This window comes from Pogoniulus pusillus, chromosome 15 (genome assembly GCF_015220805.1).
Source record: "Pogoniulus pusillus isolate bPogPus1 chromosome 15, bPogPus1.pri, whole genome shotgun sequence".
Lineage (NCBI taxonomy): Eukaryota > Metazoa > Chordata > Aves > Piciformes > Lybiidae > Pogoniulus > Pogoniulus pusillus.
Window position 1 is genome coordinate 26,526,651 of NC_087278.1, and position 72,089 is coordinate 26,598,739.

Consider the following 72,089-nt stretch of genomic DNA (forward strand, 5'->3'; position numbering starts at 1 on the left):
AGTGGCGTGCAGGTGTGCATGGCTGGCTGGAAGCCCATGGGAGACTCTGTCTCCTTAGAGAAAAGTAGATGCACTGTGGGCAGGCAGGCCAGCAGACAAGCAGGCATAAGCAGAGAGCAAGAGCAGGTGAGCCTGAGCATAATAACGAGAGCGAGCAAGCACGTTGTTTACCTGTGTATCTTTATTTATCAAACGTGGGCAGAGATTAATGGCCCCTTGGCCACCAAAATGACCAATTAGCTTTTGGCAGTCAGCCAAACCTTACCATAATAGGGAAAAGCCACAAGCCTGGACCTCCCAGATATGGGAATAGCATGGGCCTGGCACCCGGTGGGCCATAAACTAGGCGCATGGGCTTATACAATCCCTTACACAACCACCTTACACAATCAGGGGTCCTGGGCAGGACAGACTTTATGGCACCAGGTTCCTTCTGCCCCTTTGTCTTCGTTTAATGTGTTTACCTCTGGTGGGGGCAGAAAAACATGGCAAGGCAAGGCAAGGCATATGTAAGCCTATTTCGGGCCAATGGGCTCTCCACCACATCCTGTCACTACAAGCCCTCGTCAAAAGTCTCTTCCAGGCTTTATTGTAAGCCCCCTTCAGATACTGAATCATAGAGTCACAGAATTGTCAGAGCTGGAAGGGACATTAAGGATCATCTAGCTGCAATCCCCCTGCCATGGGGAAGCCCACCTTGCACTGGATCAGATTGCTCAGAGCCCCATCCATCCTGCCCATAAAAACCTCCAAGGATAGGGCTTCTACCACCTCGCTGGGCAACCTGTTCCAGTGTCTACTTGGAAGGCTGCTCTAAGGTCTCCCTAAAGCCTTCTCTTCTCCAGGGTGAACAGCCCCCAAACAGCCCCATTTAAAGTACCATTTTACTTAACTAATTAGCTACTTAATTAAAGGAACAAAAATTCCCTTCCTAATCAGTGGATCATCTGTGTCTTCTTCTGACTCACATTCTGAGTGACAAAAATTTATTGCATTTTCTCTCATTAACACTGCAGAGAAACAGCAGCAATGACTCACCTGGATGTTCTTTTCAGTGAAGAAGAGAACTCAAGGTAGGACTGCACGTGTTCAGAGTGAGTGGAGTGGGTGTTGTGAAGGGGTCTTGTGGGATTAAAGATGAGGCTGAATTTAAAAGGGTTTGAAATAATTTAATATTATATACAAAAGGAATTCCCCCTCCCCCCTAAACTTATATACAGCTAACCTACACAAGTCCTTTGTATGAGGTTGTGAAATTGCTTTACAGAATGTCTATTTGCAGCAGGATTCAGGAATTTGGCAGAGGTTTGGAGAGGGTTTGGATAGAGAGAGTCTTGTGTGGCATGAAAGTGCCACAGGTAAAGTCGCTGAAAGTCTGTGCTGCTTCAATCGAGGTTGCTCAGTTACTCACCGGCTGGAGTCACAGTCTCGGTGATGCTGAATAGGTGTGGCAGAGCCACATTGTTGACCCTGGTGGATGTGAGTTGTTCAGCTCAGGTGTTACTGGGGCGCGCTGCCTGAAGGCTCCACGGGCACGATGGGGCTGGGAGCGAGGGGCTGGAGCAGTGGCTGGCCGGGAGCGCCTGGGCCGGTTTTCCCCAGGGCTGGTGCGAGGTGCCCTGGGTTGGGATCATGCAACCACGATGATGGCCCCAAAGGCAACAAAGCGGCCAGGAGCGGTGGGCGGAGGAGGGTGGCAGGAGCACTGAACTGCCCCCTCCATGAGACATGGGCCCGAGACTGACGGTCCCCTGGCCACAGCACTGTCCAATAGGAGTCTGGCAGCAGGCCAAAACATGCCAAACGAGGCCAAATCCACGGGTCCTGTACCCCCAGACACGGAGAGGGCTCAGGTGGACCCACATCCCAAGCGCATGAGCTTACACGACCTGTCCACCTCCACCTTGCAAGCAGGCAGGCCAGACTCGGAGGCACCAGGCTTATTGTGCTCCCCTGCCCCCCCCAATCTGTTCTCCCCTGGTTTGGGCAGGAAAACACCTTTCAGGGGGACAACATGTCCGGGCAAGAATAGACTTGTAAACACGGCCATTTGGGCCTGTGTGGCCCTCCACCACAGTGGGACAATCAGCTCCCTAGACTTGCTAGCTATGCTGTGCTCAATGTACCATAGGACATGGCTGACCCTTTTGGCTGCCAGGACCCACTGTTGACCCATGTACAACTTGCCATCAACCCAGCCCCCAAGATCTCCTTCTTTGGAGCTGCTTTCCAGCCTCTTGTCCCTGAGGTGGTATCAGATGATTAGTCTCCATAAAATCTTCACAACCTCTCTTTGGGTATCTTTTATCTTGCTGATATATATTTTATATGCTGTCTCCACAGTCTGGAAGCATCTTTCTGGCTTGCACTAAGGGTCAATAAAACTGGCATCAGAGGTTTTCGTTCCTTTGATTAATGAAGTTTTGCACCCAGAATTCTCCAGATCTGGGAGCTGTTTAACAAGTAACTCCCATCTGAAGAGGACACAAATTCTGCATTTCAAACATCTTACAGAAGTAGAAAAAAAAAAAACAGATGCCTCACAGTATTTGCTGCTTAATTTGTGTCCAAATGCCTAACAGAAAAAAACAAAAACAAAACAAACAAACAAAAAAAAAAAAAACAAACCAAGAAACAAAAAAGTATCACAGTATCACAGTATCACAGTATCATTAGGGTTGGAAGAGACCTCACAGATCATCAAGTCCAACCCTTTACCACAGAGCTCAAGGCTAGACCATGGCACCAAGTGCCACGTCCAACCTTGCCTTGAACAGCTCCAGGGACGGTGACTCCACCACCTCCCCGGGCAGCCCATTCCAGTGTCCAATGACTCTCTCAGGGAAGAACTTTCTCCTCACCTCCAGCCTAAGACAAGTGCAGAAGAGAATTTAAACCAAATCCAACCTAAACAAAACAAGCCACTCAGGTGACAATGAATACTAAAGAAATACATCAGAAAAGAAGTGGGACAATAAAGAAACGCATAAGAAAGGAAATGCAAGCAGCAAGGCAACATCACTGTCTGGAAACACTACAGATATGACCCTATGTGCATTACTCAGTTTGTGCTTTATCCTCACTGTAACCTGAGCACTTAGATCATTTTCCTCTTTTTCTCAGGTTAAGCACCTAAAGATTCTGTTCTGTAGCAAGGGCTTCCCAGGTGGCCATAATACCATTCAGTACAGCACTCTATCAGCAAAGACCCAGCAGGCTGCTTGTGGTGACCACTGTTACCTATCAGCTGTGTTTTTAGAATCTGCTGCCTGGTGAGCTTGTCGTAAAAGAGCAAGAGAAGTGTGAAACAGCAATTTAAAATTAATTTTAAACAGAAACTCTGGCAGATGCTCCCTAAGGTCTCTGGGCAGTGCAAGAGCAGAAGCAGGATTTTCAGAAGGACACAGAGGAGTGGAGTCACAAATCAGAGGGCATTTTCAGTTTGATCAACCTGTAATTTTTACTACACCTGGATACAGGATCCTTCAGTTGTGCAACAGAGGCTGCATCAAAAGCAGCATGGCCAGCAGGTAAAGAGAAGTGATTCTGCCACTTTTCTCTGCACCTGGTGTGCTGCATTCATCTCTGGAGCCCTCAGCACAGGAAGGACACAGACTTGATGGAGCAGATCCAGAAGAGGACTATGAAGATGATCAGGGGGCTGAAACACCTCTGTTGTGAGGACAGTCTGAGGGAGCAAGGGTTGTTCAGCCTGGAGAAGCCTCCAGGGAGACTTAGTAGCAGCCTCCCAGTACCTGAAGGGGGCTACAAGAGGGCTGCAGAGGGACTGTTTGCAAAGGTCTGCAGTGACAGGATGAGGGACAATGGTTTGAAGTGAGAGAAGAGCGCTTAAATTCCAGAAGGAAAACGGAGGCAGTGGGCTTCTGAATGGCCTTATGGAGACAATGTGGCAATGAAGGCAAGTACCAAATAGAATCACAGAACTGCTGTGGTTGGAAAAGACCTTTACGATCACTGAGTCCAACCATTATCTCACTTTACCTAGTCTGGTGATAAACCACGTCCCTTAGCACCACATCTACGTGCCTTTAAACGACACATCTCTCTCTCTTTGAACACCGCCAGGCATAGGGATTCAAACACCTCCCTGGGTCTGTTGCAGTGTTTGAGAATCCTTTTAGTGAAGAATTTTCTTCTAATATCAGAGCTAAGTTTCCCCTGGTACAACTTTAAGCAATTTCCTCTCCTCTTATCACCAGGAAGAAAAGACAGACATCCACCTTGCTACAACCTCCTTTCAGGTAGAGCACAATGAAGTGTCCCCTCAGCCTCCCTTTCTCTTGACTAAACAACTCCAGTTCTCTCAGCTGCTCCTCACCAGACCTGTTTTCCAGACCCTTCACCAGCTTTGTTGCCCTTTTCTGGATCTGCTCCAGGACCTCAATGTCTCTCTTGAATACTCCAGTTTGTTTCAGAATGGCACTTTACAGATTAACTTAACACAATGAAATGAGGCAATTGATGTTGCTGTATGTAAGAGGAAAGAGTTGGTATGTGTTTGGTCAGAAGTTACAGCAGGTTGATAATCACTAGGTTGCTAGAGATAAGTTCCAGGGGAGCAGGGCTTGAAAGTATGCACATGAGCAGTAGGGAAAGATGGTATATAACAGATTCCAACGCAAAGGAAGAGCTCCATTCTCCTTTGTTTGGCTTTCTGGGATGTCCCAGCCATACATCACAGAGTTCTGAACCCATATATACCTAGAGCCTGGGTAGCTGGGCTGCAGCAGCACCAGTCTTACCACTGTGGTTCCCGGTGGGGATGCCTATCTTAAGAAGATAAGTGCCTGTCTTCTATGCACCTCAGGAGTTTTGCTGGTCAGCTGGATAGTGTGAGAGTAGCCTGCTCTTTGATCAATAGAGTTACTTGGCATTCCTTGTATCCCTCTCTTTCTATGGTTTTAGTATTTGAGCTGTAAGCATTGCAATTTCCAGTATATCTTCCTCTTTATGTTTTTAGTATTTGAGCTGTAATACAGTGTTGAAACTGTACCCAGAGGGGGTACACATGTGTGAGAGTGTTCTCTGGTCCCCAAAGAACTCACTGGAATACTACAGAATATCAGAACAACTGCACTTTGGTTTTGAAGACATAAAACTACTGGTACGTCTGGATATACTCATTCTGTGTAGCCATCAGCTCTTCTCTGATGCATTTTCTTTGGACTCAGGTCCTAAGAAATGCAATGTGGTTTGATCAGTCTTCCCAATTCCTTTGCTTTGACAGACAAGTTCCTAGTAGCCTTTATTCTTGAGCTCCAAATAACTACATTCCTGGGCTTGATAGACATGATTCTTGCTGTGTTTTCTCTTGTGTTATCTCAGACCACCAGTCAGAGTTTTCAATAGGGATTTTAAACTGTTTTTACAGCAAAGCTCCTCTTTTTCTCACAACTTTCCTCATGAAATATAAAGATTTTTGTGTGGCTGAGATATAAAAGACATAAAGCATGCTCTAAAGAGTAATGGGAAGAGGTATTTCTGGGACTTGCAAATAGAGGATGATGAAGTTTTCCCCACTGGGTCCTGCAGGGTACAGCTACCCATACAGTTGAGTCTTAGGGCAGTCCAGCAAAGGCATCCTGTACAGGGATCCACTGGGAAAGCAGTACAGTGTCAGACCAGATGAAGCTTTCTGCCTCCTGTGTTGCATAGGAAAGAGTCTAATGCGTTGTGAAGCCTTCCCCTCCCCTGTTGCTCAGGGTCTTTCTGAGCTGGAGACTTGTGGCTTTGTGTTCAACAACTCTTGATAGATTATACTCTGTGAATTTGTCAACTAACGTTTTAAACTAATTTATACCTTTGGCTTGCAGAGTTATCTGTACTTGAGCTTAATTATGTGCCACATGGAAAAGTGCTTCCTCCACTCATTCCAGTTCTGTTGCAAGACAATTCATTGCATGACCTTAGGCCTTAGATGCTGAGAAGTGGCCACAAATCTTCCCCTCTTGCCCTTTTCAGCAGACATCAGCACTTTTCTCCAGGCTGCAGCCACTAGCAAGTTCTCTCTTCTCCAGGCTGGACAGCCCCAGAGTACATTTCCATTCCATACACAGATGCTGCTCTCTAACTGTGATTGTGGCTCTTGCCCTGTTGTTTCTAAGTCCTTCCTGTCTTTTTTGAGAGGAACAACAGGGACTCGAAGCAGACACAGGCACAGTGCGCGGTCCTCCTTCCTGCTATGCTCACTCTTCCTTCCCTCACAGTTCCCAGTGTCCTATTTGCCTTTCCAATCACCGTGAAGCACTATCCACAGTCATGCCAAGTTCTTTCCTGAGTGATAATTAGTGACTCCATTCCTGAGTGCAGTACTTTGCTTTTCTTGGTGTTCATGTGCTTTTCCTGGCTACCTTATCACCTATTCACCCAATAACTTTCTTCCACAGATGGACCTTTGGATTTCCACGACACTGCCTGTGCCAAATAGTTGTGATGCTGGCTCGTGTCACAGTCCAAGCGTGGGAGAAGTACTGGAGATGTTTGGGAGTTCAGCTTGGCTACTGCTGCCCTACAAGAAGTTTCCATTCTGTTTTCACTCTGAGTTTTTTAATGGTTCTCAAATGTTTCTTAAAGACCTTTGGTACCAAGTGAGTTGTTGTTGCCTCCCTGCTGCTTATCCACTCCCAGCTCTTCTTCTGCCCCAGTAAGAGACTTTTTCACATACTTCTGGGTTGTCCCCTTTGAAACACTGCAGCTGTTTGTTTCACACTTCCTTAGGCTGGAGCTGTTCCCTTTTCATGGCACAAATCAGCAAATTGACTTAATTTCTTGACTGGCTAGTTCAGATTAGCCAAGAATCAAAACTAAGTCTTGAACAGAAGTGAACTTTGACATTTTCTTTTCTAGCTGCTTCCCTGAGTTCAAAACACCACACTAACATGAAGAAGAGTCCTAAAATAGAGCTGCTTTCTTCTAACCCTCAGCAAGACACTTTACCAATACAGGGGAAAAAACTGTTATTTGTAAAAGTCCTCTTTCCATCCTGCAGCATAAAATGCTCTGCAGACAACTCTGCTACGCTTCCAGACAAACAGCTTGCGCGCCCTGAGGGGAGAGCAAAAGTTGCTATGTCCACATATAGAAGCTTATAGAATCATAGAATTGTCAGGGCTGGAAGGGACCTCAAGGACCATCTACTTCCAATCGGCCTGCCATGGGCAGGGACAGCTCACACTACATCTGGTTGCTCAGAGCCCCGTCCAGCCTGGCCTTAAAAATTTCCAGGGATGGGGCTTCCACCACCTTCCTTGGCAACCTGTTCCAGTGTCTCACCACCCTCATGATGAAGAACCTCTTCCTAACATCCAATCTGAATCTACTCACTTATAGTTTTGTCTGGACTTTCCATATCCATTAGTTTTCCTAAATAAACAGAATCACTTAAAATCACAGAATTGTTTTAGTTGGAAAGCCCTCTAAGATCACTGAGTCCAATGATCAAGCTGATACCACCATGGCCACTAAAACAAGTCCCAAGGTGTCATGTCCAAACATTTCTTTGACACCTCCAGAGATGACGATTCCAACAGCTTCCTGGGCAGCTTGTTCCAAAGATTGACCACTCTTTCAGTAATGAAATTTGTCCTGGAACACAAACCCTATGAAGAGAGGCTAAGGGAGATGGGGTTGTTTATCCTGGAGAAGAGGAGGCTCAAGGGTGACCTCATTGCTGTCCCTTCTACCTGAAGGGAAGTTGTAGCCAGGTGGGGGTTGGGCTCTTCTCCCAGGCAACCAGCAATAGAACAAAGGGACACAGTCTCAAGTTGTGCTGGGGGAGGTATAGGCTGGATGTTAGGAGGAAGTTCTTCACAGAGAGAGTGATTGGCATTGGAATGGGCTGCCCAGGGAGGTGGTGGAGTCACCGTTGCTGGGGGTGTTCAAGAAAAGCCTGGATGAGGCACTCGGTGCCATGGTCTAGTTGACTGGACAGGGCTGGGTGCTAGGTTGGACTGGATGATCTTGGAGGTCTCTTCCAACCTGGTTGATTCTATGATTCTATGTCCCTTCCAGCCCCTGACGTTCTGTGACTCTGTGATACTGAGAGGACTGTGGCCTCACTTCCTTATGGAAAAAAAAAAAAGAAAGAAAAATGCAGTACCTGGAGAGCTGCTCTTTTTGATCAATAAAAATTTGGACTTACTTGTACTTTTGCTGCATGCCTACTACTGAAGTCACAGTGTACAAGTTATTGGAGATCCCTCACTTTTTTAACCCATGTGCAAACTAGACTCCCTGAAAGAACAAAAAAAGTCATCACAATTAATTCACCACAGCTGCTAATGTTAAAAAATCCTACTCTATGCATTAAGCCTTGCTATTGCTCATTTTCCACATTCCAAAAACAATATAGCAGTCTGTCTTCGTGTTAAGCACAGTAACGCTGCAGCGTTACCATGAATAGGACCAATTGTTAAACAGATCTCCTTATTACATATAATTACCTCACTATCTAAGGAAGCAGCCACAGAGAGCAGCTTAATTTTCCTTCAACTTAATTGAAATCTGACAGTGTTGCAAACTCTCAGAACACTGCAACAAAAGGGCTCAGCGTTCATAAAGTAATTTGTTGCTAATTTTGCTCAGTGCATTAAAAGGTTGCTGGATGTAGGAGACCATTAAAGCAAATACACTGCTCTAAGCTGGGATTTTTATCACTTTCTAAATGACACAGTGACTGACAAGGGAAAACTGCAGGATAGTTGACTGAGTGGGTATTGATAGCTGCTGCACTGCTAAAGGGTGCCTTGGCACTGAAACATAGCGAAAGAATAAATCATCAACGACTTTCCCATTTTATTCTTTAAGGGAGAAAATCTCACATCAAGAACTGCAAACCCTGAATTAGATTTGTTTTAAAAAAAGAAAAAAAAATAGCTAAAGAAAACTCACTAGACAAGCCTGCTTGTGTGCCCACGCTCTCTCACCCCTGGCTGCAGCAGCACAATAGATGGGGGCTCTGAAAAGCTCAAAAACAGTTTTGAGGAGATCCAGGTTGTGCTTTTCACAAATCTGACAAGCTCTATAGCATGGCTGAAAAGAAAAGAAAATTGCTAAGAAGCTGGAAGGGAAGAGGATGGTATTGCTTCCATCCACCTTAGGACAGCCAGCTAGTCTTCCTCACCTATGCACTGGGACAAAATCCTCCAGCTGCTTTATGCAGAGCAGGCAGGAAAAATAACTCACTCTGACCTCTGCTGTCCAAACCAGACTAAATGCAATGCATGATGCATAATAATCACAATACTTGCTACTTTGTTCGACAGTAGGGAAATAAACTGGAGACCTCCCAGAACTCTACACAAGTATTTGGCCATTTTACTTTAATACACTTCGGGTCTGAGAAGTGTGACTGATTTATTTGCCCCCTGGTTTAGGCACCCAGAGACGTCTAATACACGCCAATTCTGTGCTACCAGTGCATGTACCCATTCAGGTTCCTGGCCAAGTTCAGTCCCACATTGCATCAACAACACAAAATGTGCAGAGAGTAGCTGGATCTAGATTGCTCTTTAAGCAGATAGGGTCCAGGGACTTATAAACTGTGTCTACTGTGGGGGCAGACTGGACCGATGAGCAGTCTGGAAATTCCTAACACTCTGCACCCCCTGGCTGGCAGATCTGAGCTCAGTTCCTGCTAAAACCACAGTGGTTGTGCTCCAAAAGTATGAAGAGCGTAGGATTAGAAAGGAAATTAACTCACTGATGAGATCTGGACTCCACCCTCTTTCCTCCACAGGGGGGGTGACAGTGAATAATTGCAAGATCCCTGTGTTTCAACATGGTCTGGATGCGATCAGTGACCTCATAAGTTTGTTATTGCTTTTTAGTTCACTTGTGTTTTTCATCTACCCATCCAATATTTAAATTCTCTCAGTATTTCTTAAGCTACCCTTGGGGTCTATTATCAGAAGGGGAAAAAAAAATGAAAAAAAAAAGAAAGAGAACTAAGAATAATTTTGCTTACGCTGCTAGGGTAGAGGTCACTCTTTGGCAGCAAGGTTGTTTGTAGTTCTACTAATGCAAAAGTGTCTTTAAAGAGAAAAAAAAAGCAGTCAATCAGATCTCATGTGTGCCAAACAAAATGAGAGCTCATCTGCACCTCACCCTGACCAAGTAGGTCTGTTTCCTGGCAGACCTTTGAGGGGACATGACACTGCACTGTGAGAATTGTCATAGAACACACATAGAGAAGGCAAAAGCCAAAGAAAAATTCAGCAGTCCCTATATACTAGACTGTTCCTTGGGGCAGCAGCTACAGTGATGTCCCTGAAGCAGGCCAAGGAACGAGACCGATGCAACAGCTGCACTGTCAGAAGCAGCAAGCTGAGAGATGGAAATCAAAGTATTCACTGCAGCACTAGAGATGCTTTGTGGAGTAGGACTGTTTGAACAACCTTGGAGTACACTATACCAACAGGAATACAAAGAAATAACACATGGAGAGAAAGGCAACCACCTCTGTGATGCAGTTGTGACCAGAGAAGGGGATTTTAGAGATGACTTGCTTTTGCAAGCAAGTATATGTACCCTGTCATATTTTGTCTCAGCTACCCAATGTCTTCACAACAGGAGTTAAGGATAGGCGTCGATCAAAGTGACTGAGCACCTTCAACTTGGGTAGGTCAATAAACCTTTCATAAATAAAGCAGCAGAGTTGCCTCAGTAGCACACAGAAGCTCAGAAATGGCATGCTTCACTTTTAACAGCCACACAGTTAAGGGAGCCATTGATAGCCCAAGACAACCAATTGCATTAACAGAGAAATTCCTAGCATGCTTAGTCAAGTCAGCACAGATCAGAGGTCTGTCCTTTCACAGCTTCCCCTTGGCTGGGAGGAAAACAGAGCTCTGCAACAATGCACACTTGCAGCCCAGAAGGCAAATTGCAGCTGGGTCTGCACCAAAGGAGTGGCCAGCAGATCAAGAGATGCGGTTCTGCCACTCTGCTCTGCTCTGTGGAGATCTCACCTGGAGTATTACATCCAGTTCTGGGGCCCCCAACGCAAGAGAGACATGGATCTGTTGGAGATGGTCCAGAGAATGGCCACAAAGATGATCAGAGGGCTGGAGCACCTCTCCTCTGAAGGCAGGTTGAGAAACTTGGGGTTGTTCAGCCTGTAGAAGGCTCCAGGGAGACTTTAGAGCTACATTTCAATATCTGGAGGGCACTTACAAGAAGGCTGGGGAGGGACTGTTTAGAAAGGCTTGGAGGGATAGGACAAGGGACAATGGTTTGAAACAGGAGCAGGGTAGATTTAGGTTGGACATCAGAAGTTCTTTACCATGAGAGTGGTGAAATACTGGAACAGGCTGCCCAGGGAGGTGGTTGAGGCCCTGGAGACATTTGAGATCAGACTGGATATGGCCCTGGGCAGCCTGATCTAGTTGGAGATGTCCCTGCTGAGTGCAGGGGCAATGGTCAAGATGACCTTTGAGGGTCCCCTCCAACCCAACGCAGGCTGTGAGTCCGTGAGACCAGTCTGAGAAACTAGGTGTGCAGTCGTGTAAAAATTTGATGCTTTTACTGGTTTTACATTTTTGAACAAGCTTTTATACTACATCACTTCTTAATCGAGCCCTAAAAGAGAGGTGTGATGGTTTGGGTGTTATCCATCCCCATCTCCCCCCCACTTACAAAAATCACCCAGACCAGATTCAGCGGCTCTGGAGAATTGAATGAAGTTTTATATTTACAGCTTAGCACAATATACAAGCAGATATTTACAATATATACATACAGTTATATACAGAAATATACAAGTTTAAAAGTAATACTGAAACACAGTACCCCTCTCAGAAACCACAGTCCCCAGGAAGGGTTCCCAACCGCCCTTCCACCTTCTCCCACCCCTCTACCTTACCCCAGACTTTGCCTTACATTTAAGGTAGTTTGGAGGGTCAGCCAGGGGGGTTAGGAAACAAACAGATTAGTCAGGCAGCAAGTTAGTGAGAGAGAAGTTCATGCAGCCCCAGAGACAGAGAGAGACTCTGTTATCTGTGTTTATGTTATTGTTCTTATACTTCTCATCAAGCCTATGAGCAAAGTAGACATCACCATTGCTTCCTGTTCACAGCCTATCATCTAATCCTTCTCACCAAAATATCCTAGCTAGCTTCAAACTAGCACAGGAGGGGATCAGATTTATCCCAAAGCTGAGTTTTATGCCCTACAGTTAGTACCATGCTGTTTTAAGGTAGCAAGTGAGTCTGCACATATCTGCAGCACCTTGCCTACAGCCACGAAGGGATGATGCAGGAAGGAGAAGTGGGGTATATGGGAGCAAAAAGTGTGCCTCCTTTTCCTGTTTCCTAGCAAATCCATCATCATGGGAATCTGTAACTAGCAAGCAGAACAAAAACGAGTCAAAGCTGTTGGATGGCAGCATCACCATACTGGCTCCTGCTGAGGAATCCTTGGCTCTATAAAACCCACCTCCCTTGCCAGAAAAAAAGAGGACAAAACAAAGAAGTAACACATCAGTTAGAAGTTAAATGCCCCCACACCACAGATAAACATTTGTGGGGCTCAGAGGCTGACACACAGACTGCAGGGCAGGGGTTGTACTTCTTGAATCACAGAACTAACCAGGTTGGAAAAGACCTCTAAGACCATCGAGTCCAACCTATCACCTAACACCTTCTAATTAACTAAACCATGACACTAAGTGCCTCAGCCAGCTTCCTCTTAAACATCTCCAAGGGTGGTGATGAGGGGAAGGCCCTAAGTCAGGGGTCCTCGAACTTTTTCAACAGGGGGCTGGTTCACTGCCCCTCAGACACTGTCAGGGGCCGGACTATGGTTTGGTTCCAGCCCAGTACTGTCAAGGGCTGGACTACAGCTTGGTTCCAGCCCAGTGCCGGCGGGTGCCTGTGGGCTGCGGAGGCCAGCGAGCAGATGAAGTGGTTCCCCCTCCCCGTAACCCCCAGCGGGGGGGTCAGTAAATACCGGCAGGCCGGAGCGGAGACCCTGGGCAGCTGTATCCAGCCTGCGGGCTGTAGTTTGAGAACCCCTGCTTTAAGCAGCCACACTGGCAGGGGGCTGCAGGAGTGAAGCAAAATAGGTGAGGGCAGTTAGAGGCCACGTCAAGGAATGGTAATGTTTTATGTAGGTTATAGTGTGGTCTGGCAGGCACCACCCTGCAAATCAGCTCTCTCAGGCTTTCCACCTGGAGTTCCTCTCTGGAACACCTGTGTGTGGCTGCTTGGAGTGACCCTTGGCACAGGTGGGCCTGGTCCTTGTTCTGATCTCAGAGCAGGTGAGACTGGCCTAGCCTGGGTGAGGACAGGCAGGTGTGCGCCAGTCAGTGGCTGGTGTTGCAGCATTATGAGAAGAGGAGGTTAAAAATGGGCTTCTGCAATCAATCGAGACAAAATATCCACCAGATGAAGGCAGAGGAAGGTAAGAGATGCTATTCCCACCTCTGAGTTAAAAGTTTTCATTAAATTGTTAGGCACTGGAAAGGTGGAGAGGAGATGGCATCGTGGAGCTTTCTGCAGGGAGCGGAGGGCAGCAAGGTCCATGGGCCTGAGGGCTCTCAGGGGGTCAGTCTCTGGCAGTTACTCCCTCAGACCACACCAGAGGGGACAGTGACCCTGTTAAATATGTGATAGAGTATGAAATGCAGGCAGCAGCTTCTGTGCACTGGGGTATGGTGTTGTGTCTGTCGTGGGTTGTGGCTGAGTGGAGCTGCACTGAGGGAGGCAAATGGTGCCCATGGGTGGCGTGCTCAGGTGTGGCTTTACTCTGAGGCATGTAGTTAGCTTCTTAGCCAAATACTGGCAGGTGTCGCGGACGGGAAAGTTTGTTTGGGGGGGTTGGGGAATGATATGCGAGGCCGATTTTTATGACAGTTTAAATGATTTATTACTGTAAGCACTACAAATCCCCTTCCCAAACTTGTTGGTAATTATCCCACGTAGATTCTTGGTTCGTGGTTGTGATTTAAAATACAGAATGACTAAAATGAAGAGAGTCTATAATTTAAGAGAGTTCAGTGAAGTCTTGAGAGGTTATTCAGTCTCCAAATTAAAGTTTATCAGTTACTCACTGTCCAGATGCAGTTCAGAGAAGTTTCAAAGTATCAGGAATTTTTAGGGTGCGTTGTCCGAGGCTCCGCGGGTCCGGTCGAGCTGAAGGCTGCCTCCCGGGGCTCGTAAGGATCGGGCGCTGCCTGGAACGGTGCCGTCCCGAGCTGGTTGTTGCGATGCGAATGCCGCGTGTGTAATCGGCGATCAGGGTGACGAGCAAGAGAGGTGCAAGTAGAGCAGGGTAGAGAGCGAGGGGCTAGGGCTCAGCCAAGGCAAATGCGGCATTTTGTATAGTGTCTCAGAAGAGATGTGATCAGCCAACTCAGGCAGACTTGCGTTAGCTTTACAGATTGGTACAAACTTATAATCAACTCACACAATTGGACAATGCTAACCAAAAACAACTTATGGGACCACCCAGGGGTCAGCCCCCCAGCAGATATTCATCGGGTATGAGAACCAAGGTCCTTATTTCAAAACATAGCCATGTTTATGTCTTTTACTCCTCCGAGGGAGAGATTCTCCGGGGCTGCACGTCTGCTGGTACAGCAGCTGCATCAGTACAAGCAGAGAGGAATATTGGTTTGACTTTTTCCATAGAAGGTACCCGTGTGAGCCACGAGCCTGTGTACAAATGGGACCTTTGCAAGAGCTCTGCTCCCTTCCATGACAGCAGGTCAGAGCTTGCTCAGGGCATCACCTCTCATGTTGTGTACAGGTGCTCGACAGAGAAAGGCTTGTCTGGGAAGCACCAACTCTGGGTCTCATCCTGTTAGCAAGGTGAGCTTGTGGCCAACCAAACATGCATGAGAGAAAGCTCAAGTCAACAGCAACCCATCCTGTGGCAAAGCACCATTAGCAGTGGTGCTCCTCAGTCATGGCAGTCTCATGAGGATGTCTCCTCTTGCTGTTAGGACTGTTTGCCTGCTCTGTGCCCCAGCTAGGGCAGCCTGCTGCTTTGTACTGGGGCTGGATAGGTGTACAGGGGCCTAACTGCCTGCATGAAATTAGACCTGCACCTGCTGTTATGGAGAGGGACAAGATTTCTGTGCATGCCACTCCTCAGCCCCCACCACTGGCCCTGAGATCTCACTTTCTCAACTCCAGTACATTTTGTTAAGCTGGCAGTGAACAGATCAAAACAAAGTTAATTGTGGAATGCAGGTAATTTTCTTATTGTCTCTAATTTGTGCCTTAAATTAAAAATCTCAGGTGAAAATTTGGAGCTAGCATTGACCAAAAATACATTCTTGGAATAAGGGAGCACTTTATGTCATAGGAAGAAGTGAGACAGGAAATCACCCTATGTTAACTCCGTGTTGTATCTCTACATCATTCAGATGCTGCACTATCACTCCCTTCCCCTCCCCCACACTACAAAATAAGATATGTGATCATGATGTGAACTCTTGAAGTGGTAGGAGATGAGGCTGTTCTGGAACTTGTTAGTTGTGCAAAAGGGGTCACAGAAACAGCACGATAAAGAAGCTTCTATTTCCAACACACTTCCTAGGGCTTTCTTTCTATTAATTGACGGTAGATTCACTCTACACAAGCACAGCTGTACAGCTGGGTGTGAAAAGGTGCTCTGGTGAAATGAGTGTTGGCTAATGGAATTAATACAAAAATATATGCATTTTCCAGCTTCTGTGATGGAAAACTGTGGAAGGAGGAGAGAACCCCTTGCAGATGGGCAAACCCTATGGCTCCCTAAGTTATCCCCCACTTAAAAGCTATCAATTTAGAGCTGTCCTATGTATTGCCCTGTGAATTGAACAAGCCTTTTCAGTCTTTAATTAAGGGTGACAAACTCTTTGAACATCACAGCATTCATCTGTTCATGCGTGGAAAGCCTGGCGTAACAAAAGAATTTAATCAAACTACAAGCCTAATAAAGACTACATTGCCTGAACTAAATGATGTTATTGCTGCTGCAGCTCATAGTTTTACATTTAAAAAAGCGGGTCAGAGTGTTCATTCATCTTGATTAGCAATGCCAACCTAATTACTTCTGGAGGAAACAGTAATTAGCTGGAGTCTCACCTCATTAATCATGACATTCTTCTAGCAGACTATTTTTATCTGATAAATGGCTTGGATTGGAACAAGGTGTATATTTGAATTCTAGTTAATTGTACACAGCTTGCCGCATAACATTTCACATTTTTATCATTTAACTGCTTCTTTCCTGTGAACTTCTCAGCCATTTTTGCAGGCTGTTCATGTTGAATAAAAGGTGAATGGCTCACATAAGAGATGTCAGCTTTAATTAAGGATAGAACTAACTGAAGTTGTGTTTCAGCAGCAGGGATATAGTGGAGTCCCCTGCCTGCATGGGAGACTAAAGGGATCTTTTCTCAGGCAGAAAACAGTGTGCAGCTAATACTGCACAAAGCACGATGCTCTTAACAGAAGCCTGGGCCAATATTTTCAGTGGGAACTAATGATTAAACATTCATGCTCCAGAAGCCAAGTTCTTGAAGGTATCTCTGTCTAGGCATCTTGAAGTTAGTGTACCTAAACTGCCAGCAATTTTTGACAGTGGTGCTGCTACACAATTTCAAAGTGTCTATTTTAAAAATGTGAAATTTTACTCTTGTTATACATTTTTTACCACCAAGATGGAAGCCTATGCTATTGGTTGATTGGGGTTTTTCTGGGGAGGGAGAAGTTGTTTTCTGAAGAGTTTCTATAAGCAACAATCAGAAACGCTTATTAATTTTACAAAGCATGATTGTCTCATTTATCTGACCTGTAAGAACTGGAAAAAAAAAATTTAAAAGCAAGAGCCCAGAATCTGAAACTTCAGATTTGGTTTTCTACTAGAAGTAACAGATTCTAATTTTCTAAGTAGGATGATTATGTGTGTGTCAGTCTGCGAAACATCTGATTTTCAGAGGTAATAAAATAGATGAATCTTTGGGTGTATGCTTCTAAAATCCATGCTCAGTGCAACTCTATTTCTGGTCTACCAAGAAGGAAGTTCTCTTGCATACAGCAGTATTTTTTTCTTATTTTCCTTAACAATGAAAGAAAAGGTTTATGCTTTCTTTACCTGCAATCTGTCCATTCTAACAAGCAACATGTTAACCTGAAATAATGACTAATAGACAAGTGTAGGAAAAATAAAAGTTCCCCTTTCATTTCTATGTAAAAAATATTAAGTTTATACCTGGCATTAGTTGTCTGCAATAATTTACATGGAAGCATGGAAATGTTAACATCAGTTTTTCATTTGCTCTCTATAGGTAGAGAACTTGGCTGTATTTTAGGAATTCATCTGGGCTATGGATCAATAGATATATAGATGCAATAGATATATAGAAATATATATATTTCTCTTCCATAATCAATCTTATTAATAGAAATGGGAACTACTAGATAGTTCCGAGCGATTCTTGCAGGAATCTTTAGCTCTATCTGTCTCACGGAGCTGCAGCCCAACAGACATTAGGGTAGTGGTGGAACTTGCCAAGAAGAGAACAAATATTGCTGAAAGTTTTTGAGAAACCATCAAATTATTTTCATTTATACATACATATATATATATGTGTGTGTGTGTGTGTGTATTTAAAGTACCCTGCACTCTTATGCAAATGTATTTTGACATTTTTCTCTGGGTCCTGATTCCTGTCTTTCAACTACAAAAATAAAAGAGGAGAAAATCCGTTGCTCCCAAAATTAAACAAACACCCTGCTCCAAATCCCTGAATGAGCTATTTGCAAAAACATGTTGATTGCATAATTTTTTTTTTCTTCCCAAAAAAGACATTTATGTAAGACACAATTTTCATTCTAAACAGATGTCAAATTACAATTGGCTTCACACAGTTCTGATGTGGCAAAAGGCTTCTTAACTTCTCTGGTAGAACCCATGGTATAACCCATACAAGTTTGCAGATGACACCAAGCTGGGGCAGATGTGGCTGGGTTGGAGGGCAGAAGGGCTCTGCAGCGGGACCTTGACCGCCTGGACAGATGGGCAGAGTCCAATGGGATGGGGTTCAATAGCTGCAAGTGCAGGGTGCTGCACTTTGGCCACAACAACCCCATGCAGAGATACAGGCTGGGGTCGGAGTGGCTGGAGAGCAGCCAGACAGAGAGGGATCTGGGGGTGCTGATTGCTGGCTCATGTTCAGATGGGTATCAGTGTGGCCAAGAGAGCCAGTGGCATCCTGGTCTGCATCAGGAATGGTGTGGTCAGCAGGAGCAGGGAGGTCATTCTGCCCCTGTACTCTGCACTGGTTAGACCACACCTTGAGTGCTGTGTTCAGTTCTGGACCCCCGGTCTAGCCTTGAGCTCTGTGGTAAAGGGTTGGACTTGATGATCTGTGAGGTCTCTTCCAACCCTGATGATACTGTGATACTGTGACACTGAGATGCTTAAGCATGTCCAGAGAAGGGCAATGAGGCTGGGGAGAGGCCTTGAGCACAGCCCTATGAAGAGAGGCTGAGGGAGCTGGGATTGGTTAGCCTGGAGAAGAGGAGGCTCAGGGCAGACCTTATTGCTGTCTACAACTACCTGAGGGGTGGTTGTGGCCAGGAGGAGGTTGCTCTCTTCTCTCAGGTGGCCAGCACCAGAACAAGAGGACACAGCCTCAGGCTGCGCCAGGGGAGATTTAGGCTGGAGGTGAGGAGAAAGTTCTTCCCTGAGAGAGTCATTGGACACTGGAATGGGCTGCCCGGGGAGGTGGTGGAGTCGCCGTCCCTGGAGCTGTTCAAGGCAGGACTGGACGTGGCACTTGGTGCCATGGTCTGGCCTTGAGCTCTGTGGTAAAGGGTTGGACTTGATGATCTATGAGGTCTCTTCCAACCTTGGTGATACTGGGATACTGTGATGATTTGTTGTTTTTTTGGGGTGTTTTTTGGTGTAGATGTGAAATACCTGCAGAAAAGAGGTATTAGATGCATACATGCACTACATGTAAGTGGCTTTTTGATATTCAAATTATTAATTTCGAGGTCTGTTTCAATAACCAGTATCGTTTCTAAGCATTAACTTTGTCATTAGGATCCAGTATGCTCTAGGCTGCTATCTTTGATCGTAGATCCCGGTTACAGTGGTATGCTTGAGGCAGTACTTGTCAGATGTTAAAAATGTAGGAGTTTTGCTAATGAGTATATACTTACAAATTCATACAACCTTAGTAAGTCTCTAATGAAAATCATAGACTTGTTTGCATGCATGTGACTTGTGTAAGTGTCACTAATGTCTCATAACTTCCATCATAGATAATTTCTAGATGATTCCACGTATAGAGACAAAATTGTTTTCCAGTTTCTAATAGGTTAGAAGGAACTAAAATGACATTTTTAATATATAAGTGGTACTTTTCTTCTGACATCTCAAAGGAATTTACAGACAATTAAGCCACTCTTGCTCATCTTCTGGTATAGGTTGGCATTACTATGTCCAGGTTAGAGGAGGAACTGAAACCTAAGTTGGTTAAGGGCAACTTTCTCAAAAGGAGGTTAATATATGTAGGACCCAGAATAACCAATCTTGTCTGTAGGTGCAGATCAAAACCTCTGCATATCTTAAATCTGAGCTCTGTGACTTAGACATGGAATCAAGTACAGAGCTGAGAACAGAATTCCAGAGTTGTTTTTACTGTCTCTCCCAACCATGAGATACTAACTCAAATTTTCCTCTTGCTATAGCCCTCTCTTCAATTACATTTCTTCTGGAAGTGGATTCTTTAGTCAAAGGGCCAGGCTGATGCAATATCCTAGTATAACACTGGGGTTTCTCTACCCAGAAGTCTGTGACAAAGAGACCTGACCCTCAGTGTTTCATGGATGAGTGCTGTAGAGAAGTGGGGAATGTTGACCAGCTGTTTGGCTTTCCACCCTTGTGACTTGGGTAGGCTGACACATGGAGGTAAAAAAGCTCTTTCGGTAGCCTGTGAGTGTAAAGTCAGCTTCTACATTAGTGCATTAGTAGGGGTTGTGGGGAAGGGACCAAGCAGCCACAGGAAGAGCAGCATGGCACAGCTTGCTGCTCTGGGGACTCTGGCTCACCCTGCTAGCTCCTGCCTGCTGCTGCAGAGCTTAACCCACACATAGGTTGTTTTGGTTCCTTGCAGTATATATCTTGATACTTTTCTGTGAGGCAGGCAGTACAAAGCTCTCAGTGATGTGCTGATCACAGGATAACAGCATTAACTTTTTGGTACGCTACATGAGACATTATAGATTTTGCATCTATCCAGTCCCATTGTTACCTCATTTTAGTGCCTCATTTCAAATGTGTGATCCCAGGCACTGCTTGGTAACTAAAAAGACAAAACCAGTTGCAGAGTTTGTAGACAACAAGAGTCTGGACTTAGAAACAGGGAAAAGTATTTAAAGTGGCATAACTTCTACCACTGTCTGTTTCCTCCACTAGCTCTATGCTTCAGACTAAAACTGACTCCATTGAAGGGTTCCTGTGGTTCTTTACTCTCACCCATTTCCATAGCTGACCAGAAAGCCAACAGAAACTAGAGCAAGCTTTTTTGAACAATGTTATTAGCATTATTATTTTTTAATAACTATTGTTCTTCTGTAGGGTTTTTTGTACCTTTTTTTTTGGTTGTTGGTTGGTTGGGGTTTTTTTGGTGTTTTTTTTTCTGTTTTTGTTTTCTTTTCCTAGCAGCATAAGGTGGACAAAATATGCTACTGTGAGCAACTGTTTTGTGGGACAAATGAAAAAATAAAGTAGAATGGGGAGGCAGAGTGACTGTGCATTAAAAATGTGGATGTCCTCCAGGTATAACCATGTGTTGGCATAATGACAGTCAGACTTTAAGGATAGGACACTATTCTGGCAAAGGCAAGTTGTGTGATACTTCTGCTTGCCAAAGCCTGACTTGTGCTTCCAAATTTTATATTGGTTTGAAGTTATCTAACTCGCATCAGAAAACACACAGAGTAAACCAGATATTTAAAAGTTTCTAACACATTTTAAAACAAAATCTAAAGCACAGTCTCATGATTGAAAAAAGAAATCCTGCCCCAGCCAGTAAAAATAGATTAAAAAAAAATCATGGAACTATTTTAAACACAGTGTTGGCTGTACCAGACAATTTTAGTTAGGTCTGTGTCTCAGTCTTGTCAGAGATTAGTATAGTCCAGAAGGCTGCCATCAGTATGCCAAAAAATCATAACAGCAGGAGCAATTAAAAAAAGAAATATTAAAGAATGAATAGAAAGCCAATGCCTATAAATAAAATGAGACAATAAACTTGTACCTGGAATCCAGAAGTAAGATAAAGATAAACCTTGGAAAGTTGTCACAGACAGAAAATAGAAGAAACTCTTAAGGGCAACATCCAGGCCTGCTGAATGCTGTGGGAATTCTGCCACTTTCATGCTTTTTGGCCAGGATGTTTTGTTGTTTGTTTGTTTTGTTTCTTTTTTTCCTTTCACAGGATACGCCCCCATCTGGCACACGCTGTTTGTAGTTTGTTTTCCCATGGAATTATGACACATTTTTAATGGATTGAGGATTTGAACCTTCTGCAGACCTTTACATCAATCTGATGAAGGTGGAATACTGGAAGTTTTATAAAAGAAATGGTAGTGAGATCCCTGTGTTACTGTAATGGCTTTCACTGGCAACAGGAAAAAATACCAGGCTAGGCTTTGAATCCTCATTGCTCTAATTTCTCCTTTTGTTTTTTTCTGTTTGCTTGCTCTTATGCATGGGATGACAAAAATTAGTTGGTGAAGAATTTGAAGGTAAACTCAGACATCTTGTTAATCACTAATGATATCTAAACTGAACTCATGAACCATTGTAAAATAGCTTCAACTGTGAGTAGAATTGTAGAACTCTTTGGGTTGAAGAGACCACCAAAGGCCATAGATCATATTGCTCAGAGTCTTTTCTAGCCTGAACTTGAAGATCTCCATGAGTGAGGCCTCAGCTAACTCCCTGAACAACCTGTTGCAGGTTGCAGTGCACCCTCATGGTGCAGAACTTGTTTAGACCTAGTCTAAGTCTACTCTTCTCTCATTTCAAACCGTTGTCCCTCATCCTGTCCCTGCAGGCTTTTGTGTACAGTCCCTCCACAGCCTTCTTGTAACCCCCTTCAGGTACTGGCAGGCTACTATTAGGTCTGCCCGAAGCCTTCTCTTCTCCAGGCTGAACAACCCCAACTTCCTCAACCTATTCTCATAGCAGAGGTGTTCCAGGCCCCTGATCATCTTCATGGCCTCCTCTGGACCCGTTTCAGCAGATCCATATCCTTCCTGTAGACTCTCATAGTGTGCACACTTAGGAAGCAAATGTGGTCCCAGTCCCAAAGACTTTAAGTCACAATCCAAGAGACACAGAAATGTCCAAAGAGCTTGCAAGTGTAGAAGAGCCTGGTAGCTGACTTAGATTGACTGTGCTCTCTGCTGAGTAAGAAGCAATTGATTTTTTACATACAGCTGTTTGAAATAAAATATCATTCAAATCAGACTTCTGAAATCCTGAAGAGCTATTTCAGCCGTTTCTGGTGCTGCATCATTGCTCTGGGGACTGATATAACCATGGTTTGCAAAGGGCATTTTTTTTTTTACATCATGCTAGATTTTTAGCTCAAACTGTGCTGGTTTGAGGCTAATTGGAATATTTTACTGAGAGAAATGAAATCCTTAGCTGTGAGAAGAAAGAAAAAACCCCAGTAACCTATATTACCCATTCTTCTGGTGAGAAAATGCAACTAGTCAAAATATAGAGAAGACACTCACTTGTAAGACACATCTCAGCTCTCATTTCTGGCTGTTCCTTCTTTTGGTCCGATCTGTGTGGCTGTCTTTGCCTTAACTCTAATCCGACCTAACCCTTTTTCCTCTAACCTCCTTGTCTTTTGGACATCTCACCTCAGATCTCCAGATATATCATGTGAGATATATGTGGGTTGATCTGATTATTTCTGAAGGGAGGGAAAGAGGGAGGGGGAAGGAAGTTTGGGTCGGAAGCCCTCCTGGGGACTCTGATTTCTGGGAGGAGTATTGTGTTTCTGTATTACTTTTAATTTGTATATAACCGTATATATTTGTGCATATATATGTTTTGTAAATTGTACTAAGCTGTAAATATAGCTCCATTCCTTAACTTCTAGCTGGCCAAATCTAGTCTGGGTGACTTTTCCTAAGTGCTGGGGGGGGGGGGGGGGGGCTGGTAACACCCAAAGGGTCACATCTTATTTTGGCACCCAGTGTGGGGCTAATTCAAGTTGACTGGTTGCTAATTAAGTCTGGAAGTTAAGGTGAAGTTATTCATTCAAGTTATTCTGGAATCACTGGTGGATCTCAAGAGTTAGAACTAAGTTGCAGGCTGAAATAAATTTAACTGGTAAAGAGTGGAAGAAACATACTATTGTAACTGGTCCTGATGTGCCTTGCATTCTGGGAATTGACTTTCTGAGACAAGGTTGTTTCAAAGATCCTAAGGGTCACAAATGGGCTTTTTGGAATAGCAGCTGTAGAAATTGACGATGGTAAATTGAAACAAACACAAACAAATTTGGAACAGAGAAACTTACAAGCAGAAGAATATTGGAGTGTCTGAGTATGGAGGTGAACATTCCAGGGATAGGCCATAAAATGGTAACAATGAATAAGTTAATATAATTTCATTGGAGCATCAAAAGCTTATGTCTGGAAGATCAACTTGTATCTCCCCCTTGCTGCTTCTGCTGTGTCTGCTGCTATCTTCCCCACCGCTGTTCTGGCTTGCTGCTTTGCTGCTTCACTGCTGCTTGGCCTCATCCCCATCTCCGTCTTCTTTAAGGTTATTATATTCTGTAGCAGTTTATTCTCCATATACTGTTATAAAAATACAATTCCCTTTTCTTTTTTGACTTTCTAAAATTCTGAGTTGTAGTGAATTTACTGGGGGAAGGATCCACTCTAACCCATCATACATGCACTACCAGGGCAGTTCGTGGCGACCATTTTTCTTTGTGCTAATATATTTGGGCTCAGATGGTTTAACCTGTGAAGTTATGTACATCTTCAGCTTTTACAGAAGAGATGAAGAGATAAGACTTGTCCTTGATTTGTTTCATATAAAATATGTTTCTATATAAGTTCTCTCCTTCTGACTTAGAAGCACCCCAGGACTACGGCCATATATTTGAATGCTGGCTTGATTTGGTTATTCTATTCATAGATAGTATACTGTAATTATTCTTTGACCCAGGGGTTTGTTTGTACTAAGTCACTGAAGCTGAATAGCCCTTCCTTAAGCATATTTTGTTGGCAGATATCATTTGCTTACCTGATTTATTAGTCTGTTTATGCTACTTAGGTTTGATCTTGATTATAAAAGAAGTACTCACTGTAAAAGAAGTGCTGAGTTGTAGATAATGCCTGGCATCTATTAACCAGTGTAATTTCAAGTGTAATTCTAGATCAAGCTAGTAAATAGGTGGAGGATGTGCTGAAGTCCTCCAAGTGCAAACATTATGCTTGGAACTTATTATGTGGAAGAATATGCACAAGAATCTTGTGACATTTGGTTAGCTACTGCAAGTTGGTTGTTGTTCTTGATCAGATCACAGAATGAATGAAATTGGAAAGGACCTCTGCAGATCATTGAGACCAACCCATTCCCTGCCAGGGCAGAATCACCTTGAGCAGGTTGCACAGGATAGCATCCAGGCAGGCTTTGAATGACTCTAGGGACAAAGAATCCACCACCTCTCTGAGCAGCCTGCTCCAATGCTGCATTGCCCTCAATGTAAAGAAGTTCTTCCTCAGATTTAGAGGAAACTTCTTATATTCAATTTTGTGCCCATTACCTCCTTGTCTTGTCACTGGACACCACTGAAAAAACATTGTCCCCATGCTCCTAACACCCACTCTTGAATGATGTCCATCGAAGGAATGGAATGTATGGGAGATTTAAAGTGAACTGTTCTGTAATCACCACACCAGACAGCTCTACAGGACTTTGCTCTAGTTTAAACCATATTGCAAATAAAGGTCTGAGGTTTCATGTGTATGCTTTGACTGCATTTGCTAGAGCGAGGCTTGCACCTGCAGCTCTGCCTTTCTCCTGCAACTACTCTTAGTGAGCCTGTGGTCCTGCCTGCTCCTCCTTCTGCATGTGGACCTCATGAGAGCTTGCTAGCTTGCTACACTGCAAAAAGCATTTTCTTCTTTACTTTCATCTGAGTTAGTTTTCTCTCAGACTAGTGACATACACTGGCTCTTGGAAGGTGTTCGAGCACCTACAGAAGCAGTGGGAGATGGACAACATCTGGGAGCATAGAAGAAAGGCTAATAACACTTTTAGGTAGGAGCTCATCCTCCCATGTTTGCTGCCTCAAATTCTGGCAGTGTGAAAGGATCCTCAGGGCAAAGAGGATCAGTACAAATCTCAGACTGCTGGAGTCCACCCCTGGGGTCAAATTCACCCCTGAGAGAACCCTACTGAGTTGCAGAAAAAACTTGACCCAGTGAGCCTGATCTTTTTGTGAAGTGATGTGACATTTTTGCAGGTCCAGAGCAGTAGGAAACAGGAGGAACAAAAATGAAGCTGAGGCTCAGCATATATAGATTTGTGTATCTTTGTACACATCTGGTACAAGTAATTTCTTGTGTGCAAGGCACATAGGATTTTGTAGTGTCAAACTGACTTCAGGTAGCATAAAGTGATTAAAAAAAAATCATTTAAACTCTGGCTTAATGAAAATGTACAGAGAGTTCCCACAATGGGTATTGTTTCTAAGCTGTGCATCTTTGTTTCAAATTCCCAGTATAAACAATCATGTAAATAGGTAATTAAAGCCATCTGCTCCTTGGTAGCCCAGTTACCTTTGCAGTATCTTTTACATTTTTCTCCCCTTTAACTCAGAGAACTGCCATAAATTCTCTCTTTAGTCCATGAGGCATTACAAAAAGTGTTTGTCAAGAGGAAAAGACATTTTTCTAATAAATTTCTCTTTCAAATAAACTGTTCTTCATGACCACACAAAACTGTGCCCTCAGATGATGGGCATTCCCATAAACTTTAATGCGACACAAGACACTTAAAACAATGCAGTTACTGCCTGTGATCTTGAATTTTCTCCTTCTCCATGGGGACACAGGTTTTTATCTTGTCATCAAGAGTAAGTACTGATGTCTATGGTGGTAATTTGAGCTGAGGATCTGACCCATTCCACAGAGGAGTAAACAGAAAGTCAACTTTTGTAATCATTGTGGGAACTGGATAAAAAATGTGATTCTTCCTCTTGGTCATCTCTCTTTAAGTGAGAGGAAACAAACCTATTCTGCAACAATCTGACTGATGATGTTATGACTGGGAAGAAAAATTAAGCACTGCAGAAGCCTAGATCATGCTGCCCAGGGGTACTTGCTGAGGCCGTGAAACAGTGTACGAGCTGTGGAGCTGGAAACACACCACGTTCACGTGAGCATGCTAACCTTGATGGTGAGCTAGTTGGCAGGGATTAATGTTGGTATTGCAAAGCACTGAGCTGTGTTTCTACCAAAGCAGTTTTTCATCTCCCTACTTAGACTATGTATGACTTGGGTTGTGTGGCAGGGACTAGTTAATGAGACAAACCTCATATCTTTACTGGATGAATTTGTGATGGGCAGGCTAAAGTAGTTGGAGACAGAAAGAAGGTTTCTTTATTCTTCTTTCCAAAAGTCTTCTTGCTCTGTCTGCTCTACTTCCCATTGATTTTTGGTTGAATAAAGGGAAAGAAGGGACGAGAGCTCTGGTTTCTTATTGCCCAGGAGGTGAGAACTGGGATTGAGGAGAAAGGAAACAAAATTTCCCCGCGCTCCAGATAGAAACATCTGGGGACCAGATACACTTCAGAGAGTGCTGTGGCTTCTCCCTTTCCCTTCTCCCTTTCCCTTCTCCCTTTCCCTTCTCCCTTTCCCTTCTCCCTTTCCCTTCTCCCTTTCCCTTCTCCCTTTCCCTTCTCCCTTTCCCTTCTCCCTTTCCCTTCTCCCTTTCCCTTCTCCCTTTCCCTTCTCCCTTTCCCTTCTCCCTTTCCCTTCTCCCTTTCCCTTCTCCCTTTCCCTTCTCCCTTTCCCTTCTCCCTTTCCCTTCTCCCTTTCCCTTCTCCCTTTCCCTTCTCCCTTTCCCTTCTCCCTTTCCCTTCTCCCTTTCCCTTCTCCCTTTCCCTTCTCCCTTTCCCTTCTCCCTTTCCCTTCTCCCTTTCCCTTCTCCCTTTCCCTTCTCCCTTTCCCTTCTCCCTTTCCCTTCTCCCTTTCCCTTCTCCCTTTCCCTTCTCCCTTTCCCTTCTCCCTTTCCCTTCTCCCTTTCCCTTCTCCCTTTCCCTTCTCCCTTTCCCTTCTCCCTTTCCCTTCTCCCTTTCCCTTCTCCCTTTCCCTTCTCCCTTTCCCTTCTCCCTTTCCCTTCTCCCTTTCCCTTCTCCCTTTCCCTTCTCCCTTTCCCTTCTCCCTTTCCCTTCTCCCTTTCCCTTCTCCCTTTCCCTTCTCCCTTTCCCTTCTCCCTTTCCCTTCTCCCTTTCCCTTCTCCCTTTCATTTTAAATGTTTGAGAATTTCTGGACATTAATTCTGTGAGAAGAGAAACATTTATTTTCTTCCTTCAAAATAATTCACTCCTAATTACTCACTTATAAATTCTGGAGTGACACTGTAAATACTAGGACCAGCATTACCAGATTTCACCTGACTGGTATTTTTAAGGAATTGAGTCTGCTTGAAAAGGCCACTTGTCATCACAACCTGTGCAGAAACTTGGTAATGAACTTTTATTGTCTTGATCACAGAATCACAGAAACATTCCCTTTGGAAAAGACTCTCAGGATCATCAAGGCCAACTGAGAGCCCTGCCTTACAAAATTCACCCTTAAACCACATCCTCAAGCACCATATCCAAATAATTTTTGAACACATCCAGGGTTGGTGACTCAACCACCTCCCTGGAGAGCACAGAATCACAGAACCACAGAATTAACCAGGTTGGAAAAGACCTCTAGGATCATTGAGTCCAATCTATCACTTAATCCTTCTAATTAACTAAACCATGGCACTAAGTGCCTCACCCAGCCTCCTCTTAGACACCTCCAGGGATGGTAACTCCATCACCTCCCGGGCAGCCAGTGCCTGATGGTGCTTCCTGAGGCCAGCCCAACACACTTTTAACCAAAAAAGAAGCTGACATCTTTTGTTTGTTTGTTTTAATTTGGACTCTTCAGTCACTTACTTTCTTTTGGAGAACAAAACCAGCAACATTGTTGCAACATTTGCTATTAAGAGGGTTTGTTCCAACACTTGAACAAAGCAATCAAAACAAAACAAACCCCCAACTCCCCGAAACAACACAGGAAAGCCACAAGGTTCCCTTGAGCTGGTTTTCTTTAAACCTCAAGGTGAAGCTTGGTGGTCAAAGGAGCTGGTTGTACAAGCAGTCACTCAGACTCTGAATAAGCTAACACAGTGCTGCTTTCTATGGCCATGTAAGGATGAATTATGAGGGGATGCAAGAATAGAGTGACACCAATGACTGAAAATTTTTGGCTCGAAGTGATTTGATGATTTTTACCCTTCAAAGCTTGTTCCTTTACTTGCTCACTCTGTTTCTGTAAGTTGGCTATAAGGATGATTCCTGCTTTCACATAGCCCTTTCAGATCTCTGTGTTAAGAAGTGCTCTTTAAACAGCAGGTACTATTAATGACATTTTTCAAAGTTATTTAGAACCCAAAGCATGACATACCCTGCTTTTAATGAAGTTTCTCCTAGTACACTTGAGTTTTTTAACTTTTTGGGGGTTGTTTTCTAACTACTTAAGGCACCTAAATTGTGATAGTGGGTGAGTATTTCCAGGAAAAGAACTTAGTACTGCTAATTATGGTTATTGTCTTAGGATGGTGATGTGACCAGGTAGGCTGGATATTTATAATCTTGCTCCTGAGTTAATAAAACATTCTTTTAAATGGACAAAAAATGGAAAATCAAGGTTAATTATTATTTTTATTGAATTAGGAATCCCATAATCCTAGAACATGTGAGTTTTTGCTTGAACATAAGGAGAAATCTCTTTATTTTGAGGGTGGTGGATCATAGGAATAGCATTTCTGGAGAGGTGGTTGAGTCTACTTCTCTGGACACTTTCAAAACCCACCTGGACATTTTTCTGTGCAACTTGTTCAGGGCACAGGGGTGGACTAGATGATCTCCAGATGTCCCTTTCAATCCCTACATGACTCTGTGAGAACAACTTTTTAATGGGTTTATACAGTTGCATCATTGGGAGCTTTCTAAAGACACATGTAGGCTACTATTTTATGACTGAGCCATTACTTCAGCATTGTACAGCAATACCCTGCATGCTGGAGTGTGCCCAAAGAAGGACCACGAGGATGATCAGCATGATGATTGGCCACAATGATGATGGCTGGAGCACCTCTTCTATGAGGACAGGCTAAAAGAGTTGGGGCTGTTCAGTCTGCAGAAGAGGAGGCTCCCAGGTGACCTTATTATGGCCTTCCAGTATCTGAAAGGGGCCTACAAAAAAGCTGGGGAGGGACTTTTTAGGCTATCAGGTAGTGACAGGACTGGGGTGTTGGGGAAGGGACATTAATTGATACGAGATGATATTTTTTCCAAAATTAACCTTGTTTATGAATTTTGCTGTTCAGAACTGTTGCCACCCTGACCACTCATTTTAATAATATTTTGATTCTTACACGGTCATGGAAACATTCTATGGATAGTATCTAGATCTAGCAATAACCAGCAAAATGTATGAACAATAATTGAACTGGAAGAGAAGATTCCTGCGGTCAAATGCCTCTTGCCCGGTAGATGGGCTCAAGGAGCTCTTTCTGCTCTATGGCAGAAGGCAATGGAGAATTACTAAGAGGCATTTAAGCATTTATTCACAAATTATTATTACCCACTTGAGGGGCTTAGCCACAGTCCAGACAGTGCCCAAATGCTTTCAGGGGACTCTGTCTTGCTGGATATTGAGACTCCAATCTTCCCAGCTTTTGGGGACAGAGACAGATAATCTCTGACCTTGTCTCCTGGCTCCTTCTGGATGCTATGTCCAGGAATTCAAAGCAGGAATTTCAGGTGCAGAAGGCAGGAGGTCGTGCAGCCTCGGCACGACGTCATGCTGACCACACAGGCCAATCGCATACAGACATCCAGAGCCTGCTCCTGGTAACTCGTGGCAATAGACTTTACCAGGCAAATAATAAGGCAGTAGGCAAATAATAAGGCAGTAGGCAATTGCAGCAGCAACAGCAGAGCGTGGCTGAGCACAGCAGAGAGGGCAAGGGAGCAAAGCAGGGAAGCAAAGCACATTGTCTACCTGCGTGTCTCCTTTTATCAATGTGGGCTGAGATTAATTGCCCTTTGGACACAGAATAGCCAATCAGGGTGACAGTTAGCTGAACCACACCATATTAGTCAAAGCCATAGGCTTGCTTTTCCCTAATCTGGGAAAAGCACAGGCCTTGCACTAGGCAGGCACAAGCTCAGTGTGCACCTTGTTTACCACAGGACCCTGGGGAGGACAGACTCAGTAGCTACAGGTTCTTTTGTGTCCTTTTGTCTTCTCTTTCTGTGCTTGCCTCTCTGGTAGAGCAGAAAAACATGCCTAAGCAAAGCAGGGCATGTATGAGCCTATTTTGTGTCTATCAGGCCTACCACAACATAGGGGGAATGGAGCAAATCTGGAGGTGGGGAGATTCATACTGGACATGAGGAGGAAGTTCTTCAGCATGAGAGTGATGAGAACCTGGAATGGGTTGCCCAGGGAGGTGGTTGAGGCCCCATCCCTGGAGGTGTTTAAGACCAGGCTGGATGAAGCTCTGGCCAGCCTGATCTGGGGTAGGGTGTCCCTGCCCATGGCAGGGGAGTTGGAACTAGATGATCTTTGTGGTTCTTTCCAACTCTGACTCATTCTATGATTTGCCTTTTCTGGTTACGACCAGATGGAATTAGAATAGTACTTTGCTTGCTAAGCAGGTAATAAAAAAAAGTAGCTTTTAGATTTGCATTTTAACAGATTGTTCATAAATTTTCAGTCCAGTGTTCCTTCTCTTCCACCTACTGTTTTCTGCAAGAACACAATGTCTTGCAGACACCTGGCATTTTGTTTGAAGAAACCTGATCTTTCTCAGCTCCAGTGGTTATGGTTTAGCTTAGAAGTAAATGGGGAGGGAAAAGCCCACCAAGTTTGAAAAATGAAAATGCTTTTGACATTTAACTGTAACAGGGAGAGTGACTTGTGGAGGGTGGAGTTTTGCCCAGCAGAAGGAATCCATCATCGGCCTTTGCTTCTGTCTCGGTTCTAATTGAAATTTCCCAGAGACTCAGAGTCTAATAGACTCAAATGGAACCAATAACAATTTATAGGATGCCCTTCCCTTTTCCCCCTTCTTTCCCAAAAGAAAAGGACTTAGATGAAGAGAGAGGAAAGGTAAGCACACCCAAGTAAATAATCTCACTGTGATTTGGAAGTTAAAAGAAGAAAAGTTTAAGAATAAATAAAAGGTATATGAGGTAGGGAAGTTACAAAGATATAGTGAAGAGGCAGCAAAATACAGAATATGTAAATATACAACCAGATTTGATGGCAATGGGTTTTGTCTGCCTTGTGGGTTAATGGCCATGTGGTGAGACAAAAGAGAACCAAGAAGAGGATGGTGGTTGCTGTTGAGCAGGGATGCAGGGAAGACAGACAAACAGGCAGTCCCCTTGGTTTTATGGATATTAGATAGGAAAGAGGAGTGGGCTAACCACCATCACCTGGTAGTGTTCAGACTCACCCCTGGGGAGGGGTCAAGACACCTGGGGTCAGATTCAAGACCACTCCCCTAGGAGGGTTAACCCTGTACAGTTTCATGTGCAAGGATGGCACACAAGGCAGGGGAGAGGAGAGCGGGGGTGGAGCAGAGCTGGCTTAGAGGCACCGAGGAGGAGCCTCCTCTGAGAAGGAACACTGCCATGGCCTATTAGCAGTCCTTGAAAGGCAGGCAAAGGGAAGGACCTTCTGAAAATACTTTTCTCTTGCATCTTAAGATCCATATACTTCAAAGCATGATCTACATTAAGAGGCAAGAGCTGTTCTCACTGGCAGTGTGGATAAAGTACTTATAATGGGAGAGTGAAGGGTCCTCTCGCAGTGAGTGCCACCTCTTGTTGGAGAAGATGAGACTCTAGGGGAAAAAATGGCAGTTTTGAGTGGAGGCGAGGTGCTGGAGGTGTGATTTTTAAAAGTCAGGAAGTACTGTTCTTGATTTATAGGGAGGAATTTGTGTGCATATACTCTTGTGAACACATTTTTATTTTTGTCAGGCCTGAGAGCATCTTCCTTTTGTAATCAAAGCTGAGATACCATTGGAAATATAATCACCCCTTTGGTTATCTCATGGGATTTGGGAAAAGTAATTAGTTAATAAAGCTCCAAAGATGAAAGATCCTTTGTAGATCCTTTGTAAATCCTACCTCCATTCTTATCCTCACCAAGAACACTGATGAAATTGCTATTCAGTTTGAGCACCGGATCTTCAACTGCTATTAATTAGCATAGCTACCCAGTGAAGCTACTTGAGACTTGGATTTGAGGAAGATCTGGCTTCCTTAATTCTGTGAAGCTACTGACTTCCTTTGTGTGATTCCTATTTAAAGACTTTTACTCGTGTTTAATAGTAAAGAATTTGTTTTCTTAATGATAAACACAATACATAGGCCAAATTCTGCCTTTATGCTACTCACTGTGAATCACAACCATTGTATTGTGGTCAGTAAATTTTCTCTGCTATCTAACTGTGTATCTGCAGAGAGCTTGGTCTTGTTTGTCTGTGGAGTTTCTGGTGTGGGCTGCTGCAAATACTTTTGCTTTGTAACCAAGTATAGTAATCCTGAGTGCAGTGGAGCTATGCCTGTTTGCACTTATTTGCACCAAATTTACCTAAAGATTCTTGATGTTATTTTATGAGCATAAATGTTCAAGCTTAAGTTTGGTTAGGTTTTATAAGTAGAAATAGGATAAATTAAGATTGTGTAAGTGGGAGCACTGATTTCTCTGACAGAACTGTATGCTTTTGCTCACTGGTATAAACTGTATTGTCCTCTGTATGTAAGAGAAAGAGACACTTTTTCTGACAGTTCATATTCAACATAATTTTCCACTAAGGAGACTGCAGCAGCTTGCCAGAGTTGTCACACGCCTTGATGTCTTTGAACTTCTTCCTTGGAAGCTGCTGAAATCCTTCATGCAACTGCTCCACTTGGGCATAATCCAGGAAGAGCTTTCTCCAGCTGCTTTGGTTTATTATGTATTGGCTCCCAGAATTTGAGATCACAAGTCAAGCAAAAAGGCTAAATGTAGATGCATACAGAACAGCCAGCACTCTTGGAGTCTGTGCGCCAGGAAGCCCCCCTGACCTCCTCTCAGTGCTAATGTTCTTCAAGTTGCTTTCAAGACCTCTGGGATTTTGACTCTTGACGATAACAGGCCAATAAATGTCATGCTGCATTTATAAGACAAAGGAAAAGCACAGTATAAACCCCCTCCTTTCCTTCTGTATTCACTGGATGGGGAGGGGAGCCCATTTCACATACCCTATGTGGTGGCTGTATGTCTTCAGTCCCCTGCTGGCAACACAGCAGGTGTTTCCTGCCGTGCTTACAGTGTCTTCCACTCTCCAGGTATTGGCACTCAGGTCTGCCTCAGCTTAGCCATCCAAGACAGAGGTTAGTTGGTATAGATTTCCGTTCTCTCTTTCTGTCCTTGCCTCCTCTTCTTCACCTTCCTCTTGCTTTATGGTAGTGTATTCTGGGATCAGCTAGATGAAAAGCAAATAGCTGAGAAGGATGGTATTTGTTCTTCTTTGTATCAGAAATCCAAGTCTGAAAGCAGTACAGAGAAATATAACAGAAAGATCAAGGCTGAGATGACTATTCCTAGGCGTGTAGGCTCCAGAAAAGAAACACAGGAAGCATAGGCTCTACAAAAACTTATGTTAGTGGCTTGCACAGTAGCAGCCCACTGAGGCCCCACTGTATCTGCTTGCAGTTTCACAGGACACCTAGCTGGGCAGGAAAAGAACTAAGAATAAATCCCTTTGGTTTGCAGGGAGGGAGGATGGAGACATGGATTGCTCTCTTCTGCAGAAGGATGTAAAACCACAAAGACTGCATGCACATGATTTCCCACCCAAGAAGAAATATGGAGGCATAAGAAAGGCTTTATGGCCCTTGTCATCCTTGACATCATGAGGGATTCTGGACCTAATAGCAGGCACAAACATTGCTGAGCCCAGCAGTTTAATTGACTTTTTAGCACTACCCACGCTCCAGTGTTTCTGAGTGTGAGAGGGTGAAAACTGTTCCATTTCCACTTCAGTTTTGAGAACAAAACAAAATTAAATCATCAAACAAATGCAAAACTAAAATGTCCCTCTCCTATGTTGCTGACACAGTACTGCAGCACTATTTCCTACAAAATGAGAACCATTATGACCAGGGGGCTGGAGCACCTCTGCTATAAGGACAGGCTGATGGAGCTGCAGTTGTTTAACATGGAGAAGAGAAGGATACAAGGAGACCTAGTAGCAGCCTTTCAGTACCTGAAAGTGCCTTCAAGAAGGCTGTAGAGGGACTGTTTGCAAAGGCCTGCAGGGATAGGATGAGGGACAATGGTTTGGAATGAGAGAAGAGCAGATTTAGACTGGATGTTAGGAACGAGTTCTGCACCATGAGGATCCCAGGGAGGTAGTTGAGGCCTCATCCCTGAAGATATTGGAGGTCAGAGTGGGCAAGATTCTGTGCAATATGATCTAGTGGAGGATGACCCTGCTGACTGCAGAGAGGGTTGGACTAGATGGTCTTTGGAGGTCACTTCCAATCCAACCCATTCTGTGATACAAGAGATGTCAGGGTTGCAGAGCTCTAGGGCTAGTCCACCCAAGTGTTTAGGCAGATTTCTCCTTTTCATAAAATTATAGAATTGCTTAATTTGGACCTTTAAGATCAAGTCCAACCATTAACCTATTGCTGCTGAGTCCACCACTACACCATGTCCTCAAGTGCTGCATCTAGACTTTGTATACTTCCAGGGAAGTATATCTATATACTCTCTGCTTCCTTGGACAGCCTGTTCCACTGCTTAACAACCCTTTCAGACTTTTTCCCTAATGTCTAACTGAACCTCCCCTGGAGTAACTTGAGGCCATTTCCTCTTACTTCTTTTTACTTGTCACCCACTTCACTTCAACCTCCTTTCAGGGAGTTGTAGAGAGCAGTAAGCTCTTCCCTGAGCCTCCTTGCTCAGGACTGAACAATCACAGTTCCCTCAGCTGCCCCTTGTGTGACTAGCTTTGTAGACCCTTCACCAGTTTCTTTGGCCATACTTCAGCACCTCAATGCCTTTCTCATAGTGAGGATCCAAAAACTGAATGAAGTATTGGAAGTGTGACCTCACCAGTGCTGAGTACAGGGGATGATCACTGCCCCTGCTCTTGCTGGCCATATAATTTCTGACAGAAGCCTGAATGCTGTTTGCCTTCTTGGCTACCTGGGCACACTTTGAGCTCATATTCAGCCAGATATCAACCAATATCCCCAGGAAGTAAACAATCCAAATTAATTAAGACAATTATTAAAACTCTTTCCTGAAATGTGTCTTGCAGGATCAAATACACTTTCTTCCTGGAGTTCTGATTTCACACAAATAAAATGTATTCTATTCTTTATGATTTAGGAACAATGCTTGTGAAACAGTTGCTGTGAAGACTCAAAGGTCTTCTATAATTCATATGTTCTAAACTCAGCAATCCTAGGATACTTATGTTCTTTTACAAAGCAGGGGGAGGAAAGGACATGCAAAAATCCATAAGATGCTATTTAAAAAAGAGAAGGCTTCAGAGGAAGAGAGAAAGTTTTATGCTTTCATTGATCAGGAAAATAGATGCCAGATTTATGTAGATAGTCAAATGTCTCCTCCACACTCTTCTTTTTTTTTCTAAAGAGCTCAGAATGTGGTTGCCTCTTGCTGTAACAAATAAACCCTTTATAACTTGAGAAGCTATTATCATGGTTTTGTATGCGTGATGGGGATGCTCAGGGAAGCTTAAGAGAGGTAGCCCTAAATAGTGTACCTCCAGTTTAGATGAGATAAGATTATCATTATAATAAAGTTGATAGTTCTTGCTTGTGCTCTTCAGTGAATGGTATTTTAAGTGTAACTGACAGAATGGAGGAGTCATAGAATCATAGAATTGTCATTGTGGTGGAAGGTCCAAATTATGCCTAGAACACATATCCCTCACATGCCCCAAACACCTGCCCAAATACCCATTTTTGCCCCCAGGTGGAAGAAGCAGGAAAGCAGACAAAAGCTTTGGTGCCTGCCAGTCTATCACACCCTCCATATTTGGCCTTGTTTTGCAGCTTGCTTTGCTTTGTGATTAAGCACAGGTCCCGATCCTGTGCATCTTCCTTTTTTGAGAAATAATCCAGGATTGGTTCCAGAGGTGCATTTACCTCTTGCTATTGGTCAAAGATGCTCACCAAAATGCTTCAAACCCTAGCAAACTCGCTTCTTTGCTGCTGCTGCTTTTGTTTTGCTCGCTACCTGTTCGCGTTGCGTGCCTCTGCCTGCCACGACACTTTGCATCGCGCCTAAGCGGGGACTTGCTGCGGCTGGCAGCCTGACCCTGCCCGATCGAGCCCGAGTAGAGGTAACGACCAAGCAATGACCTAGCGATGAGTTTCGACACTGGGACTTGGCGGTCCGCCGCTCCAGCCCGCCGTGCCAGCCCGAGGGCCGACTCCTTGCTATACACAGCGCTCAATCGGACTGCTTCAGCCCGCAAACCTGCGCCCTGCTTTGCCCCGGTGGCTGCTGACCACCCGATGACTCCCTGAGAGCCACGGAAGACCTCTCTCGTGTCCGTGAGCCTTCTCAGACGGCGTGCTCAGTTTGGACAGAACAAGGAGCACAGCCCCACCGCATCATCACCATGTGAAGTCCACCACCTGGCTTTCAGTATATATATTTTCCTGCTTATGCTTTTGGAGCGCAAATATTGAGCCTTTTGACCAGTGAGTACCCGAACTCTGGTTACTCAACTTTGTTAGAGGTCATGCTTAACCTCTCAGCGGCACTTCGTGCTGCAAGGCTCTCCAGTTAGAAATGTTTCTAAAGCCTTTTCCTGAATCATTTAGTTTGACGGTGCAGATACGTTCTGCAAAACAGTTTTACCAACCACGTCATAGAATCTGTCTGTGTTCATTGTAAATAATTTGGGGAAGTTTTCTTTGTATAATTAATAAATGATTTAATAATTTTTTACACCAGCCTCGTTACAATTCACTCCTAAGCCAGATTCAAACTCCTCCTTAACAGGCTGGAAGGGACCTCAGGCATCACCTAGCTGTAACACCCCTGCTATTGGCAGGGACATATTAGGAAGAAGTTCTTCACAGAGAGAGTGATTTGCCATTGGAATGGGCTGCCCAGGGAGGTGGTGGAGGCACCGTCCCTGGGGGTCTTCAAGAAAAGACTGGATGAGGCACTTAGTGCCATGGTCTAGTTGATTGGTTAGGGCTGGGTGCTAGGTTGGACTGGATGATCTTGGAGGTCTCTTCCAACCTGGTTGATTCTATGATTGATATGATTGAACCTCATGCTAGATCAGGTTGCTCAGAGTCCAATCCAGTCTGGCCTTAAAAACTTCCAGGGATGGGACTTCTACCATCTCCCTGGGCAACCTGTTGCACTGTCTCACCCCTGAGAATTCTTGTATAAATCCTATCTTCTTGTTGAGTGAAGCATTGTAATTTTTAGGGTTTTTTTAAAACTTTTTGTATAGTAAGTGAAGCAGTTCTCTTTTTGAGCAAATACCTCCTTTCAGAGTGGTGATGTTTTCTTACTGTTGTCCCGGGTTTGGGCTGATCCCTCCCCCGGGAAGAAAATTCACAACACAAACCCCCCTCCTTTTTTGAAAGTCAGGGAAAGATGAAATTGTATTTTCTTATAGTATAACAATGTAAAGAGAGATAATAACTAGAGAAGGAGGGAAGGGAAAAAAAAACCAATACAATAACCTTAAGGGAGATGGGGGAGGGGTCAAGCGGCGGCGAAGCAGCAGAAGCAGCAGTAGCCAAAACAGCAGCCGGGGAAGATAGGTGAAGCTGCAGCAGCAGAAGCCAGTGGGAGAAGGGGCAGAACAAACTGTGCTTCTAGACATTAAGTTCTTGATGCTCCAATGAAATCATATTAATTTATCTATTGTTGCCATTTATGTGGCCTATCCCTGGAATGTTCATCTCTCCCCTATGTCTGAGCTAGAGGATCAGCTCAAACGGCCACAACTGTACACCCGAGTTTTACAGGGGACTTCTCTCTGCCCTAGTCTGACCTGCAGACTATGGCAGTTCCTCTTCACGGAAAAGCCCACATATAAATTGCATGTCGACCAGAGAATCATAGAATGCTTTTGGTTGGAAGAGAACACCAAAGGTTGTCTAGTCCAAATACCCTCTAGTCAGCAGAGACATCTTTCCCTAGATCAGCCTGCTCACAGCATTGTCCAGCCTCCTGACCTTGAATATCTTCAGGGGCCTCAACTACCTCCCTGACCAACCTGCTGCAGTGTTGGAGCACCCTCGTGGTGCAGACCTTGTTCCCAACATTCAATCTAAATATTTTTTAACAAATCATTTTCAGGTATCTGCAGCCCAGCTCTCAAAAAAATAAGGGACAATGAAGAAAGATATCTTTCTATACATGAATCTGTTTCATCACCTCTGGTATTGATATCTGCATCCTTTTTCTGATGAAAATATTTTGCTGTTGGGTAAACAGTATCTTCCCGAGAACGTACAATTCTCATTCTCAATGTCAACATTGATCCCCCCCCCCCCCCCCTTATTTTCTTTTTTTCTGACTCCAGTTGTTCAGCTCTGTATGTTACAATTATTTTTCTCTGTTTATGGGGTTGAATTCTCATCTTGTAACTAATATCTCTCATGCCCATATGGTAATGTAGATGTGCTAGCTATAGCTTCCCCCACTCCCGCCCCCCCATTTCGCTTGACAAGATAAGGCCACCCCCCTCATCTCTTTGCAAACTCTGCTCAAAGCACGTTCTGTGCTCAAGTGCGATTACTTTTTTTAACACATTTTACATTTATGAGAAACAACACAGTGTAGAGGACAAGCACAGGTTCTGAACATGTGAACAACCACATTTTCCCCACTTTTGTTGCTGAGGGGCTGTTGCATCTTCGAAAGTTTTAGGCTCTCTATCACAATTCCATATTTTGCAGCAAAGTCTTAAGACTTATTAACCACGCAGGGTTCTGTAAACACTGATTTGTATTCATATTTATACAAACCTTTCAATGTGTAGACACAGTGTGCACCAGTCATGGCATTTTACATTCACGGCTGTATATTGTGATGGAACTTCATTGTTAGCATCACAGAATGTTAGGGTTCAGAAGGGACCTCCAAAGATCATCCAGTCCAACCCCGCTGCCAGTGCAGGATCACCTAGAGTAGGTCACATAGAAAAAGGTTAAAACATTTTTCTTCTGCTCTTTTAAGTAATTTAAATCACAGATTATTTGAATTGGAAACATTTTTCAACACTTACTTACATAAGCAGGAACTACAATGCTTTGCTGTATGCTTAAATGCAGTCCATGAGGTGGTTGATATCTCTTTCAATTGTTAGTTTTCTGAATAAGTTTTTGATTTCCTATATTGCTGTATCTTCAGTCTTCAACTAAAGCCATTTTTAAGGTTAGCTGGCTAGTATCTCCCTGGACAGAGCTTCTGGGAGCTAGCAGGTTGAGAGAGGTTCTCTTCACCCTCTACTCTGCCGTGGTGAGGCCATATCTGGGATATTGTGTGCAGCCAGACCCCTCACTTCAGCAAGGACATCAGGAAACTGCTTGAGAGAGTCCAACTCAGAGCCACAAAAATGCTATAGGGAATGGAACATCTCCCTTGTGAGGAAAGGTTGAGAGCTTGGAAAAGAGGACCCTGAGTGGTGACCTCATTCATGTTTATCAAGATGTGAAGGGCAGTGTCAGGAATGCTCAGGGATGGCCAATGATCGGACAAAAGGCAACGGATGCAAGCTGGAGCACAGAAGGTTCCATGGGAACATAAAGAGAAACTTTTTGACTCTGAAGGTGCCAGAGCCCTGGGGCAGGCTGCCCAGAGAGGTTGTGGATTCTCCTCTGGAAACATTCCAAACCTGCCTGGATGTGTTCCTGTGTGACCTGCTCCAGGTGATCCTGCTCTGGCATGGGGATTTGACTGGATGATCTCTGTAGGGGTCTTTCAATTCCTAACATTCTCTGATTTTGATCCTGTTTTTCTGTATTTTCAAGTAACTCGGGATGCATTTCAGAAAAATGTTCTGCCATTTTTGTGCCAGTTCTGTAATGAGGGTTCTAAATTCTGAGAATGCAAAGCTAATTGTGGACATCCCATTTGCTATTCCCTATTTTATTTGCCAAAGTTAATTTCTCTCTTTCACCTTGAACACGGATTTTACTTGTGCTTGTGCAAGCAAACCTTTTCTGCCATGTGGCTGGCAGAATAACTAAAATGTGTAATGGTGCTGTGAATTAAGACAGCTGTTTCCAGGGTTGTTATTGCAGTATTCCTTTGCTATTTTCCTTGCTGATGAGACAGTGTCTGGGACTGGAGGCTCTCCCTGCCCTTGGCATGACTAGCTGCAAAAGAACAAGCCTTACACACTGTGTATAGTTTAACAAGGTTCTTGGTGTGTTATCTATGTCATTGTTCCTGCTGTAACGTATTTATAGCATAAAATTGTATTCAGAAATCAGAAGAGTCCATAAAGATGGCAGAGCTGCTGCCCAGAAGCAATGAGCAAAGCCCTGTGGGTAAGGCTTTGGAAGCCCTGGCTTTGTGCCTTTTCAGCTTGCTTTAGGTGTCAAAAGAGAACAAAGCTTATGCCTTCTTACCATCTGGGAGCCTCGGAAAAAAATCCATTACCAAGAGATAGGACTAGTGTGGACTAAAAAAATTGTTTCAGCTGAAACTAGTTGTAGTCATTTTTCAGCTTTTGTTTCTTGGCCTGGACCTAGATGTACAGTCCTGTTCATAAAACTTGTTTGTCTTAGAGGTAAAAAGACCTTGTTTCATGTCTGTCTTAATAATGGATAACGTTCAGCTCCTTGGCTTGCAAAAACGTTATGCAAAACATTTCCTGTTTTCTCCCTATCTCTAGCTCTGAGCTTGGAGAAAGCTTTTGGCACTTCTCATCTGAGGAATTCGTACAGCTTCCCAGCATGCTTTTGTGACCCGCTTAGTACGCAGGGACTTGGAATCAAAAGGGGTTGTAGTATGCAGGGACTTGGAATCAAAAGGGGTTGTAAACCAGGTTTTAGGGAGCTTGGTTTTACATAATTTTCTTACTACTTAATTTGCCCAAGTGTCGACAATTGATGTGCTCCCCAGAGTTTGTTACTACTTAGGTTTGCTCTGATTGCTGTTGGTGGTAGCATGCTCCATTTATACCAGCCATTTTCAAGTAACTCTAATCCAGCTCTCAAAAAAGTAAAGGATGGTCCCCTCCCCACCCATCTCCCAAGTCATTAGGAAAATAAGACATCAAACCACTCAGTGTGTTGGGCCAGTGGTATGTGTATATATGTACATATATGTGTGTATATATATTGTTTGTGATACAGTACTTCTAGCCCTACTCAAGCCAGAAGTGCAGAACGTATCAGTCTTATCAGTAGTGAACATTTGCAATTTGATTTTTAGTAGAGAGCAGATGTTTGGGACATACTCTGTTAAGTTTTTAGATGTGTATTTCAGGAAAGTTAGGGACCTTCATGCTTGGTTTTGCCCAGCAGTCCACCCATTACAGGGTGCTATCACACCAGGGCAAGAACCAGGCTTTTCAGCAGCAGTTAACAGAAACTCCCAGAGAGACAAATATTGTGTAGTTTGCCCATAACAGACTACAATTCCTCTTCCTTTCTTGCGAGGGATGGATGGTGTAAGCCACAAGACTTTCCTTAGTAATACTGGTTTTAACGTCTGTCCCTTGGTAACACTGCAGCAATGCACTCTGCAGAATAATGAAGCATTTTCTTCTGTTTGCTTTTCGGTCTGGGTGCTTTGCCACACCAAACCAAACATGTGGTTCAGCTCCGTGTTAAGGCTTTCAGATGTGACTCACCAGGGTGCATTTAGTTCGGGTGAACCAGAGATGAGTTGTGAAGCAGTCCGCACCGTTCAGAAGGCTAGAGAAAAGAAACTATTAAAAGCTTTCTAGGCTGAGTATGAATTCCAGGTTGAAATTAACATTTGGAATCAATGCAGGCCATTTCAAATTGAAAGCAAAGAAGGCCAAGGTAGCATGAGATGCAGCGAGTGATACAGCACAGATTTCTGCAGCTGTGCTCTAGCTGATTGTAAGTTATTTCCTCTGTGTCATTTTCTAACTTTTATTACACAGCTAACTTAATCAAGCTTCAGTGGCCAGTTAAAGCTGATGCATGTATCCTGAAAGTCATTAAAGAAATCCAAAAGAGCCTACACAGCAGTGTTATTGCAATGGGCCAGCAGAAGGGAGTGTGCGTGCGTATGTGTATGTGCAGGGAAAAACTGATCCTGAAGCTGTAGGCTGCTGTGCAGTGTAGTCTTCCTTCTAACTCCCTCCGGTGTAAAGTCTGCCCTGCAGAGAGCTCCGGTGTTAATTTGCATATCAGCCACAGAGCATAAATACTTCAAAACAGGTCTGGCATTTTCCATTTTAACCATCGCACTTGAGTTTCGTCACTTGAGCCCTTCTGAAGAGCTTTGATCTGTGAGGATGACTCCTGCAAAGGTGTAATATTTCCTCTTATGGAAAGCATTGCCCAAGTGATGGAGCTCTGTGTCTTGTGGTGGCTAAAACAGGGACATGTGGGTATGTCTTTCACCAAACCTGCTAAATCTATTGCTAAAATGTGTTGTGACAGCCCTTCTCAGTCATATGTGTACTCTGAGGACAAAGGCTAATCCCATGAGGTGCTTTGCTCTTTATGGCAACTTATTGCCATTCTGTCTCATTTTAATCTTTATTAGTATCTCTGTTTGTGATTTTAATTGTTTATTATTAGGACTAAGACCTCAAAAAAAGCCCTGAATAAACTACCAGCCTGCACTTTCACTTGGAAAGGCTGGCCTAGACAGAGAAGTGTGCCTCAAATTGTCTGAACACAAATGGCCACTGTCAGCCCTGGCAAGCTTATGACAGAGTCCCAGTGAGGCCCAGGAGGTGTCTTGAGGCAACATATGGTTTTTAAAAGTCAGTGACAGACATGGTAATAGTGAAGGATCAATGAAGGGAGGACAGAAAAAGCAAAAATTCTTGGGATGGATATGGAATAAAGCCTTGGATAATTGCAAAAAATCATTGATGAAAACACTGCAAGGGAGGTGGGTTGCTGGTTTTGGGGATGCAAAGAGTAGCAAGAAAGGCTTCTAGAGGTCCATCAACCAGGAAAGGAAGGTTAAAAAAAGCATTTCCCTTCTGAAGGGAGAGTGAAGAGCTACTGTCAGCAGACAAGGAGAAGGATGGGGTACTCGATAACATTCCACTAGGTGAGGACTAGGGAGGTAAAAGCACTCCCATTGTAAGGAAAGATCAGGTTTGGGACTATTGGAGAAATCTGAACATGTATAAGTCTGTGGGATCTGCTGGGATGCATCTCTGAGTTCCAAAGGAATTGGCTGATGCAGTCACAAAGCCACTCTGAAGAGTCCTGGCAGTCAGGTGAAGCCCCTGGAGGTTGCAAGAAGGGAAACATTGTTCCCATTTTTCAAAAGCGTAGAACAGAGGACCCTGGAAATAGTCAACTTGTCAGCCTCAACTCCATGCTTGGGAAGATCATGGAACAGGTCCTTCTAGAAGCTATGCTAAAGGACATGGAGGACAGGTAGATGATTAGAGACAATCAGCATGGCTCCACCAAGGGCAAGTCCTGCCTCACTAACCTGATGCCTTTCTACAATGGAGTGACTACATCAGTGGACAAAGGAAGACCAACAGATGTCATTCATCTGCACTTCTGCAAAGCCTTTGACAGAGTCCCCATAACATCCTTCTAAGATGTGGATTTGATGGGTGAAATGTCTAGCAGGTAACAAATTGGTTGGATGGTCACATCCAAAGGGTGCCATGACTGAGGGACAGGATTCCATCCAGGGGGACCTAGATGGGCTGGAGAAGTGGGCTCAGGTGAAACTCAAGAGGATCAATAAGGCAAAGTACAAGGTTCTGCACTCAGGTCAGGGCAATTCTAGGTAGCAATCTGGGCTGGGGGATGATGTGATTGAGAGCAGCCTGGCAGAAAAGTTTTCAGGGGTACTGGTGGATGAGAACCTGGACATGAGCCAGCAATGGACACTTGTAGCCCAGAAGGCAAATGGCAGCCAGAGCTACATCAAATGGACATTCTGCCACTTTGCTCTGGTGTGACCTCATCTGGACTACTGTGTCCAGCTCTGGAATCCTTAACACAGGAAGGACATGGAGGAGGTCCAGAGGAGGACCATAAGGATGATCAGAGAGTAGAGGAGATTTAGGCTGGACAATAGGAGGAACTTCTTCACAATGAGGGTAGTGAAATAATGGAACAGGTTGTCCAGGACTGTGATTGAGGCCCTGCCCCTGGAGATACTCATGTTCAAACTTGATGGGCTCTGAGCAACCTGATCTAGTTAAAGGTATCTCTGCTGACTGCAGAGGGGCTGGACAAGAATGACCTTTGAGAGTCCCTTTCAACTCAAGGCACTCCATGATTAAATGATTCTGTGACAACTTATTTTTGTGTAAACTCCTCCTAAGAAGGTTCTCCACTGGACCTATGTATGATGCTTTAGTTTTTGACAATGTGTTTTTGGTTATTAAAATGCTGATATTTTCCTGAGACCATTGTAGTCTGCTTCAGAGATTCTCAAATAGAATTTTGGGGGCTAGCAGTGATACGACAGTCAGGTTCCTATTTTCTGGCTACTAGGAAACCCTACTCTTTCTACTTTCATTTTTCATGCAACTCCTTATCTACAGGTGGGATTTAGTTGACTTAATTTCAGCTTTCTAGTATTCACTCTAAGCTAGTCATCTGGATTCCCTCTGTAGTTAATGGAAAGAGATAAGCACCTCCAGACAGTGTTTTATTTCAGACAGTTGAGATAAATCAGCTTTTGGAGATGCATATCCATTTCCCATTGACAACAGAGGAATCCTGCAGAGGTAGTTCAGACTAGATGCCAATCTTGAGCTGACTGAAGTCAGGCAGGATGTTTACTCTTTATCCTAGGTCTTTCTGAATTGGAATTTCTAGTTATGAACTGATAGTAAGGGAAGCAGTTCCTCCAACCCAATACCTTGGCATGGTGAAACTTCAGATATTTCTGCAAAGGCTGGATGGGCTGTGAAGTGTGTCAGAAGGCTAACTATTGTAATGGTAGGCTTGGAGAGGCCAAAATATGCTTATCCACATCCTGGCTTGCCCAGACGTGTTTTTTTCTGCTCTCCCTCCTTCTGCTGTGGGGAGAAGCAACCACAGGAAAGAGGACAAAGAACCTGGAGCCACGGAGTCTAAGGACTCTGGCTTGTCCAGACATGTTCCCTTGCTCCCCTTCCTCCTGGCTGAGGCAAGCAACTGTGGGAAAGGAAAACAAAAGCCCTGGCTTCACTTAATATGGTCAAACTTGGCAAAGTGCCATCCTGATTGGCTAATCCGTGTCCAAAGTCCCATTAGTCTTGGGCTGTATTGATGAAAAGGGATGATCAGGTAGTGCTCCTTCCCAATGCTGCCTCCTGCATTGCATTCATTGCATCCTGAAACTGCCTGGAAACTCCACTGCCTTGAGTTTACCAGGAACAGGCTCTAAATGCCTGCATGCAATCAGCCTGCCTAGCCACTGTGATATTGTGTCAAGACTGCAGATAGCATTGCATCCTGCCTGCCCCTCTGCAAGGCTTCTGCTGAATTGGGAATCAAGAGGAACCAGGTCAGACTCTATGCTAGACTCCCAGCTTCCTGAGAAAAGAGCCTGGGAAAACTCCAAAGCCTCTAATGCCTTTGAGACCACTGACAGCAACCCCTCCATGTGCTTTGGGTACTGTCTGATACTATTTTGTGAGTAAATACTTAAAGCCTCTTGTAATGGCCATAAGCAGAAAGGAGCTTCCTGCATCCATCTAGTGGGTAAGCAGTATAATTAACTGCAAGTGGTATATCGACTGCAAGAACCTTCTCTTCCAGTATGTTTGTGTGTGCTAGTTAACCTCTTAAAGTGTTCTAGTTTTGCCTGTTCCCTGTGTGTATAAATATCCAAATCATGTGTTTTGCACCTTGTGAATAAGTTTTCTGGTGAGATTCCATGTTAATAAACCATGTTCATAGTTATTAACAATCTTCACCTGAATACCAAGATTGATACAAGTTATTAACTTTGCATAATTCATCACAACTATGAGCAACAGCTTACAAAAGGAAAAGGAAGATATTCCCTTGATTGGCACCGATTAAGGGAAAGTTCAGCTCTACTGTGCAGTTCCAGGTGGACCTGAGGCTCATCTCCTTGAACCCTACATCTTTGCCCAGGCAGATAATAATATTTCCCTTTGCTGGCAGGAATGTTTAAGAGTTGACACCCTGAAGTGCTAAGAGCCCACAAAACTGAGAACAGCATAAGCAGCTGGAGAGGCAGAAGTAGGAGTACTGTGAGTGGGCAGGAGCTGCGTGTCACTAGCCCAGACTTTCAGATGCTTTTTAATAGCAGAGTCCACATCCTTAGAGGAATGAGAATGTCCCCACCTCATTTATAGCACACCCCTATGACAGCTAGAAATTGCTTACAGGGAAATAAAGAAAAGATGTCTTTGAAGATGCCCATGATGAAAGTCAACTACTGCTGACAGCAGGTTGCGTGTGGCACTTGGCATCAACTCTCCATAGGCACTGGGCTTGTATCCCCTGGGCTGTTGCCCCTCAAAGCCCAAACTGATCCAGTGCCCAGTTACCACTCTGTACACCACAGACGAACATGTTAGCCTGAGGATTTCTGCACTAGAGATTATTTTTCTCAGTGGAGAAACAAACATTGACTTTTCTTCTTAAAAATATGTTAGGATCAGAATATGTTGAAAAAATCAGTGTGCAAGTAAAGATTACTACTGTATATGCATCTGTTACCGTTCACTCTGAGGGCTGGAAAATTATCAGCTCTATATCCCATGACATTATACAGTAGAAAGAAAATTTTCACACATTATCTTTTCATGTACTCTTTTTATCTTCAGGACCTCTGTAAGCCAACAAAGCTGCTGGAGACAGATAGAGTTTCTTTGCAACTTCTGTATATTGCTCTGTAGTCACAGAAAATAGAAGGGGGGAAAAAATGAAAATCAGGAATGTACTAAAGACTACTCCTTCATTTTTATTAACATTAAAGCAAGAGTAATTGCCCTGCAGAACATGAAATAAAAAAAGATATAATTCTATCACTCTGCAGTATCCAATAATGCCTTTTACTTCTATGTACATAATTTAAGTGGACCCTGAGAGAAATAGATGAAGACGTGTGGTTTAGAGATGAGGTGGATGCAGGCAAAAGGTTAAAGAATACTAAAACCTGAAAGAGGAGAGAAGAGGCTGGATCTCAGCCTATCCCCTGAATTTCCCAAGCCAATATATGAGAGAAACGCCCATCCTTACACAAAATAATTGTAGATTATAAAGATGCTGGAAATTTCCAAGAGGAAATTAGTGAACTCGCTATTAAATGTGGTATGAGTGCACTAAATAGCTCGTGTGACTGACAAGAGGAGTGTGTAAAATTTCTAGATTACATTAGCAAGAGCATCCCAGCCAGGATCACCGTTCTTTCTTTGTAATTTAAATACCTAATTGATGCTGACGTTAGTACTAAGTGGTGTGGGTTTCCCCCTCACCTCCCTCCTCCCCTCTCCTTTGGGCGTTGTCTGTACTCCCAGAAGATAACAGCATAGGCTTGAGAGGCAGGGCCAAGCCAGTCTCACAAAATGCATCAAGGGCAAGCGCAAGGTCCTGCACCTGGATCAAGACAATCCCAAGCACAAATGTAGACTGGGTGATGAGTGGCTTGAGACCAGTCTCAAGGAGAAAGACTTGGGGGTATCAGTTGATGAAAAACTCAACATGAGCTGACAGTGGTCCAACATGAGCTGACAGTGGTCAAACATGAGCTGGCAATTGTCAACCATGTGCTGGGCTGCATCCAGAGAAGTGAGAGCAGCAGGACAGGGAGGGGATTCTGCCCTACCACTCTGCTCTCGCAAGTTGCCAGCTGGAGTACTGTGTCCCGTTCTGGTGCTCCCAGCATAACAGGGACATGAAAACTGCCAGAGCAGGTCCCAAGGAGGGCTGTAAAGATGATCTGAGGGTCGGAGAACCCCCCCTATAGGGACAGGCTGAGATAGTTGGGGCTGTTCAGCTCTGGGGAGACCTTAGGGCACCCTTCCAGTATCTGAAGGGGGATTACAAGAAAGCTGGGAAGGAACTTTTTACAAAGGGTTTGTAGTGCTGTGGCAAGAGGGAATGGATTAAGCTTGAGGAGGGCAGCTGTAGACTGGAGATTAAGAAGAAATTATTTTATTAGTGAGGGTGGTGAGATACTGGAACAGATTGCCCAGGAAGGTGTTCAAGGGCAGGCTGGATCAGGCCCTGAGCGACCTGGTCTAGTATCCCTGCCCATGGCAGGGAGGTTGGAAGTAGACTAACTTTAAGGTCCCTTCCAACCTAAACCGTTCGAATCTGTGAAGAGAGCAAAGAGAATTTATCGGAAAAGATCTGGAACCAGCAGCAAGGTGCAAAAGTGGCCACTAGATGTCACTACCAACCCGGCCAAACAGCCGCCGCTGCCGAGCTCCTGGCCAGCACGCTATTAATTTGTAATAAAAGGTATCTGACAGATTTATTCTGATGAATTATGGGAATCCAAAGCATAATTCCAAGTCTTTGGTTTATAAATTGTCATTGATTTTAATGTTCTTTGTAAAGTTGTGGCACGCAACAAATTTTCCTGCCAGAAGCTGTTAAATAAATAGTCATCTTTTTGCTCCGAACAGTGCAGCGAACTTGTTAGAGTGATGAGCAGAAGGAACTGATGCTTATCCATAAACCATTTACGACAGCACGCACAGAACTCAAGTAGTTATCGAATGCATTTATTATACTTGTGGATTTTTTTGTTGTTTGGGTTCATTGTTTTGTTTTGTTTTGAATGTCCGATCGAAGCGAGAGGAAAAAGCACAGGTAATAGCAGCAGTGCTACGCTGTTCTTTGCCTGACCCTTTTGTCTTGAGTGACACATGGCTGGGGCTGTTGCAGGATTTCTGAGCAGCACATCTGCTTCCTCGCTGGAATTGTCTGATTTCCCAGTGTAGGAGATTTGGTGCTATGAAAGTATATTTCACACCCTCTGGAGACAGCCAGCTATTGTAAAGACAAGCTTATTTTCCTTTTGAAATGTTAACTACGAACTCATGTGTCTTCTTGAAAAGCTTGAAAAATTGATAGAAAATTTGCAATTAATTGTTTTTTCTTTTTAGATGGCATTACATGCCGAGCCAAAGCTGTGGAAAATGTATTTTTTTCTTATATAATGTGCAACATTAAACCCAGTAACCACATAAAATTACCTTTGTGGGAAAAAAAAAACCCCTGAACAAACCCTTGTTTGTGGGGTTTTCACCAAACACATTTCCAAACCTTTGCCCTTTATCTAGATCTGAAGCAAGACCAAATTCCTCTGAGCAACTGGAAGAGCTGGTAAAGTATGCAAGCAGTTTGGACGTGGAAGGACTGAAATGCTAGTTGGAAAAACAAAAATCAGGTTGCTTATATGATACACCAAGCTGAAAATAGAAAGTGGAGGTGCTAGAAATCTTGCAAGTAAACCTGGTAAAGTTTGTGTGCACCATTTTGTAGAGACAGGGACAGATCCCCAGATTATATAAATCAATATAGCTCAGACTTGGGGGGGAAAAATCTGATTTACAGCAGCTGAAGACAGAGACCTAAGTATATTTTTTCAGTTCACTGAAGCTGCATGTACATGTGCTGCTATACTTGGTTAAGGAACTATTACCTTCAGCTTCACGATTTACATGTCTCTGTTTTCTGCAATTGTGGCAAGGTTCATGTGTGGAAAACTAAATGAAGGATAATTCTTGCCTGATAGTTGGGGGTTGGTGTGGTGTTGTTTGTTTGGGTTTTTTGTTGTTGTTGTTGTTTTGTTTTGTTTTATTTTTCCAAAACATAACTGAACAAGGAATTTTCTGAGTTCCACTTACAGAAATGCCATCAACAGATACACAACATCAGTCTGAAATTCGAATGTATTTTGTCCAAGAGACTGCTGTAATGTGAGTAATCCATATACATATATATATATGCATATATAAAAGAAAAAAAATAACAAAAATGTGGGAACAGAAATACACAATTAGAAAGTTTGGGGGTTTTTTTTGTAAAGCTGATTTTTACTGACAGCTTCTTTGGAAGTATTGTGGTCTGACATGCAAAAACACTGTGTTTACCAACACTTCAGAATGCAGTCTATAATCCCTGTATGATTGTTATTTTAATAATGCTTTTTATTGCAAGCTACAGACGAATAGAAAAGTGTTTGAATACAGGCTACACAATGTGGCTTGTAGGTATGGACAGATGCCGACACACTTCAAAAGCTTTTAGTTGTATAGATTCAGAATAGATTTGGATTTCAGTTCTGCCAAGCTACAGCAGTGAGGGAGAAAGATTTGTCAGGATGCATTTGTGCAGATTTTTAGTGGATGGGAGATTTTGGTAAATATGTATTAAAAGTGCAGGTTTTTTGAGCACAGTTACCAAATGCTGCTTGGATTTTCCTGGTGTGAATCCTAGTTCTAGCCCACGGCGGGTAGCTCTGGGAGCTGGAAGGTGCTACATTGCTGGGGAAAGGGAGATGCTTCGTTGTTTTGGTGAAAGAGGGGAAGTTTGTTCTAACACCAAGTGCCTTGCCAGTGATTCCTCTGTGCTTGGGATTACAACAGAGGGTAGATTTGTGCAAACCCTTTCTAAAATCCCCGCAAGAAAATGAAGCTGATTCTCCTAGTTTAACATCTGAAAACTAAATAAACAGAACCTTCAAATCCTTCGACATCTAAACCAATGTTAGCTAAACAAACAAACCCCACGAAGCAGACAGGTTGACTGAGACTTGATTTCTAGAATCTAAGTCTCTGAGGAATATTTGGAAGTATTAGATCTCACTTCACTGGGCAGTTTTTAAAGGAAACAGCCTGGGCAAGATTGGTTGATGGTGTAAATCATTCTCATTTCTTACAGACTAGCAGAGCTAGGATGATTTACTCCAGCCAAAGCTCTGAATATAGTCAGAGTTGTCTGAAAGGCTTTCAAGTTCAGGAAAAGAAGTAAAGAGATTAAAATCTTTCTATACGTGTTTTTCCATTGCATGTGGAAGAAAAGGAAGGAAAAAACCCTCTAACCTACCCCCCGCCTCCCTCCCCAAACCTGAAAAATGTTCCACGCGGTTTTTATGGGACCTCTGAGGACCTTGAATTTTTAAGTAATCTTTTTTGATGATTTTAGACAGACCATTAAGCTGAGGATAAAAGTCCCTCTGTTCAATATCTGGATACATTAAGCATTAGGCTTAAAATTTACAGCTTTCATTTTGACAAGGAAAATGACACGTTTGGTCTCAAGTGCTACCTTGAACTGTTTTTCAACATTAAGACAGGTTGTCAGTCCAAAGGGAGGAGGTCTGAGCACCAGTGGCAGCTGCTGCTGCTCTTGCTGTGTGTACATACAGCGATAGAAAGATGCAGCGCTGCTGCTTGTCAGGAGCTGCAACTTGAGAATTATTTGGGTTTTTTAAAGAAAAAGAAATGATGCTGATCCAGGGATCAGGCAGAAAGCAAATGGGGGTGTCCATTCCTAACTGCAAGATGAGAGCTTCATACATATATTTGAAAAACAAATCAAAGGCAGAGGAAGAAGGAAAACCAAGAATCACACTTCTGAGAAAGCTTTAGGGACTGCAGTAATGAGGTGTTAGAGTTCCAGCTTCCCTGGTGTTGTTATTGCTAAACTACTTTCTCTTCACAACACCCAAGCAGGTATATACAGAGAGATATTCCACTATGATAATTGAAGGCACAATTACATACAGCTGGTTTTAATTGTATTTTATATGAGGAGAAAAGCAGTCCAGACCACTCAGTAGAGGAGGATCACTTTTGGTGTCTGTAGGTGTTTCTTCTTTTGAGGTTGATGGTGACCATAATGCCCTTTGCAAGCTCATTTCCTGACTTGTAGTGAGGTGGGGATTGGTGTCTTCTCTCAAGGAACAAGCAACAAGACAAGAGCACAAGCCCTGTGAGGACAGATTGAGGGAGCTGGGGTCGTTTAGCCTGGAGAAGAGGAGGCTCAGGGGTAACCCCATTGCTGTCCACAGCTACCCGAAAGGAGGTTGTAGCCAGGTTGGGGTCGGTCTCTTCTGCCAGGCAACCAGCAACAAAACAAGGGGACACAGTGTCAAGTTGTGCCAGGGGAGGTCTAGGCTGGATATTAAGAGGAAGTTCTTCACAGAGAGAGTGATTGGCATTGGAATGGGCTGCCCAGGGAGGTGGTGGAGTTGCCATCCCTGGAGGTGTTGAAGAAAAGCCTGGATGAGGCACTTAGTGCCATGGTCTGGTTGACTGGACAGGGCTGGGTGCTCAGTTGGACTGGATGATCTTGGAGGTCTCTTCCAACTTGGAAGATTCTATGATTCTTAAAAGCCTTTTTCTCTTGCTTGTTTGGCTGTCTGGCTTGGAGATTCCAAGAGGTCCAGCTGATGCCTTTTGGGAAGCATGGATGTACACTGTGAGGCTGGCAAAGACCTTAATCTGGATTCATTATGGTAGGAATTTGCAGCTTGTGTCATCTGTTCAAAGTGTGTGCTTTAACCACTGATGTCAGTGCAGTTGTTCATCTGTTTGCTCAGGTATTAGAGCCACAAGGATTAATGGAGGACTTGAGCACCTCCCCTATGGAGAGGAACTGAGAGATCTCGGGCTGTTTAGTCTGGAGAAAATGAGACTGAGAGGAGATCTCATCAATATGTATAAATATGAGTGGTGAGTGTCAAGTGGCTGGGGCAAATTTCTCTTTGGTGGTGTGCAGTAGTAAGACAAGGACCAATGGCTACAAACTGGAACATAGAAGGTTTCACCTCAACATGAGAAACTTCTTTAGAGTGAGGGTGACAGAGCACTACAACAGTCTGCCCCTTCTCTGGAGACTTTCAAAACCTGCCTGGATAAGTTCCTGTGTGGACTACCCTAGGAGGTCCTACTTTGGCAGGGAGGTTGGACTTGATGATCTCTGGAGGTCCCTTCCAACTTCTAATGTCCAGTGATTCTATGAAATGGCCTTGAATTGCACCAGGGGAGGTTTAGGTTGGACTTTGGGGGAAAAAAAAACCTCTTCATTGCAAGATTCTGTTTATGCTGCCCATCAGTAACAATTTCATCTCCACAAAGCCTGTCAAGACCTGGGACAGGCTGTCAAGGGTAGTCGTGGAATCTCTACCCCTGGAGGGGGTTCAAAGCCATATAGATGTGGTGCTGAGGGGCATGGTTTAGTGGTGACCTAGCAGTGCTGAGTTGAACCTGATGGTCTCAGAGGTCTTTTCCAACCAAAACCACTTTATGGTTCTATGATTCTTTCAGTTTAGAGCATTACCTGGAACTTGAATAACCACACTAATGCCACCGTAGGTGCAGGGCTGAAGTCATCATTCCACAGGACGGTAGCCTGAAGCAGGATCACATACTTGTGTTTGGAAAGGTGTAGGACTGTCTTGCTTGCAGGTGGCGGGACAGGTTTGATAGATTACATCACAGTATGACTGCTTTCTGGTTTAGCAAGGCAAGTTTTGAAGTGAGTTTCCAAAGTGTTTCATTAGTTGATGGTAGTGGGTAAATAGAAGAGACTGTTCCAAGGAGACAGTAGCTAATGTCAGTGGGTTTAAGGGAACAAAAGTGAAACCCTTTTTTGACTTTCACCAAAATGGAAGTAGAACTGGAAAGCAAAATAACTGCAAAAAAGTGCCTCTGGGGTTTTCCCATGTGAGTAGAGCTAGGACCAACTTTCAGCACATACATCCTGCTGCTCACAATGGTCACAAATCTTAGGGGTAAAAAATACCCACAATCAGAGCATCTCAGAAAGATCTGAGGTACCTACAGAACTGCATCCTATCTAGCTGCAGGAGACAACACATGATCAGAACATGTAAAAGCAAGAATCATATGACTGGTTTGATGGCATTAATCTGGATTTATTGTCTCTTTTTATTAAGTTCAACTGTCTTGTGATGTATCTGAGTCTTGAAAAGAAGGGCATGAAGCAAAAGGAGTTGTTGTTTGTTTGTTTTTAATTTTTTTTTTTAACTTGGAGGCAGTGAAACATTAACTCAGTGCAAGTACACTAGGCCGTTGTCTGTGATTCTTCACACAATCAAGAAAGAGCTAACCTACCACCACAAATGCCTCTCACATGTTTTTCAGAGACATTAAATAGGAAAATATCATCTTTCAAGTCACAAGAGAGCTGAGAAAGTGAGCCGTAACAGGGTCAATTAAACAGGCTTAATTATGATGGAACTTGTGAGCATTTGCCACCCTTTGGGTTCAAGCTCGCAGCCTGATTCAGGCTCACAGATTGGGACAGACTTATAAATACCACAGAAAAGCTGGGATTTGATGATCAATAATTTAAAGCAAAGAACACTCTCACTGTGCTTCTTTTATTTCTAAAACATGATGGAAAATACCTAAATGCTTTAAAGTCAGCCAAGCTTGATGAACTTCTTCCTGGAATGGAAGAAGTTTCAGTGCTGTCTTTGAGAACTGAATGAGACCTCAAAATCCTGGGAAAAGCTTGTGTTATGCCAGCATTTGTATGAGAGGAGAAAGGGGACTCATTCTTGTCTCCCTTCTAACTCCCAGAAAAAAACCTGGAGGAAGTAGCCAGTGAAATGCTGTGTAGACATAGAGAAGTTAACAAGATGAATGGCAATCAAATGTATCTGAGAAGAACAAACCATGGCAAATCAATCTGATTTCCTTTTGTGGGAACGTATCAGATCCTGCTGTGCTAGTTAGAAGAAGCTGGAATGTTTTGGTAAAAGAACTAGATAACAGGCAGTGGAATGAAAACAATTGTGTCTCCTTCTCTCACAGTTACGCTGAGAACTCTGGGAAGAAGAAGTAAATTTTCTCCATTTTTGTCTTTCTCTTCTGCCTTTGCCTTCAGACCTGGTCACATCTCATTAACCTTGCTCCTACTAACCTTGCTCCCTAACCTCTTGGCCGCACCTCTCTTCTTCCTGAGAATTGGGGTAAGGTTGAGAGGGCTGGGGGAGGTGTTGGGGTGGTTTGAGAGCCCCTCCTGGGGACTCAGGTTTCTGGGAGGGGAGTTGTGCTTCTGTATTGTTTATCCTTTGTACATTTCTGTATATAATTGTATATAACTGTATATATTGTAAATAGCTGCTTGTAAATTCTGCTAGCTGTAAATAAATTGCTTCATCTATATTCCCAGGGTCCGTCTGAGTTAGCTGGGGCAAATACAAAAGTGTGGGGGGGCGGGTAAGAGCCCAAACCATCACATTTTTAATTGGCGCCCAACGTGGGGCTGGATGACCCTCATGAGAGCAGTAGATAAAGCAGAATTTTGACTGATTGTCACATTATTGACAAAAGCTCTTGTAATATCACTAGTAATATTCTCAGAGATATTAAAACCAGCATAACCAAGAATCAAATCACCCCAGCTCCAGAACATATCTGAAACCTTAGCTTTAGCCTTATTATAAGCCAGATCAATAAAATAAGCAACAATTTGAGCTTTTATGCAACTAAATGTCAAGAAAACAAAACCAGACCAGAGCAATGCCCCAACCAAATACAATAGCTGCTTGATTAGCTTCATCTTAATTCCCAGAGCTAATTTCCAATCACTCAAATATATCTAGCCCCACGTTGGCATAAAGGAAAAGCAGCAGATGTCATATTTTGACTTTTGTTAGGCTTTTGACAACGTCTCCTATGACATTTTGATAAGTAAGCCAGAGAAACCTAATATTGGTGAAATTACTGTAGATTGGGCACAAAATCAATTAGAAAATGGAGTGTGGAGAGTAATCAGTGGTTTGCTGTCAAAACAAAAGGCTGGATTGAAGTTATTTTGCAGGAGTCTGTCCTGGGTTCAGAACTATTCAATATTTCAGTTGCAATTTGGGTGACAAAAAAAAATGAAAGCATGCCTATTAAATTCCCAGGAGACATGGTGCTAGGAGGGATTGAGAGTACATTGGGGAACTGGATTAGAATAAAAAGTGACCCTCGTCAAAACAGATTCATAGTTTGAAACAAATTGAATGCAGTTTGGCAGGAAGAGCTACAAGTGTCACACTCGAGGTCATAGGACCAGCTGCAGAAGCACAAACCTGTGACAGGAGTTCTGTAGAGCTAGATCTGAGTTACATGGCAGAGCATAGTCTAAAGGTAAGTCAGTACTAGCATCCTCTTGTGGAAAACACAGATGTCAGACCAGCATGTATAAACAGGAGTACAGCCTACCTGACCCATGAAATTTTCTTGCTCTAGTATCTGTTAGACCTTAGCTTTAAGGCTTTATCCTCTTTTGGGTAGTGCATTTCAAACCAGATGTGGAATGACTGGAGATAAACCCAGAGAAAAGTAGTGATAGTAATCAGAGGTCCTGGAAAAATGACCTACAGAGGAAGAGTAAATGGATTTTCTGAGATAAAGGAACAAGGAACCCAAGCAGGGTACCTGACAGCTCTCCCTTACAGGGACAGCATGAGGTAGCTGGGGCTCTTTAGCTTGGAAAAGAGGACCCTCAGGGGTGATCTCGTTCATGTTTATAAAGGTGCCAGGGGCAGTGTCAGGAGGACAGAGCCAGGCTCTGCTCAGGGATGTCCAGTGATAGAACAAGGGGCAGTGGTTGCAAGCTGGAGTAGAGGAGCTTCCATGTGCACATAAGGAGAAACTTTTTCACTGTGAGGGTGGCAGAGCCCTGGAGCAGCCTGCTTAGAGAGGCTGTGGAGTCTTCTTTTCTGCAGACATTCCAAACTCACCTGGACGGGTTCCTGTGTGACCTGCTCTAAGTGATCCTGCTCTGGCAGGGGGATTGGACTGGATGATCTTTGGAAGTCCCTTCCACCCTCTGACATTCTGGGATTCTGTGATGCAACTATGTAAAAGTGAAGGGACCATATTAGAGAGATTGTGGGAACTGTGTCATTTGGTCTCTTTCAGAAAAAATAGACATCAAGAATGATTTGGGAAGAGTGGGTCCTGTGGTGGCACAGGAGAAGAAACAAAGTGACCCTGCAAGGTCCCTTACATCTCTATTCATCCATGATTCTTTGGAAATGAGCATGACATATTCAGGAAATTCAGACTCTGGATTAAATAAAAAGGGAATCAAAGATATGGAGAAAGAAGAACATGCTCTGAGCAAAACAGTGATCACCAACCATGCTGGGAGAATGGCAGGGAAGGAAAGGGCATTTCAGTAGGGCCATCGTGGTTCTAACTTAGAGTTTTCCAAGGTCAGCCAGCATTTTGCACTGTGTCAGTGATTTCTGTAACTCAGGGGACAAGGTGATATTACATTATTTTTTTAAAAAGAATTGCATGGGTGTCACATCCTGCTGCCACTGCTGAATCCTTTGCTGCTAATGCTGTTTGAAATGTAAGTAACCTTTTCTCTCCAGGGTACATACAGTCTTCAGATACATACAGGTTCCCACTCCTTCTGCTAGGTAGAAGATATTTGTCTAACTTCATAATATTAGTGTTATGAGAGGATGAAGAATGACTGAGTTTGCTTTTCCTTAACCTTCTTCCACTAACAGTTGTTATATTTTTTCTAAATTTTGTTTTAACATTCATGTTTCAGCTATATCTAAAAGCTGTGTCATATCAGTCTTTCATTTATTTTTTACCTAAGTTTGTAAGTCTTCACTGATCACATAGGAACTACCTTCTAATCACTATCTTGCTCCAAACGGTAAGACAAGTGTGAAACACTCAACAGAGCCAACAGGAAAATGTATGGGAATGGGACAAAACTGTGTCATCTCCCTCAAGATTACTTTGGTACTCTCTTTCTGAGCAAAATGAGGTTCCTTTCCCTCTCCAGGGCTTTTTGTCAGGAGCCATCTCCTGTGGCTTGCTGGAAATGTGCAAATTCAAAAAGGATTTAGACAACAACAGTCTGTAAACACGTGCAGAAGGGAATCAGGCTGGGAATTTCATAGATGAATAGAATACTTTAGGTTGAAAGGGACCTTAAAGATCATCTAGTTCTACCTTCCCACCATGGGCAGGGACCTTCCACTAGATCAGGTCACTCAAAGCCTCATCCAGCCTGGCCTTGAACACCTCCAGGGAGTGGGCATCAACAACCTCCCTGGGCAACCTGTTCCAGTGTCTCCCCACCCTCACTGGAAAGAATTTCTTCCTCATCTCCAGTCTCAATATACCCTTCTCAAGCTTCAATCTGCTCCATCTTGTCCTATCACTATAAGCCCTTGTAAAATGTCCCTTCCCAGCTTTCTTGTAGGCTCCCTTTGGGTACTGGAAGGCTACTCTAAATTCTCCCCAGAGCCTTCTCCACTCCAGGCTGAGCTGCCCCAAAAGTCTCAGCCGGTCACCATAGGAGGGGTACGCCAGCCCCTGATCAACTTTGTGACCCTCCTCTTGACCTGCTCCAGCAGTTCAATGCCCTTCTTGTGCTGGAGGCACCAGAACTGGATGCAATATTGCAGGAGGGGTCTCCTGGTGCTGAGGGAGTGCAAGGAGTATGTGTGGCAGAAGTGGCCTGGCTGACTAAAACAACATCTACTATTGCTGCTGTCGCAGATCAAATCCCGGGCTACGTAGACTACAGTGGGTTCCAGCAAGGCATTTCTCAGGTTGTCCTGCCACACCATCTTTGATGACTCAAGTGAGACCCTCCTTCCTCTCCCACATTTCACCACCACACAAACGCTGAAGCACAAAGGTCGGTCACTGGCTCACTTGAGGATAAGCCAGCTGAACAACCTAGTTCACACAGGCAAAGCTTTAGACGTCCTCTCATGAGGACAGGCTGATGGAGTTGGGGTTGCTCAGCCTAGAGAACATGAAGCTGCAGGCAGACCTAATAGTGATCTTCCAGATACAAAAGGTGGGAGAGAGACCGTTATCAAAGGTCTGTAGAGCTGAGATGAGGGGTAATGGTCTGAAACCAGAGAAAAGTAGATTTACATTGGATGTTAGGAGCAAGTATAGCACCATGATAGTGGTGGCACACTGCAACAGGTTGCCCATGGAGGTAGATGGGACCCCATATGTGGAGATATTCAAGGCTCTGAGCAAGCTGATCTAGTGCAGTTTGTCCCTGCTGACTGCAGGCAGGCTGGACTAGATGACCTTTGAAGGTCTCTTCCAACCCAAACCATTGTATGATTATGTAGCACCAATAAATCAGGGAAGCAGTGACACTTATGATAGGCCTACACAGGGATCTAACAATAATCTTTTGTTTCAAGATTAAAAAAAAGCTTTCAGTCTGGCTGGTTTGTAAGTAAAATCACAGATCTGAAGTTTTAGTTTTGCACATTTAATTACTGCAGAGTGGAAAAAAATGTTGAGCAGTGATGCTATTAATTTGTCTGCAAAAGTGGTCCCAGGTCTGGCTTATACTTTGATTATGAGTAAGGGCAGGAAAAAAAAAAATAGGATTCCTAATTCAGAGAGGGTAACATTTTAAAAGAGCTGGCACCTAAATTTGGTTTTCAAAAGTGATTCAGGCACTTAGAAACCTGCACTCCATTGAATTTCAGCTCACTGTTGAAAGCAGGATGGATATGGGCTATCATCTTTGAATACACTGCAAACAGTGGGAATAAGCTCTTGCAGTCCCTTCAAAGGCAAGTATTTAGTTGTCTGGAAGTATTTATTTGCCATTCACTTCCAAACTGACACTCTCAGGGGAATAAAAACAGAGAAACTGTTAGACAGCAGATGAGTTTGACTGAGGGCTCTAAATCACCAGAGTCAGTGATGTAAGACAAAAAGTATGAGTAGTCATTACTCTCCATCAACCCCTGTTTGACAGGTTTGTTCCAGCCACTGTAAGACAAGTGGTTCTCACAGGGAAAGGCAATGGGAGAAGCTAGATACTCAAAGGTATTTCATAGGAAAAGGTGAGTCTGGGAAGAAGATGAAAACTAGCAGGGGTGGTAAACTAAACAGTGTGCGAGGTCATCAGGATATGAAAATGTTGAAAGCTCTATAATGAGGATGTTTTTAACTCTGTCTCCATCACAGTATCTTTTCCATACTGCAAAGGGTGGGAAACAGGAGAAGGGAAAATGGTTGTGAGAATGGACATAGAGGCAGTATCAGAAAGGCAGACCCAGCTTTTTACAGGGATGAGAAGAAGCAAGTGGGAAGATGAGGTTTTTATCTAGAGCTGATTTTATTGAGATACAACAAGAATTCCAGAAAATTAAAAAGGAGAAGGAGAGAACTTGGAGGGAAAAAAACCCAGGAATGTTCATAGGGAAGTCAAGAGGAGAGGAACTCAGCACTGAAAAATCAGTATTGGATGTATGTAAGTCAAAATGACCGACATAGGACTGAGTGACAGAGTCAATCCTTGTCTACCTTCACTGGGATTTGCATATGTTGTTACATGTGCTTGTAAGTGCCCTACTGTCTTCTGTCACTCTTCTCTCCTCATTTGGTGAACTGAGCTGCTATGAATTTTAAAACACTTGGGCAGCACCAGATTTCTAAAGCCAGAAAATTAATCTCTGTCTCACTTGCAAACATGCTACCTTGCCAGACTGTTAGCAGAGCAACCAGCATTGCTGCTTTTTAGGAGATGCATTTGCAGCACAGATCTGGAGATGACAGTGGAAGTAAGAGTGTGTACCCCGTAACCTGCTCCCAGTCCAGGCAACAAATTGATCTGCTTTGCTTTGTCCCTTCGTTTCATTCTGATTTCATCAAATACAGTATATTTGTACTTTGGACAGAAAGCTGGGGGCTGCTAGAGAAGTTTCAGTGGGCTGAACATCAGTCCTAAGTAGTAAAGCAAAATTAACTCCAAAGCCAAATGCATTTTTATGAAAAAAAAAAAAAAAATTGAAAAGGAACCAGAGAAAAAGAAAAGCAACCAGAGTAAACAATATTTTTTTTCTAGTGTTTTTCACTAGGTAAATCCAAAGAGTGGGAAACGGAAGCTTTAGAAGCTTTAGATCCTTAATTAAATCATTACTACACAGGCTGAGCAGTTTAGAGCTGTATTTAATGATGCAGGTCTCCATCTGAGTGATTGGCTTAACTCCAGGTGATTATATGGGAAACACAAAACCTTACATATTGTAAATAAATAAACTTTACAATATAGTTGTGAGGGAACATAAAAACAACACAGAACCTGTGCTATTTATTTCATATGTGTACATGCTGAGGTAATTCAGGCCAGAGTCCTGAATGGAAATGAAAAATGATGACTGCTCTGAGGTCTTCTTCCAGTCACTAGGCAGATTTGCCTCTCATGACTGCTATGCAGTATCTTCAAACAAATCCCAGTTCTGAATGTTATCATGGAATGTTCAAAGAAATTTGCTGGAGTTAAGCATTCATAACCCAAAGAAATTTAAAGACTTTGGCAGCTTTGAAATTCCAGCTCCCACTCCTAAAGATAGCAGTTGTGTCATTCTTTTAAAATGCTAAAGGGGAGTTTGTGAATCTGGGTATCACACCAGGCTGTTAGACTATTAGAACAGCTTGTTTGTCTCTATTTCTACCCACTGAAGCAGGATCAGAACTCTTAGATAGCTTTTGAGGAAATCTTTCATTAGTCCAGTACTTTTTTATACTGTATTGGAACTTTCATTGATGCCTTGCTTTGTTTTTCTCTTTTCTAATATTGTTTTTTCAATATTGCTTAACTGACATGGGAAATTACTCTTCTGATGCAAATGATGGAGGGAAAGAGGATGGCTTGTACTGCAAGGGATGCATTTAATGATTGTAGAGTGTCTCTTCTAGACTAGGTTAGTGTCTTATTATTGGGTGCAACACAGACTAGCATGTCTGAGTTAAGCTTATTCACAGTGGTTTGTGTGGATGTATTGAGAAGCTGGAGATACCAGTTCTTCTGTAGATGAAAGGGGGTGTGTGTGTGTGTGCATGTATAGCACTGTTTGGCTCAGAAAGAATATCAGTGTGCTGCTTTTTGTTCTAGTTTTTAAACAGTAGTAATAAAACAAGAACACAAACAAACAACTCACCCCTTCCCCGCCCCCCAACCAACCAACCAACCAAAACCCAACCAAACAATACACTTACACAGAGCACAGGCATTGCTTGCTGGGCTAGCAGCAACACTCCTAGAAGCAGGATTTGCTTGGAGAAAGACAGAAAAGGAAAGAAGCAGGAGCAACAAGAGAAAGATATGTGAGGTGTCTGTCACAATCCAGAAAAGGCTCTTAGGTAGTCTTCTTTTTAAGCCTGTAGAAGAGGAAGCTCAGGTGGGGACCTTACCGCTCTCTACAACTACTTGAAAGGAGGTTGTAGCCAAATTGGGTTTGGTCTCTTCTCCCAAGCAACCAGTGACAGAACTAGGGGACACAGTTTCAAGCTGCACAAGGGCAGGATTAGTTTGGATGTTAGGAAGAAGTTCTTCACAGAAAGAGTGATTGGCCTTTGGAATGGGCTGCCCAGAGAGGTGGTGGAGTCACCATCTCTGGAAGTGTTCAAAAAGAGGCTGGATATGTCGCTTAGTGCCATGGTTTAGTTGATTGCATAATGTTGGATGATAGGTTGGACTTGATGACCTTGAAGGTCTTTTCCACCCTGATTAATTCTGTGATTCTGTGGATTAATCATTGGTAAGATGGTACACAAACTGTTTGAGGCTAAAGAGTTGGTGAGAACTTGCTGTCAGAAATGGGTTACTGGTAGAAAGCTCCAGTGGAAAAAAATGTGTGGGGCAGGAGGAAGCTATAACTATGGACACTGCAAAGGAGCAGAGAGAGGCTGCACTTTGGCAAGGAGCAGCAAATCTACCTTCACAAGTTAAATATTTTGTGTTACTCATTTATTGTGTATGCAGCTGTCTTTTATGACATATTTATTGTAGAATTACAGAATCTTCCAGGTTGGAAGAGACCTCCAAGATCATCCAGTCCAACCGAGCATCCAGCCCTATCCAATCAACCAGACCATGGCACTAAGTGCCTCATCCAGGCTTTTCTTCAACACCTCCAGGGACAGCAACTCCACCACCTCCCTGGGCAGCCCATTCCAATGGCAAATCACTCTCTCTGGGAAGAACTTCCTCCTGACATCCAGCCTAGACCTTCCCCAGTGCAACTTGATTCATTCTCCTTGGGCAAATTTTGGTTATGAAAGACAGTTTTCCAGGATCTGTGTTCTAACTTTACCCCCCTTCCTGCAGTAACTATTGCTAAATTGGGCCTCCTGCTAAGAAGCAGGAACTACAGAAGCTAACAAGTTTTGCAGGTGGGTTGTAGGTCAGCCTTGCTATCATACTGCCCATGTTTTATCTTGCCATTTGGCATATTTTTCTCTTCCATTTTTAACTTGCATGTAAAATATTTAAGGGACTTTTTCTCTTCAAGCAGGTTGAACACTGTAATATCATTTCTGTTCATGGGCCAGTGAGCACTCCAGCTTGTCAGTATTCAAATTACTATCAAACTGTTTAGTACCTGTCTAATTAAAATAGAACTCACTTGCTGATCTCTTCATGCTAAAGCAAATTAAATCCTAATAGGAAAAGTGATATATCACTTAGATCAAAAGAAAATGAATAACTGTAACATAACCACCTCTTTTCTGCCTTTTAAAGTCTCTTTTTATAGAAGTGGGGGAGGGCAATGGCAGACAATTCCTATTTTCAGATAAAAACACACTACTGTCACAATCCTCTTATGGTTCTCTGAGCTAGCAAAGTCTCTGCCTTTTTATTGCAGAAAGATGGAAATTGCCACGACAGAAGGCAGGCACAGTTCCAGGCATGGAGCATGGGGAGGGGAAAAGGAGGTGGCAAGGGAACGTACCCCTGGAATATTGTGAGCAGAGTGGTGTGGTTTTGCAGCCGCTCTGTTGACTAAAGGAAGGCTGATGCTCTGTGGAATTCCCCAATCCTTTTGTTTGGTTCCACTAAATTGTTCAAATATCCTAGGGGAAAGGTCTGTCTTAGTCTGTTGGATACTCTTGGGTTATTGATAAAAATAGAAGAGAGACTATCTTCGTGTTTTCAGTCTATTTGCATAGTTCTTCCTAGAGCAGAATGGTCTGTTCTTCTTCCAGCAACAAAGGGACCACTTGTCTTGGGGTGTACTGACTTGTTCTATGAGGCCTGAAATTCTTTTCCCTTCCTTTTACTTTTTTTTTTTTTTTCCCCCTCTGACCCTTCCTCTCACTGGGTTGTAGCACACTTGCCTCTGGCGAGGAATATTAATGAGCATTTCTTTTCAAGAGTTTATGCAGATTGCACTCTGTAAATCAGCTGGCAAGAGGTGCTGTCCAAGTAACTTACCCAGAGTAGTGCTCAGGGGCAGAACATACGAGTGCATGGCGTGCCTCATTCCCTGGCCTGAGAATAAAAGGTCAAAGAGTCAGCTTTCATTGTGGGGTGCCTTGTATGGCATGGATGGCTCAGACAGAGCCCTTCACAAAACAAAGGTCATTTAAATAGCTATAAATTGGAAATGGCTCCTAAAAATGCAAATTTTAGTCAAGGCAAGGAGCTGAGTGGCTCAGGTGGTTCACTTTTAACTGCATGAGCCACCTTCTTTTGCTAGTTCAGATCTGTTCCAAGTCAGAAAAGATGCAGAATGTTAAAACTGAGTAGAGTTCACTAGTGGGCATGGAATTAATATAGCTAGCTAAATAAGAGTGTATTTTCCAGTACAAACACTTGATTACATTTTGTTCTTCCATTATAGACTGACAAACTCAGTCAAGGGAATTTTAAAGATCCTGAGCAGGCCAGATCACAGAAATGGAGCATTCCAGTCTCCTGGAGAAGATAGGATATTTGGGATGAGTGGTGTCAGAGTGCCAGTGTCTGAATACAAATTGCTCTCTGTTCTCTAATGACATAAACCCATGCTCGGTGTCCTCCTCTGGATCCTCCTGTGGTCTTAGCCTTGGTGGTGCTGGTTTGGAGCATCAGTCTTCATGTTAGAAACCTACTCTTGGGTGGTGGGTTCTGCCCACCGCTCCCAGCCGTGGTGTTGTGCTGACACTGTCCAGCTCCTGTTAGACTCATGAATTCTGAAAGAAAAGATGCAGAATCGTTTTCTGGGGAATGTGTTTTAAAATTGGGCATTTAAATAGTTTCTGGTAATCCTTCTCACTGTGGTTCCTACCTTTGGGAAGAGAGGCTGGTGAGGTGGCTGGAGCACCACCATACAAGGAATGGCTGGCGGAGCTGGGGTTGTTCAGCCTGGAGAAGAGTAGGCTTAGGAGAGACCTTATTGATCTCTACAACTACCTGAAAGGAGGTTGTAGCCAGGTGGGGGTTGGTCTCTTCTCCCAGGCAACCAGCAACAGAACAAGAGGACACAGCCTCAAGCTGCACCAGGGCAGGTTTAGGTTGGATGTTAGGAAGAAGTTCTTCACAGAAAGAGTGATTGGCATTGGAATGGGCTGTCTGGGAAGGTGGTGGAGGCACCATCCCTGGAGGTGTTTAAAAGGAGACTGGATGAGGCACTTAGTGCCATGGTTTAATTAGAAGGTGGTAGGTGATAGATTGGACTCGGTGATCTTGAAGATCCTTTCCAACCTGGTTAATTCTGTGATTCTGTGATAAATTGATGGGAAAAAAAAGGTAGTAATTTGCCTGCAGGAGTCCAAAACATCATCATCATATACTTAAAACAAAAAACCAACCAAAAAAAAGTCCCCTCCCCCAAAAATCCAACCAACAATTACAACAAAAAAAGTCTCTGCTAAAGTCAATATTATTGACATGATTCTATCTTGTGTCCTGCATTGTGACACTTTACTGTGTTCTGGTAAGACCTCACCTGGAGTATTGTGTCTTGCTCTGGATTCCTCAACACTCCTGATGGAACAGATCCAGAGTAGGGCCACAAAAATTATCAGGGGGCTGCAGCACTTTTGCTATGTGGACAGGCTGAGAGAGATGGAGTTGTTTAGCCTGGAAAAGAGAATCCTATAGGGAGAACTAATAGTGGCCTTCTAGTACCTGAAGGGGGCTACAAGAAAGCCACAAAGGGACTTTTGGCAAGGGCTTGAAGTTATAGGATGAGGTGAAATGATTTGAAATTAAAGAAGAGGAGATTTCATTTGAATTTTGAAATATTCAGCAAAAGTCTTGTATGTGAGAATAAGTTTTTTACATGCCTTTCATGTTGGTTTAATGTATTATTCTTCCCACCTTTGCAGAAGCAGAACTAAGCTAACATAAAGAACTGATTATGCTAAGGAAAATGAGTTCTTGGTTTACAGCTACAGTAGGAGATGCAGCAACAAAACATTAGCAAAATGACTAAAAAGCATGCTAGGAGTGCAGAGCAGCACATAGACTTCAGATGCCTGCTGCAAAGATGAAGATTAAACATACCAGTAGTTAAACTGTGGGAGAAATATCTTTGCTATAACTAGCCATTTCCAGCACTAATCTTGTTTTTTTACTTGAAAACCTTAACCTTCTTTCCCCACCTTAAGGAAATAGCTCTCTAAGAGAAATAGTTTCTTCACTCCTACGCCAGATTCTTCAGTTTATGATTCTGCTGCTTTTGGTGGAGCACCAGGAGCATCAAAACTAGAAAGGCACTGTTGTAGGTGCTATGGATTTTAGCTGTCAGCATGACATACCAGAATGGAGTTCCTTAAAAAAAATTCTCAGTATGATGTAAATTTCCTGTAATTGGTCATGACACTCAGGTCTCTGAAGTTATTGTTACTTTCTTCCACATTGCTGAAAAGCAGAGCAGGAAAATTGATCACTGCAATGCCTGGTAATGCTTAAGGGTTGTATTTTATTTTGATCACACCCTAATGCCAATTAATGTCAGTTGAATCATGCAAGTCAGAAATGGAAAACACCTATTAGATAATGGCAGGGCATGACTGCTCCCCCCAATGAATTCTCAAGTGCTTTGTCTCATCTAGTTTTAAATTACTCAAGCAATTGAGGTGTCTCTGGGGAGGCTATTCACAGCCTAACATACCTTGCCATTAAGAAATATTTCCTTCTACTGAGACTAAACTTTTCCTTTGCTTGCTATTGTCATACTGCTGCTAGTGCATCCCTTGATGTAGCTTAACAATTCTTGTTCCTCCCACATGCTTACTGTTTTCAGGTTCCAGCCCATAAATAAACAGTTTATTATATGCCTGTATTTCTTTCTGTGTGCCCTACATTACTTTCACACTGTCTCATAATACAGGCTCTCCTCTTCTATGACATCTTTCTGATGTCAGGCACTCCAAACTGAAACAGCTGTTGCAGGAGTGGTCTCATCTGTTCCCTGTGTGGGCATACCATCACAGGTTGTGGTGAACCACCATTTTGGGTGATTCTGGCATTTCTTACTCTCTCATTACTGCTGAACATACCCTTGCTTCCACTCAGTGTTGGTCATATGCTCAAGGATCTGGTGCAGTGCTATTAGAAGTATGTGAGGAAGAGTAGATGCTTTAGAGTTTTACGGAGGAAGCAGGGTTGATGGCTCAGACGTACAGCTGAAGCAAGGAACGTGATAGACATCTCTACAGCTCACTCTACTGAGCAAAAAAGAACCATTTAAAATGTAAATCGGTTGTGGAAGATTTAAAATGTTCTTATGAAAGAATCAGATATTTGCTACTCATTTATAGTTGAGAAAACAATCATTGAATCAACCAGGTTGGAAGAGACCTCTAAGATCATCCAGTCCAACCTATCCCCCAGCCCCATCCAGTCAACTAGACCATGGCACTAAGTGCCTCAGCCAGGCTTTTCTTCAACACCTCCAGGGATGGTGCCTCCACCACCTCCCTGGGCAGCCCATTCCAATGCCAATCACTCTCTCTGCCAACAACTTCCTCCTAACACCCAGCCTAGACCTACCCCGGCACAACTTGAGACTGTGTCCCCTTGTTCTGTTGCTGCTTGCCTGGGAGAAGAGACCAACCCCACCTGGCTACAACCTCCCTTCAGGCAGTTGCAGACAGTAACAAGATCACCCCTGAGCCTCCTCTTCTCCAGGCTAAACACCCCCAGCTCCCTCAGCCTCTCCTCATAGGGTTTGTGTTCCAGGCCCCTCACCAGCTTTGTTGCCCTTCTCTGGACACCTTCCAGCACCTCAACATCTCTCTTGAACTGAGGAGCCCAGAACTGGACACAGTACTCAAGGTGTGGCCTGAGCAGTGCTGAGTACAGGGGAAGAATAACCTCCCTCATCCTACTAGCCACACTACTCCTGATACAGGCCAGGATGCCATTGGCTCTCTTGGTCACCTGGGCACACTGCTGGCTCATCTTCAGCTACTATCTACCAGTACCCCCAGGTCCCTTTCTTCCTGGCTGCTCTCAGTCACTCTGTAGCCAGCCTGTAGTGCTGCTTGGGGTTGTTGTGCCCAAAGTGCAGAACCCTGCACTTGGCCTTGTTCAATCTCATCCCATTGGCCTCTGCTCACCCATCCAGCCTGGCCAGGTCCCTCTGCAGGTCTCTCCTACCTTCCAACAGATCCACACTTGCTCCTAGCTTGGTGTCATCTGCAAACTTACTGATGCTGGACTCAATCCCCTCGTCCAGATCACCAATAAAGATGTAGAGGTCTCTGCCAGTGTTTGCAAACAGACTCCAAATATTAGGTGGTTTATTGTTTGCATGCTGCATGTGAATCAGTTGTGTCAGTCTGGACACCTGGAAGTATCTTGAAGCTCATTTACCTGGCGCTAAGATGAGAAGCAGAATTCTGTGCCTGATTAACCCCACACTGTATTGTGTAACAGACAGAGATACCAAACCTGCTTCCATGACTGACAGCAGCCACTCTTTGCAGCCTAGTGTGGCTACCCTAGCATGCCAGAGAAGCTCATTGTGCACAGGCCTCCACTCTGTCTAGTTCTTTCTTTGGAGCCCTGTGTTATGCAAGAACCACATGTTTCATTCCCAAAAGCTTTACTGAGCTCTCCTGCACCACCTTGTCCCCACCACCCTGTCCCCAGCTGGCAACGCACACCTTTAATTCATCGCTATTTATTGCTTAAAATGGCACCAGTCTCCAGATTCAGGGCTGGAATCCTGAACTGGTGGTCCCTGTGATTAAAGGAGACTGTAGTGAGCCTCTGAGGTGACAGTCAAAGCTGAACAGCAGGTTAGGGCTAATTTTGATTAATCTCCTCTTTTATGTTTCCGTTAATGAAGGATAAATGTTTGTGAGTCACACCACTTAGTTCCTCAGATCCCAGAGAAGATTAGTACTTAGCTGACCTTTTTTTCCTTTTTAAATAAAAAGAATTCAGGATAAAAAAGGAGTAATAGATTTTTTTTTTGGGGGGGGGGGGTTGGTTTTGTTTTTTTTTTCCCCCAGCCTTTGTCATGGTAAGAAGAAGTGTTGCCCTGTCCAACTTTCTTTGTTCATCCTCCTATCTTTCTGAGATTCTTCTGGTGCTGTATAAAAGATTGTTCATTGTCCTTAACATATGAAGGCTGGGTAAATGCCCATGTGTGTAGTGTGCCTTTCTGCAAGTCTTCTCCAGAGTGAATGGAGAAATTACTACATATGTCCATGAAAATAGAACCCAGTAGCATTGTTTCTTTCTCTCTGTATTTTACTCTAAATGACAGCAGGCAGTTAAAACATTTCTGAGCCATGTGCCAAATGCCCTCATGGACCATGAGGCCAGAGCTATGGTGTAAAACTTGACACCTGCATTGGTGGTGATGTTGCACTGCTGTCATGAGGGTTGTTCTGCAAACCCTTGCCTCAAGGCAACAGTGAGGCAAGGGTTTGTGAGGAGCTGCTACTAAACCCATCAGTGAGAGATAATTCAACAAGTGGGCCAGAGGAAGCTGTGTCTTTTCTGGCCTGCTGGACAAGGACATTCTGCTTTGAGCTTGGGAAAGTGTGGGAAAGGCTATGGAATTGTGTGTTTTATTTGTGGCTGAAGAGCATTTTTAATTGTTGTCCTCTAGGTAGATCCTGGAAATGGTCTGGAAAAGTCTGCATTTATAGCAAGAAGTGACTACTGGGATTGAATGCTTACAGTTTAATTGGTGAAAGGGTGGGCAAATAATTCTTCACTGATTTAAATCTGAATGCAGGCACCTTCCTGCAGGTCTTGAGAAACGTTTATGACAAATAGAGAGCTTTACTCATTGCTGTGCTTAATTTAGGTGTTGAGGAATGTTTCATGACTCTCAACAATAGTAATTTCAGCTAAATACAAAATTCATCAAGACCTGGAGAAGGCTCAAATAAAGTGGATAAATAACTTCACTTCTAGTTTATGTCCCAAGCCTAAAGCCATCTCTGACCTCTATAGATTTCCTTATCACTGGTTGCTATGTATCAAAATTAAAGGGTCTTAAATTATCTTCATTGGCCTGTTGTTTTTTGTTTTTTATTCAGGCAGGTATGGTTGTGTGCAGTGTTGTTAACTTCAGTAATGCAGTTTAAATGGAGGAAGAATCCATTGTGTTGCCTGCTCTTGGTTTGCAGTCCATGTACTCCACGTGCTATGTGGAGGCTAGATCTAAATTCCACGTCAAGGCCCTCTTGTTCCTGCAGCACCCTGGGGAATCCTGTGATAAAATGAGAATTATGGGGCAGCTGCAAGTAAATTCAGTTCTCTTTTACTGAATTAAATGTGTGCACAAATAATACAACTGGTAGAGTAATCCTTGTAGTTTACATTACCAAATATTACCAGATTTTGTTTCACCTTGTCTTTAATATGTATTCTCTGAATTTTCAACATGCCACAAAACTTTGTCAGGATCATGTATGTCTGCACAGTAAAATTTTTCAGCAGCAAAAAAACCCCAAGGCTGTGTAGAACACACTTTAGATTCATTATATTCAGTTTGAGAGCTAAATTGGGCTTTGGACACTTGGCATATGTCCTCTCTCTCTCTCTCTCTCTCTCTCTCTCTCTCTCTTTTGTTTGCTTTAGGCCAAGTCACTTTTTTAGGTGGTTTCAGAGGCTTTCAATGTAGACCCTCTCCTTGGCAGTTGTTCCTCCCCACCCACCTCCTCTTGTGTTAAGAATAGGTGACATCTTTCACAATTATTTCATTAGGGGAAATTCCAGACCATGTTTTGCAATCTAAGTTGCAAAATGTATAGGAACGGGCTTAAAAGTTATCAAAGTATCTTTGTGTATTTCTTAGTGGAACAGATAGTTATCTACTAAGCCCAATGGGTAGCCACTTAATTAATGAAATCTTTACAGGAGTTCATAATGAGGCTTATAATTTTCTTTCTGGTTAACAAGTTAATTACTGGGCTTGCACAAAATTCACCTGGAGGTCTCTGGAGTTGAAAGCACAATTTCAACTCACGTGAACATGAGTTTCAGTGAAGCACAACTGCAGAGTATGTCAGTCCCAGCAGTAACAGTCAGTGTTTTGCCATGACAGCATTAGACCAATGTCATTCTGGCTGTAATGCTCACACTACCACAAATTACCCATTTAGCTTCCATTGTTATGTATTTTTCTGGTATGTTGAAAGTTAGAGATGTAATAAGATCAGGTCTCATTGTTCACATTTCTCAATGTGAACAGTATATTTTATGGTAGAATGTAAATAGTTCATGCAAAGAAATCAGACTCCTTTTTTTCCTGTTCCCCTTTTAAATTTACCTTTGCTCATTAGGTTTAAATTTAGAGAATGAATACACAGTGTTAAACTTGATATGCTCAAATGGAAAGAAGGAA

The 72,089-nt window shown here is 43.5% G+C and overlaps 1 long non-coding RNA gene across 1 annotated transcript; it reads left to right on the plus strand.

Annotated features, from left to right (window-relative positions):
* The first annotated feature begins 13,322 nt into the window (after positions 1-13,322).
* Positions 13,323-33,525, plus strand: LOC135181604 (uncharacterized). The gene is made up of 2 exons (XR_010304944.1): positions 13,323-13,419; positions 33,165-33,525. It is a non-coding gene; the product is annotated as an uncharacterized LOC135181604 (long non-coding RNA).
* Positions 33,526-72,089: the final 38,564 nt, after the last annotated feature.